Source organism: Dermacentor albipictus, chromosome 1 (assembly GCF_038994185.2).
Source record: "Dermacentor albipictus isolate Rhodes 1998 colony chromosome 1, USDA_Dalb.pri_finalv2, whole genome shotgun sequence".
Classification (NCBI taxonomy): Eukaryota; Metazoa; Arthropoda; class Arachnida; order Ixodida; family Ixodidae; genus Dermacentor; species Dermacentor albipictus.
Genome location: NC_091821.1, coordinates 340,503,966 through 340,576,054, shown reverse-complemented (window position 1 = coordinate 340,576,054; position 72,089 = coordinate 340,503,966). Strand labels below are relative to the sequence as shown.

Below are 72,089 nucleotides of genomic sequence, written 5' to 3'. Positions count from 1 at the left end.
GATGTTTTCAATGCCTCTGCGATTGCTTCTTCGATGGTGTGTGAGAGGCCTTCCCGACATGTGTCATCCATATCCTTCTTAAATTTTGACCAATCAACTGTACGCAAGACGGTAGAGGAGCGTTGCTCAACTCCTCTAATCTTTATGTATGTTGGAATATGGTCGCTTCCATGTGTTTCTATGTCCGTAAACCATTGGACGCTTGAGGCAAAGCGCCGTGACACCAAAGTTAAGCCCAGGCAGCTACTGTAGGTCGTGCCTCGCAGAAATGTAGGGCTGCCGTCATTCACACAGCACAAATCATGGTCAGCAGCAAAGGAGGCAAGGCGCCTGCCTTTGGAGTCAATTTTAGTGCTTCCCCATAGCTGGTGATGCGCGTTGAAGTCACCTGTGATAATCCAGGGGCCATTGTTCATCAGTAATATTTTCTTTAGTCGTTCGCCGTCAAAGTGACCCGCTGGGGATATGTAGGCTCCAATTAGTGTAAATGACACATTCTTCTTTTGGACATTTAGGCAGACATATTGGTTGTCGTCATGAGGCTCTATCGCGTTTGCGACGTATGTTAAGTCCGTGCGGATGTAGATGATCACCTTCGTGCTCGCACCGCATGTGGACGAGACGAAAGATTCATAACCGGACAGTCTGAGTGGAGTTGACGTATTTGGTTCGCAAATAACCAGTATGGAGAAGCGATGTGTAAAAATGAATTGGCGAAAGTCTGATATACGGGTCCTTAGACCCCTGGCATTCCATTGAAAGATCGACGCACTTTTGAGTTCAGTGCGGAAGGGGACTGTTGGTCGAGCCATGATGCTTAAACGATGCTAGCAAGCACTGGATTTAGTGCATCCAGTATTTGCAGAGCGCTTCGAGCTGCTGGTGTTTGCAGCTTGTTCAGTATAATGCGCATTGTATTAATTAGCGATTGCAGCATATCAGCCACTTGCCTGTCTTGGTCGCACAAATCGCCGGCAGTAGACGTCGGGAGTTGTCCAGCGAAAGTTTGCTGTGTTTCCGTAGGTGAATGTTGTCGTTTCGGTAGAGCCGGCCAAGATTCGGCAGATGTGGTCTTCTCAGTAGACTGGCTCTTCGCGGTCCTTTCCACATTGTCTGGCCTAAGTGGTGGAAGAGGAGGTGGTGTTGTAGGAAGTGGCATGCGCCTTCCTTGAGGAGACTTCCTTGAGGAGCGCCGGCGACGTGAACGTCGCTTCCTGATTTTATCGGCGGCTTCGCGATGAGATGAATGATCTCTCGCCATCTCTTTCAAGATCGCCATTTCCTTCTTAATATGTGGGCATGCCTTCGATGAAGCTTCATGTGATCCTCCGCAGTTTGCACACTTCACTACAGTCGCGCCACATTTATCTGCAGCGTGGGGCTCACCGCAGCGGGGGCATGCTGCCTGATTTTCGCAGACGCTGCTCACGTGTCCCAGTTTCATGCATTTGCGGCACTGAAGAGGTTTCGCAATGAAAGGCCGCACTGCATGTCTGAAGTGGCCCACCTTAACATGCGAGGGTATATATTTGCCCTTGAATGCTATTTTCACGCAGCGTGAACTGCCTAGCCGCTTAACATCAACGATGACCTCATCATTGGCTGGCTTGATAAGAATCGGCAAGTCGTTGTTAAGGATGGCGACGTCTACGTCGTAGATAACGCCAGTGACTACGTCAGATCCCAGAGGGATGTAAGAGCGCACCTGAATGCCATCGAGGTCCGTTACGCTGCGTAGAGTGGTCAAAGCAGCCGCATGCTGGACATCAACCGCCAGAAGATTTTTTCGGGTGTTCACTCGAATGTCCGATATTTCATTTGGCACCAGGGCTTCCAGTGACATCGACACAGATTGCCTGTTAAGGAGCTTCATGTTGACGTTGGGAAGCAGGGGCACGAATATGATGGTGTTGGCGTCCGGCCTCTGCGTCTGTCTCACTGTTTGCGTGCTTGACGATGAGGACGTCCTGGTGTTCCTTCTCTTCGCTCTGCGGCTCTGCACAAGCTGGAAGTCGTCATCGGAAGTGTCCTCACTGCTGAGAGAGTAGACATGGGTGTCCTCGCTGTCGGTGTCGCTCTGCTGACCGATCCGCTTCCTAGACGCGGCCGCCGCTGACGCCGCCGTCGCCGGCAGACGTACGGCGTCGTCCACTTCCATTACGACTGAGCAGGGAGCGAGGACCAGCAGATGAACTTAGGTTTTCACAGAAATAAACCGGAGCTAGAAAGAACAGCTCTGTATCAAAAGACACTTCGTCGTCTTCTCAAGAGAGAGAGAGAATGAATAGGAAAGGCAGGGAGGTTAACCAGATATGAGTCTCCGGTTTGCTACCCTACACTGGGGATGGGGGTAGGGGTTAGAAAGATGACAGAAACTGCAAGAGAAACTGTAGACTGTGATATACGACTAGATGTTTATGTAGGCCATATATATCACTTCATCGGCAAGTGCTCAGCATTAGTAAGCAGTGTACAAAAATCCAGAAAATTTTATGCTGCAGAATAAATATGAGCTGCTTGCCGCTAATGCTTCTCTCGCGTTTGATGCTGCCCCAAGACAAAAGTAAGCGCTCGAGCATAAGGAAGGCGCATGCGATGAGCTGGTGTTTTATGAAACAAACCAACCTGTCATTTCCGAGTATTGGAATTGGCATCAATCTGATCACTGGAAACGAACACGGCCAGTTAGGCAACGACGCCGACTGCTGCAGCCAACTTTGACACAGCGAATTACATGCGTTATGTGCTTAGCGCTTCTCCATAAGTCTAACCGACGACGTGGCCGTGCATCATAGGCTGCAGTGCGCATTGTACCTCATTTAAATTATAATTATTGTCTGTTATAACGACCGCTCTTCCTGCTCGGGTAACCAATCAGTTCTTATGAATAGCTCTGAGTTATTAGTCAAGCGCATTGTCGTTTGCGTCTCACTTGGTCCTCGTCTGCTTAGGGCCGCAACGTTTGTTTTTAACGCATAGATAGGATAGCTTGCAAAATATCGTGCATACAACGCCATACAAAAGCTAAGTAGCCGAACAAACTTGATTCGCAAATTACTGTGAACGCGAGCAAGGACAAACTTCAGTCCCTTACTAGCTCTTCGAGAAGTAACGGATTCGCAGAAGAAACAAGACATTGTGTGTTGAGATAGTCGTAATTAAATTCTCTCGACCGCTCTTTCAAAGTTCTTTCGCATTCCCATGTTCATGACGTGACAACTCGCACGTATTCGCGATCTTTCCTCTTGTCCTATGAAGCGTTTCCTTAATTTTCTCCGCCTGCATGTAGTCTGACAATGTTGCTTCGCTGAAGCCAAGACCTTTGTTTAAATAGGAGCGCTCGCACAGAAGCACATGTCTAGAATGTGAAACTTGCGGGTGCAAAAAACAAAACAAAAATACAATTGCGTCCATTCTCTGCTATTGTCAACGTTTCACTGCACAAAGAAAAGTCATCAGCTCCACGCTCGACAAGCTCGGCAATCATTCCCTAGCTTATGGAACCTTCTTGGGAATTCTGGGACCCCGGCTTCAGACGTCGGGAGCTCGAGTTGCTCTAAAAAGGCTAGTGTTTTTTCTTTTTCTTTAAGCATTTGGATTCATTGAAGAACTATCTATAATTGTCAGATGCATTCACTATGTTTATGCATACGTATTTTTTCAATCTTCTCTTCTTTTTTCCCCCAACTTTTCTTCCCTTACCACATCCCTCTGTGCAGAGCAGCCAACCGGATACTTAATCTGGTGAACCTCACTGCTCTTCACCTCTTGTTCTCTCTCTCTCTTCCTTCCTGTCTCTGCTTCGTAAAACTGGGCGACCACCCGCTGTTGTGCCATGCACACTCTTGTGTGAGCGCGGTGTGAGCGCGGGCACGTCGGGCGGCTGTGTCCGCTTCGTTATTTCCATGGTTGCCGCAGTGATTAGGCGACCATTGAAATGTTACGTGAATGTCTTTGTCAACCGTCTGATGGCGAACATGTCTGATATCTGCGACTAGCTTTTCTTGGGATCCGTGGTGCAGCGCACACAGTAAACATGGGAAAGCTGTCTTGGAGGCGCACCTTTGGCGGAGCGCCGCGTCATTTAAGTAATAAGGGCCACACGGAGGGCTGTGAGTTGTGCAGCTGTCGTTCGTGTCACGTCAGATGTCTCTAGTTGAATTTGGACAGGTCTTGCTGAGATCCCAACTGAGGCTGCTGTAATTCAAGGCGTGATTGAACTTTCGTTATATATATGTAAGGAAATAGTAAAACCCTCGCGAGAAAGCATAACGTGCACTGTCATCAGGATCGCATCCCTAAGGCCAAAGGTTACAGTGCCTGTGCGATCAGCGCGCTCTTTATTTTGTGCTTACACCAACAAAAAAAGAAACCTGCCAACAATAAAAGCCGGTGAGTTCTCTGCAAGATGTTATCGCATTAAAAAGAATTACACTGCTAACATGTTCCTTTAATGCGCTCTCCGTTAAAGATTGCTTTCACACCGTCTGATTGTCTAAAGTTTTCGGCAGCGTTTACCTTAACTTGGCGCCAAATTATGCGACTCAACAGTATAGGCCTCAGTCAAGACGCCCTTGAGTCACTTCAAAACCGTGCCACTAGATTCATTCATCGTTCATATTCTTATGATGTGAGTGTGTCATCACTAAAATTAGAATCTAATTTACCTTTCTCTCATGTCGCCGCCGTATCGCCAGTCTTTCTTTATTCTATAAACTTTTTCATAGCTCGATGGGCATCCCGCCTTACATTGTTCCACCAACACGCATATCTAACCGCACTTGTCATCCTCTTCAAGTCGCGCGCCCACGTGCACGCAACGTTACCTCTTCTACGTCATTTTTTCCTCGTACAGCTGCTGACTGGAATGGCCTTCCGGGCGACACCGCTGCCATCCCTTGTCCATCTACCTTCATAGAAAGCGTCACCAATCACCTTTCAGCATAGATTAACACATGGTTTCACCTTATTTCTGTGTAACCCACCCCTTATGTAATACGCCGTTACGGGTCTTTAAGGAATAAAAATGAAATGGAAATGAAATGAAATGAACCTATATCACGCGACCTGATCAACTACGCGTGTTCCTATTAATCTCAACCATAGAATATCTATACTGACATTTGATCAGGTGTGCATGCTGCCGCGTTCCTATTTTTTTAAGGTTAGAGCTTCTAGTTTCCTTACCATTACTCATTTCATGGTCCTTGCTTCCTTACAAGTTTTGTCATTCGCTTCACATTGTGTTTGGCGCAACACGTCATGTACAGGTTTATGAACGTAAATAAGCAGTATACGCTGAAGAAATAACGGACGATTTATCATGGCAGAAAGAGGGAGAAAGATATGCATAAGAAACGCCGGCAAAGTCAATATCTGAAATGAATACCTCATATATCATATAGAAGTCATATAAAACCAGTATGAATTTCTTCGACTGCATCTAGCAGCACAAGTTTCATTGCACGACGGTTTACTGTCTACACTGCTTTCTTTATTTCTTTTTCTCTTGAATATCTTTGTTCATTCTGGCCTTCGCTGGTGTTGCACTCACAGAACGATTCTTCTTCGTTGAATGCGAACTTCTCAAACGCCTTTGCAAGACGGTAGTAAAAAAAAACAAAAAAATTGGTCTGGTGTGCTTTGTTTCACTCGGCAAAGGAAGCCTGCACAACGCATCCTATTTGCGAAGTGTGTGAGAAGACATTTTATCAAATATTATGCTGGCAATAAAACTACAGCGTGGCCTGCAAGGAAACACCAAGGTCGTTTAGAAGGTCATCCTTGTGCTGCCCTAAAGCATCTGCTAAAATTAGGTAGAGAGTTATTTTCATCTGCTGGTTTTCTCAGCCAACGTCATCGGTCGTTCCATACTATTTACGGAACGCGGAAACGTAGCTGAAAGAAAAAATAGAAAAAGAACGCGAATGACGAAAGAAAACAAACAAGCTGTGAGCGACCCAGACAAGTTATGCGGACGTGAGAGCATTAATTTTCATTTCTGTGCGTGGCGATGTCCTTGTTATCATTGCACCGGGACAAGCCATTCGTTCGGTCGTGCTTCCGTCACGAAGAAATGCTGCGCTCGCCTGTTGCGCTTGTTTGCACACGCTACTAACGCTCTCGCGAACGGTGTCGGTAAAAGCGTCCTTCTGCTGGCAGTAACGCCTTGCGCAATGCACGTCCTGATGGTCGTATACTGCTGCCAAGTTCCAAGAAATTGATGTATAGTCGATGCATCAAGTTCCAAACTGCATGCTTATCTCTGGTTGGGAAACAAAGACGCGCCGATCAAGAGGATGGAGAACATTCAGGAATAAAAGAAGTAAATGGGGTTTATTAGGTTAGGCATAGCCTCCTAATGTTAAAGATTTTATTTTTCTCTTTTCCTTTCAGTTACGACTCGGCCTGATCGCCTTTCACGTGGTTTTTTTCTTGCCCCATAGATTGTTAGTAATAGAGCCGGAAATGCCTCTTTTTATTTAACGCGTTCATGTCATGGCCGTGTTTTCCTTTCGGCGGTCAGGTTCAAGTGCAAACATGCGTGCCACCTGCATGTATACACGAAAACACTCGTGCGGACGCACAAAGTAGAGGACGCACAAGGAACCTGAGCTTCTTTATTCCAGTTTGCTTAGTGACTCAGCAGTTCCGTCTTCAGCTCAACGACAATGAAATCTTCCTCAATATTGACTTGCTGCCGCTTCCTATAGGCCGACTTCATATCCGTTTGCCATCAGAATCCGCCGCCATTTCCTTCTTGCCAATAACAACAGGAATAAGGATGGTTACCGTAACGTAATGTTTTCAAAGTGATGGCGGTACTTTTTGTTTATGCTTAGGGAGCCCTTCTATTAACAAGTACTCGGTGATGCAGCTGTATCGCAAGAACAGAAATGCGCCTATCGGAGCAAACCAGAACGAACGTAATACAGTACACGTCTTCTGAAGAAGATTAAGCCCATGGCTCAGCGCACCAAGAAATAGACTCACACTTGCTTTTTCCTACAAGGATGACAACAGTGGTAGAGACGCTGTACTCAACCTAGAAACGATAAATGACAGTCCTGTTTTAGGCGCTTAGATCAGAGCCGTCCTCTCTCTTCCATGAGAAGTGGTATAGTTACGCCTCTTCCTCTCCACAAACAATCTCTCTCTCTCTCTCTCTCTATGCCCACTGTTGCAAAAAGAGAGGTTGCACTCGAGGGAAATTATAGGCTTCCGCATATAAGTTACGTACGTGTTTGTCCGACCCATGTTGCGGGAATCCGCGTTATCCGGCGTAAGAATGCACTGTTGAGGGACACAAGAATGCCTTCAGCATGCCCGGAGGGTTGCTTGCGGGGACGTTTTGTTTGAAAAGAGCTTATAGGGGGTTTTCAACACCACGCGTTTAAAATTCAATTGAGCTGCTTTTACACGCTCTTGTGTAGCGTTATGGTTACTGTAAGCAAGATAATGTTCCAGAAAGCTTGGGACAAGGACACTATTCAGCGTTCGCGTTGCACACCCTTCGTTAATGAGGATAGCAATAGGGGCTTGTTGGTACGGCATATCTTATTTTGTTATAGCGCAAGCTTGACACGGACAACAGAAGGCACATCTGACACATACAGCGCTTGATAGCCATATGGGCTTGTTGGTACGGCATATCTTATTTTGTTATAGCGCAATGTTGACACGGACAACAGAAGGCACAGTGTCAACACAGCGCTGTGTGTGTCAGATGTGCCTTCTGTTGTCCGTGTCAAGCTTGCGCTATAATAGAATAAGGTATGCCCTTCGTTAAATTCAGTGCTCGAGTGCCAAACGCCCAGCACATGCCACTGAGGAGGCTATGCAGATTAAACCAAACCTTCGACGGCCTTTTACGATAGGTGATGTTTCAACATTATTGCAATTTATTGTTGCTGTCATACATTCACCGGTTCGAAAACAAGTTGCGCATTTTCAAAGACATTAATTGCATTACATGAAACGCGCAGATATGCAGGTTTAAAGTTCAGTTTCGACACAGTTCAAATATGCACAGGGCGCAGCGCACCAGTACAGGAGCATAAACATGCACTGTTCGTTGTTAGCGCTGCGCGATACTGGACACCTAGAAGGACTTTCAAGGCACTTAAAACCTCTGTGGTCCAATCGCTGGTATTGGACTCACATTCCGTCTAGCTAATGATAGCGGCCTCCTGCCTTGGGTGCGTTATTTGACACTTACGCTTTTTATTTAAGAACAACAGTTTCTTTAGTGCAATGACTCCCTCATTATCATTGACAACTCACTTACGTTCGTCATAGGGGGGGGTCTTATGAAGTGGCTTTGAACAGTAACGCCTGACAACGGGGCCACAGGTCGCATATGCATTATCTTTGTGATAACAATTCCAATCTTCGGATGCGTCTGAGCGTAGGACTTAAGGACGTTACATTGCTTCCAGCTGCGCGCAACCATACAATATTGGCACTGCTATACGAGCTACAGATACTTGATTATCTGACGAGGGACCTACCTTCAGTACACTCTTGACGGCTTTCTCTACTTAATGGGAACGCACAGCTCCCACCCAACACATATTTCTAAAAAGGGGGAGTTGTGTTCGGCAGCGAGTGCTTGAGCCATGTATAGTAGAGGTCGCTGGGCCGAGGATATGTCGTTTTCATCAAATCGTGCTTTTCTTTGGCAGGACAACGCGCAAGTCGGGCTGAACTCACGCAGCGAAGACATGCGGTCGTAGTGAGCGATAGGTCAGCGAGGCGAAAAGGCGCGCCCCCACTTTTGCACTTTGTCGGCTGCTGAGGCTGGCGTGACGCTGGGTGGATTCGTTGGTAAAAAGTGGTAGCGATAGCCGATTGCTCGATGAGCATCACGTTCGGAACCAGCCTATGTGACGGCGCATTCTCAATAACATAGATGCATCCAGCCAGCAGCCTGCAGTAGACAGCGCTAACCCACTTCTGAGCACATACTGCTCCCGCGCTCCAGACAAATGTGTCTCTGTAAGTGCTGGCCTGCATTCCCAAAACTCCTTTTACGCAGGAACACTGGCCGGCGTTCGGGCGCCCGCCACTCACGGCAGCGATCGGCTTGATAACAACAGAGGCAGAACTAAATAAAAGTTAATGTTATCTAAATAAATTTGTTTATCGACAGGCCTGGCATGCTACTCCACGGTGAGAGTGTGATGGATGAAAGAATATGAGCGATATAAAAACAAAGAAGAAAACGAACGTACGTGCACTAATGAAAATTCACGCACGCTAACAAAACACGTACATTAACATAAGTTCAATAACACAACAGTTATTTACAGAGTCTCAATAACTGAGTCTTGCATTCCGGAACAATGCTATAAGCGCTGTATTTGGGCGCAGTTGAGATTCCGGACTTTGCCACGGTCCAAGAACATCGTGCCAAATTTTTAAAACGTTCATGGAAAGGGCATTTAGGTTTTAAATCGACTACGAGTACAAATTAAAGCATTCGGTGGCGTGCTGGACAAACTGAGTTTGAGTAAATGCCGTGTTCTGTACGCCACATTCAGGTCAACGCGATGAAGGCATGTTTGGCGGTCCTGTTAAGCTTGATAACAAGACTCTCACCACGGTCATGACTAATCGCGAACAGCGCATACACGCAGGAGAAGCTTTTCTAAAGCGGGCCCAGATTCCATGAACCAATGTATAGGCTAGACCGATGAGCGTATCATAACTTATGTGCGCGATGTTATCGCCGATGATTCAAGCAGCAATGTTGCCGCGTATATTATTTGGAAGCAACGACTCCTGCGCAGCCATGTAAAAAAAAAAAAAGCTGAAGATTACAGCTGCTATAACCAAAACCAGACACATGGAATTTTACCTGTGAATACTTCCCGCGCCAGAGTTTATGCGATGCACTTCTGTGGCTGAATTCTGGAATTCAGAATTGCGTGGAATTTAGTCTTACGAACACTTCTATCGTAAGAGCTTTTGGGATCAGGAGCCCTGAAGTGCAAGTATTTGTGCAAACCAATCTACGTATGGAATCAGCAGACGGACTCTGAATAGTGCCGCGGCCACAGCCGAAACCTGGTGGTTGAATGTCTGTCTCGGCGGCGGGAGGACGTGGGTTAGAAGCCACTACCACACATCCAAACGGACACAAGCGTGCCCCGGCCCAAGATTCGGGTTTCCTTTATAAGAGTGAATAGTCCTGGGGAAGGAGCCCGCGCCATGCAAATATCGCCGAATCCTGCGGACACAGCAAATCTCTGTGTGACGGGGGTCCGGGCCGCTCCAACGGCGACCAGTTCCCACGGGACAGTGCAAAGATTGGGACGCCCTCGGGTTGGAGAGACACGCCGTTTTTTAAGCGTTGAGATCCCATAATGGCCGAACACCAGGGCGGGAGTGCGTTTGTGTACCTATTTTACCACCTCCCCAGGTGCAGGGTAGCAAACTGGAAAAAGTTTAGTTAACCACCCTGTCTTTCCTCCCTCCCTTTTCGCCGTTTCTCTTCTATTTTGCCAGTAGGTACTCGGCGGTAGCTCTAGTCTGCCTCCCACAGCACCAAGGTTGTGCACCAAGGCCGCCTGTCGTTGGAAAAGGGGCGCCCTGACACCACGTCTAGAAATCTCCGTAGGGTCTCCATTAGGTATGCGAACAGCCAAAAGAAGCCGAACTCCAGGCCGTGTACAATCCACCCGTTAGAAAATCCTGTAGGTTTCTGGTGGCACGGGGATTCGAACCCAGCACCTCCCACATACGAGGCGAGTGCTCTATCACTCGGCCGCCTCTGCTGTAAAAAAAAAAGATGCCTGCTGGTTTCACGCCAGCAATTTTTTCCACAGGCGGGTGTTCTTCCCAAGCGTTGAGGTCGCCATGAAGTGGTCGAGCAACAGGCCGGGGAGCGTGTTCGTACCTATTCTACCGGTAGGTAGGCACAAGTTCTTACACATGCCGCGGCAGGTGCTCAATCCAAGGCCGGTTGTGGTATACAGGCAAGTGAGTCTCCAAAGAGAGATTTCCCCCGAGCGTTGACGTCTGTGAAGGCCGGGCACCTGGCCAGGAGCGCGCTCGTATATATTTTATTGGTAGGTACCTGGCGGCTATCGTTCACACATTACTTTGCCACACACGCTGTGGCAGATGCCTTGCAGCATCGAAGTCACCCGTAGTTCGAGAAGGATGGGCACCCAAAGACCTTGAAGGAGATGGGCGGGACGTCTACCGTAGCCTCTAAAGGTCCCATTCGAGACGAGAACACCCTTCACACAGCCGAGCACCAGGCAGGCGGGGACCTCTCCCATTAGAAAAGCCAATGTGCTTTAGGCAGTACCGGGATTCGAACCCAGTACCTCCCGCTTACGAGGTACATGCTCTACGACTTGGCCATCACTGTGGGCTCAGCATTATTACGTCTTTTGAAAAATTGAGGTATTCCTGTTATGTCCTAGGAGAACACGCAACCAGAGCCCTTAGTAACGGCTGCAAGAGAGTAAAAACCGCAACACGCCACTTGGGCACGTACTGCAATACAGACGTAGTAAAACTTCATCGTGCCCCGCCAAACAGCAAGATCTAAAAAAAAAAAATACAACAGTGAGTGATTTCTTCTCTGTATAGAGAGTGTTCTATAACGCAAGACTTTGTCACTCCCATCTAAAAGACACTCGTTGAAAGCTGCTTCATCAATGTTTAGTACTACATTGCGCTATTCTCGGCTCAACCCTAGCGATGCTGCATCACGACGGGCCGACTTCTTATATAGCGAAGTCTGTCTCATCCATCACAGAGGTGGTCCGATAGCGGGCAGCAACAACAGGAACAGGAAACCGACGCTATTTTATTTTTCAAAGAAATCATAGACGACTCGGGTTAACTTGCGGGATGCAGGCAAGCTAAAGAGGATAAGAAGAGCAACATTTCTGACGGCCGGGCTTGAGACAGCAAAGAGGACGGTGCTGCAGAAGCCTTAAAACAGGAAGCTAAGCGGACTTGGTCGTCTTCGGGTGGACCACATAGCGGTCAGCCTGAGTGCTCCTTTCCGTTGCATGACGAGCCAACAAGCTCACTAAATCTCGCGAGTCACAGGAAACGAAGTTACGCAGGCGCACACACTGCGTGTACAGGTAAGTAAAAGCATACTTATTCTACAAATACGCGGTGCCACTAAAGATGATCTGGTTTAGCGTGTTAATAGTCAACAGCGTGAAGCTCATTGTCACCGCGATAACACGCAAGTTGCAAGGGGATGGAAAATAAAATAAAGGGAGAAGGCAGGAATGATAACCAGAAAAACATCTGGTTGGCTAGCTTGAGCTGGGGAAAGAAAAAAGGGGAATAGAGAGATGAAGCAGAAAGAGAAAGAAAGAGAGAGAGAGAGAGCGATAAAGAGTGAGAAAGACAGGAAATACTTGGTAAAGGCACTCACGCACGCGCATACGGCGTCACAGAGTCAAATACGTTTGCACAGGCCGGTCGTCGTGAGGAAGCTCGCCGGACCACTCTACTGCCTTGGGGTCCGACGACCGACAGGGAGGGTGCTCCAGCAGCGCCTGCATGGTCATCGTGCAGTGGTAGCAATGCGTTCTCTGCGGAAGTCAGAGGAGGCAGCGTTTTGAAGTCACGTGACCGTTTTTACACACACCGAGGCCGATGCGTCCAATTCACACGGAAGAAGGGCGCAGTGTCCGAGGTTTAACGCCATTACGGATTACCACCGCGTACTGTACACGACATATCCATGCATATACGCCTCCAAACTCTTCCTCTTTTGGCAAGTGAAGAAGCAGTAGCTACTTGAAAGTGCAGATTAGTAAATGGATGGTCTGCATTCACATCGGCCCTATTGTATACAAGCCGTTAGTAATCGCTTGTAATTGAAGTGAACATTTATCACCCAGAGACCAGACGCAAGTCCTCTCCAAGGAAACGGTCGGAGAGAAAGTGGGGTGTGCGTTGTGCGTCGCGGTGACGTCGGTCTCACATGATGCTTAGCGTCTAGTTCAAATTGCTTATTCATGCCGGTCATGAATTCAGCTTAAGTTTATCAAATATTTCTCTCTCTCTCCCTTTATCAGAGTATCAGCGACACTCTGACATCGGTTTGTGAGAGGATGAGCTCTCGCATTGGTTATCTGAGTAGTAGACTGAAACGCAGCAAAGTATGGAATACTTCTTGTGAGAAAAATAAGTACTATAATGAAACATAAGATGAATTCAGACTACGAGGTAGAAACAGTAACCGCACACTATAAATTATGAAATTCGTTGGAGGTCTCGCGTCATCAGGGAGATTCCCCGACGATGTACATAATTTTAATATAATGTGGACCTTATTGTATATGTTATTGTACGCGTAAATGCTGTATTAACTGGGGCAGGGGCCCAGTCAGACTATTTCAGCCTTTAGTCCCTGTCTCCGCAGGAAATGCCCTGAAATAAAGTGATTTTGATTTGATTTGATTGAACGTCGTTGGCTCTAGAAGTACGATGCAAAGCCCGATACGCAGGGCGCACCTTTGTTTAGATGCCTATGTATACACATTGTAACGTAAAGTATTACGAGTAACGCCATTTCGAGATAGCTCCTGCGGGACCGCCTCCCGTATAGCACATTCCTTTGTTATCCAGAACTCCACAGGAGGCTCCCTTCACTGTAGCATGTACCAGCTGTTTAGCCAGAGAGCGACACGTGGACTTGTTTATCTTCTACGGGTGAGTACTTTTCACCGTCGAACAAATGTTATCGCTCAGCGCAGGACGCACCCGCATGTATCGGAGGTTTCTCGATTGTTATCGATGGTTCCATTGTCACCAAAGCTTGTGTAATCTGATTGCATGTGTGACGCGAATTGTCTAGAACTTTCTCGAAGTCACCTGGGTACCACCGAATGCCCTGGAACCTTCGATGACTCGCGTATAAAAGCCGTCGCGCTTAAAGGCCGATCCAAACGACGGACCAAGTCGGCGGGCCGCTCGGTCACCTGATGCGACGTCACGGCCCGCCGCGGTCCTGTCCGGCGCAGAGCACATCCACACGGCGGACCGCCATAGCAGACGGCAGAGCAGACCAACCAGCTACACTCTCGGCCAGAGTGTCATCATTGTTATCATTCCGGCTCGAGTCCCACAAAGCCGGGAACTGCTCAACGAGGTATACAAAATGAAAAAACCTCCTCGTCACTCCAAGAGGACACGGTGTTTAAGAAATATATCTGCTGCACGCACGTGTAGGCGGAAAGGCGGACATGAAACGACTGGCTTTTGCTAAGCCAAAAACTAGATTGGATTTGGCTGAAGACACTCTGTTGCCGTACAACATCCGTTGGCTAAGCCACAATCGCTGTGGTTTGCATGCGGTCCGCCGCCAAAACGGAAGCGGGAAAAGGCTCGGCGATTTGTTGGACCGCGAGAGCCGCGGTCTTGCGCGGGCCAACAGCGGTACGCACGAACTGGTGACATCCTATCACGTGATGCGCGGACCGCGGTCCAAAAGAGCAATTTGGTCCGTCGTGTGGATCGGCCTTAACAGGCAGATCGGATTTTCGTCGATCGCCGAATGCATTCTCCGCTATCGTTGTGCTTTGAGTGTAGCCCGTTTTTGAGGGCGCAGGTTCGCCCAATAAAACACCAATTTCGCCATTCACAGTTTTGCTGCTTTCTTCATCGTCCCTACCACGTGACAACACGAACCTCTGTGTCAGAAACCAGCGGCGCATTATCGCCAACAAATATTGATAGCAAGATAGATAGAGAGAGAGAGAGAGAGAGAGAGAGAAAGTATTTGTAAGCTTCTAGAGTACCTTCTCGCTTCACGAGGAAAAGCGAGCACGAGGTCCCCAATTCTCATTAGCCGGACGCGTACCCATTTGCAAATGCGTCGAGTAGCGGGGAGCCCTCCTGCCGCCCACTCGCATCCAGCCGGAGAAGTCGCCGGCGTCGCGCAGCAGTGGCGCTGTATCCGCCGGTGTCGCGCAGCGAGCCGCTCTGTGTCCGAAGCGCCGGAATAGGCATTAGCTCCAATTGCATCTCATCGCGCTCGCGCGCGTGTGTGTCCCCGAGAAAGGCAAGTGCATAATGCAGTTGCCGCCGTCGCCGCCCGATCCCCGTCCATCCACTGGGCGGCGCTTCTCCCGACCGTTAACTTTACGAAGAGCGGTTTGCCTTTGCTCTCTCTCTGTCTTCCTTCCTTTCAACTCCTGGCCCTTTCCTTCTGTGCCATCCCCTCTTGGCTGGTTTCTAACCGCGGCTACCGCACTTTCTCGCAACTGGACCCGTTTAGTGGTAGGCTTCCAAACAAAAACAGCGCGACGCCATGCGACGCCACGGTGTTGCCAGACCAGCACGAGTGTAGAAAGAGCCTTGCCTGCCTGCTGCCTTGACCTCTTCCCATTGAGCGAGATTGCTCAATGCTGCCGCCCCGTCCTCTGCACGGGGCGTCAACGCAGGGACGAACGATGTGGTTACGAAAGGGAGAGAGATCAAAAAGAAAAAAAAAACGTAATAGAAGCCTGTTAAAATAATAAGCTAGAGTAAGCGTCGAGTTGGCGCGAAAGAAAGTAAACAACGGCGGCCCGCACGCGCGGATCCTGGGTGCGCCCAAAGTTCGAACCGGTTGGCAGATAAGGGTGCAGTGTCACCGCGCAAAGGCAGCGGGATCGCGTCGAAAGAAGCGGCCGCTGCATTTTCGAACAGTTGCTTAAGCGTGGGCTTAATTTATGAGGGTCGCGCACCTCGCCGAGGCCAAAAGAGGAAGAAGAAAGCAAAAGCCCGCCTCGTTTAGAAGAGGTCACGGCCTTTTTCTTCTGTTTGTCCAGTCACGGGAAAGTCCTCTTATAGACTGTGCCACGCAGCGTCGTCTACGGGCGGCCGATTCACCGCGTTCGGAAAGACCGCGCAACGAGCTGGTGCGATTCGCCTACATGCGGAGCGGCAGTGACAGACAGGCGAGCAGCGCATGGAGGCGGAGGGAGCGCAACGGAATATGGTAAACACGCGGGATCCCGAGAAGCGGACAGGTTCCAGGCGTGATCTCTGGGCTGAAGTGCGCCAACTGGTGTCGAACGTGTTGTGAGCGCTCATCGGACGTGTTTTTATGAGTGTGTGTGTGAGTGTGTGTCAAGCTACCGCCTCTAAACCGTTCTCAACAACAACCCGAGGGCGTTGTTCGTCACCTGCATCATTCACCCCCCCCACCCTCTCTCCCTCCCCTACTCTCTTCTATTACCAGCGTGAATTTTCTCAGCCGTGACTGGGGCAACGCAGTGTGCGGGAAAACCGGAAAAGAAGGAAGAAAACGTCGCGGGAATCACACAGGGCGAGTGAATGATCTCATAAGCAGTTGGTTCGTCGCCAAGAGAAAAAAAAAATTAAGTGCGCGCTCGCCGTGTCATCTATACCAGGTATACTATCTTGTCGCTTTGATGTTGCGCTTCCTAGATTCCAAATTCTTAATCACCGGCGTTTCGTCACATCAATGGCATGCGAGTTATGGTTCGTGACACGTTGGGTGACGCTGCGTAGAGGTGTCGCTGTCTGCCATCGGACGACGCCTCGTCTTCTTTGGCGCCCAGACAATGACTTAACGACGGAGATAAGGGTGAGCGAGGTATTAACGTGAACAGAATGCATTAACGTAACCGTTTTGCTCGTGATACTTAGTGTAAGCACCGAAGGTGTCTTACAGCCATCCAAAGTTCAGGCAAAGTTGTGTAAACAAGAACTGAATAATCTGTGATCTTCGCTTCCCGCTTTCCGTCGCTAGCTGGCTGTTTCTTGCTCTGTCACCATATGTGAAGAACGAATACTTCACTGCAAAACCTGCATGTAGGCTATTGAGTGTGACGTCTCCAGGGCATCGCAGTCACGCAGGTTCGTGCACGAAGGTCCGCACGCGTTGCGACCAACGATACTACGTCTACACCTGTTGCGTTTGACTGGGAAGTTCGAATAATCACGATGCCGTTTCCTGACGGCTTTGAGCGAGCTGTCCTGAACGAATTCAGTGCCCGAGATGTGTCTTTATGAATTTCAACGCTATCGTGTCGCATATGTTTACAAGCGAAGCATAAAGGTAAGTTAGTCGCTTATGTTAATTGTGCCATATTTGGACATTACCTTCTTAGATGGGCTTAAGAACAACCCTCCAGGGAAATAAACCGAAGATGTTAAGAAAAATAGTTTTTTTTTTAATAATTAAGGCTGCGATGTGTGTTTATTTACAGATGAGGGCTAGAGAGAGAAAGAGAGAGAGAAAGAGAGAGAGAGGAATATAGGAAGGCAGGGTTGTTAACCAGTCTAAGGTCTGGTTGGCTACCCTACGCTGGGGGAAGGGAGAAGGGGAAGAGAGAGGAGGGAGGGCTATATTTGCGATAAACTTGCGGGATGATAGAGGGGAAGATTCATACAGCCAGGATGACGAAATAAGCTTGATGCATGTGAAATGCTTGAAGAAGAATTCAACCGACTTTAATTATAACCCGGCTTTTCGAGGTAGATTCAGGAGCGAGATGGCGGGGCACGGCGCGATGTTTACGAGCGTTGCATTCTCGCTCATACGGCGCCAAGTGTTCAGCCTTGATTCATCTAGTCGACTCTGCTTATTTGTAGCTGAAATGAACAAATTTACCAATTTCATAAATCACCCTCTCTCTTCCATCGAGTGCGCTTGCTGGTCTCAAGCCAGTGGTCTCTCGAATTTTTCGCAGACTGGCTTTGGTTTAACTCGGTTAAAACCCGACAGAGGTAATTGTAGATCTTTGAGAAGCGTTCTATTTCATTCAGTAGGCTTAAATAGGCTGATTATGATTACAATAATGAAAACGAGAGAATAATGGTTCGTAATGAAGAATATCGACTTACTTTATTTTTCTCTCCTGCCGACTTGAGAACCTCGCATAGCACGTAGGCGTCTACCGACAACCGTTCACTTCGTAACGTGCGCTGACGTCGAGTACCGTTCTCGTCGGTGAATCTGTTTTGTCCGTCTATCTCGCATTGAACTAGCGCGATTAGATGCAGCCATTGTACTTACGTTACATGCATTAATTTTTTACAGCGAAGCTGTTGAAAACTACTTTCCCCAGGATCATGTCCTTGTGTTAAAACAAAACTGCCATCATCTCTGGACCTATTAAAGTTATTTCACTCACTCACTCACTCACTCACTCACTCACTCACTCACTCACTCACTCACTCACTCACTCACTCACTCACTCACTCACTCACTCACTCACTCACTCACTCACTCACTCACTCACTCACTCACTCACTCACTCACTCACTCACTCACTCACTCACTCACTCACTCACTCACTCACTCACTCACAGCTGGCTCGTTGGCGCCGCTAGGCGCTACCGCGCGAACGAGCTCGTGCCAGTGCTCCCGCGTTCATCTTCGTCATTAATTAATAATTAATCAATTAATTAAGAAACACAAAGACGTAAACAATTTTACAGCGAAGCTTGTAAGGGCTAGTTCCCCCAGGATCGTGTCCGTGTGTAGACACAAAAGTCCCCACCACCACCACCACCACCACCACCATCATCATCATCATCATCATCATCATCATCACCATCATCATCATCATCATCATCATCATCATCATCAGCCTGGTTACGCCCACTGCAGGGCAAAGGCCTCTCCCATATTTCTCCAACAACCCCGGTCATGTACTAATTGTGGCCATGCAAATTCCCTGCAAATTTCTTAATCTCATCCGCCCACCTAACTTTCTGCCGTCCCCTGCTACGCTTCCCTTCCCTTGGGATCCAGTCCGTAACCCTTAATGACCATCGGTTATCTTCCCTCCTCATTACATGTCCTGCCCATGCCCATTTCTTTTTCTTGATTTCAACTAAGATGTCATTAACTCACGTTTGTTCCCTCACCCAATCTGCTCTTTTCTTATCCCTTAACGTTACACCTATCATTCTTCTTTCCATAGCTCGTTGCGTGGTCCTCAATTTGAGTAGAACCCTTTTCGTAAGCCTCCAGGTTTCTGCCCCGTAGGTGAGTACTGGTAAGACACAGCTATTATACACTTTTCTTTTGAGGGATAATGGCAACCTGCTGTTCATGATCTGAGAATGCCTGCCAAACGCACCCCAGCCCATTCTTATTCTTCCGATTATTTCTGTCTCATGATCCGGATCCGCAGTCACTACCTGCCCTAAGTAGATGTATTCCCTTACGACTTCCAGTGCCTCGCTGCCTATTGTAAACTGCTGTTCTCTTCCGAGACTGTTAAACATTACTTTAGTTTTCTGCAGATTAATATTTTGACCCACTCTTCTGCTTTGCCTCTCCAGGTCAGTGAGCATGCATTGCAGTTGGTTCCCTGAGTTACTAAGCATGGCAATATCATCAGCGAATCGCTAGTTACTAAGGTATTCTCCATTAACTTTTATCCCCATTTCTTCCCAATCCAGGTCTTTGAATACCTCCTGTAAACACGCTGTGAATAGCATTGGAGAGATCGTATCTCCCTGCCTGACGCCTTTCTTTATTGGGATTTTGTTGCTCTCTTTATGGAGGACTATGGTGGCTGTGGAGCCGCTATAGATATTTTTCAGTATTTTTACATATGGCTCGTCTACACCCTGATTCCGTAATGCCTCCATGACTGCTGAGGTTTCAACAGAATCAAATGCTTTCTCGTAATCAATGAAGGCTATATATAAGGGTTGGTTGTATTCCGCACATTTCTCTATCACCTGATTGATAGTGTGAATATGATCTATTGTTGAGTAGCCTTTACGGAATCCTGCCTGGTCCTTTGCTTGACAGAAGTCTAAGGTGTTCCTGATTCTATTTGCGATTACCTTAGTAAATAGTTTGTAGGCAACGGACAGTAAGCTGATCGGTCTATAATTTTTCAAGTCTTTGGCGTCCCCTTTCTTATGGATTAGGATTATATTAGCGTTTTTCCAAGATTCCGGTACGCTCGACGTTATGAGGCATTGCGTATACAGGGTGGCCAGTTTCTCTAGAACAATCTGCCCACCATCCTTCAGTAAATCTGCTGTTATCTGATCCTCCCCAGCTGCCTTCCCCCTTTGCATATCTCCCAAGGCTTTCTTTACTTCTTCCGGCGTTACCTGGGGATTTCGAATTCCTCTAGACTATTTTCTCTTTCATTATTGTCGTGGGTGGCACTGGTACTGTATAAATCTCTATAGAACTCCTCAGCCACTTGTACTATCTCATCCATATTAGTAATGATATTGCCGGCTTTGTCTCTTAACGCATACATCTGATTCTTGCCAATTCCTAGTTTCTTCTTCACTGTTTTTAGGCTTCCTCCGTTCCTGAGGGCATGTTCAATTCTATCCATATTATACTTCCTTATGTCAGCTGTCTTACGCTTGTTGATTAACTTCGAAAGTTCTGCCAGTTCTATTCTAGCTGTAGGGTTAGAGGCTTTCATACATTGGCGTTTCTTGACGAGATCTTTCGTCTCCTGCGATAGTTTACTGGTATCCTGCCTAACGGAGTTACCACCGACTTCCATTGCACACTCCTTAATGATGTCCACAAGATTGTCGTTCATTGCTTCAACACTAAGGTCCTCTTCTTGAGTTAAAGCCGAATACCTGTTCTGAAGCTTGATCTGGAATTCCTCTATTTTCCCTCTTACCGCTAACTCATTGATCGGCTTCTTATGTACCAGTTTCTTCCGTTCCCTTCTCAGGTCTAGGCTAATTCGAGTTCTTACCATCCTGCGGTCACTGCAGCGCACCTTGCCGAGCACGTCCACATCTTGTATGATACCAGGGTTAGCGCAGAGTATGAGGTTTATTTCATTTCTAGTCTCGCCGTTCGGGCCCCTCCACGTCCACTTTCGGCTATCGCGCTTGCGGAAGAAGGTATTCATTATCCTCATATTATTCTGTTCCGCAAACTCTACTAATAACTCCCCCCTGATATTCCTAGTGCCTATGCCATATTCCCCCACTGCCTTGTCTCCAGCCTGCTTTTTGCCTACCTTGGCATTAAAGTCACCCATTAGTATAGTGTATTTGGTTTTCACTCTACCCATCGCCGATTCCACGTCTTCATAGAAGCTTTCGACTTCCTGGTCATCATGACTGGATGTAGGGGCGTAGACCTGTACAACCTTCATTTTGTACCTCTTATTAAGTTTCACAACAAGACCTGCCACCCTCTCGTTAATGCTATAGAATTCCTGTATGTTACCAGCTATATTCTTATCAATCAGGAATCCGACGCCTAGTTCCCTTCTCTCTGCTAAGCCCCGGTAGCACAGGACGTGCCCGCTTTTTAGCACTGTATATGCTTCTTTTGGCCTCCTAACTTCACTGAGCCCTATTATATCCCATTTACTGCCCTCTAATTCCTCCAATAGCACTGCTAGACTCGCCTCACTAGATAACGTTCTAGCGTTAAACGTTGCCAGGTTCATATTCCAATGGCGGCCTGTCCGGAGCCAGTGATTCTTAGCACCCTCTGCAGCGTTGCAGGTCTGACCGCCGCCGTGGTCAGTTGCTTCGCAGCTGCTGGGGACTGAGGGCCGGGGTTTGATTGTGTTATTCATATAGGAGGTTGTGGCCAAGTACTGCACCAGGGTGGCCAATCCTGCTCTGGTGAGGGAGTGCGTTACCGGTTCTGGTCACCGGGATCAGGCCACACTCCAGGCCTGTTTATGCAATTTCATCAACACGCGGATTTTTTTTTTATCCGGTGGAAAATTGCCGGCACCGGGATTCGAACCACGGACCTCTTGCACGCGAGGCGGGTGTTCTACCTCTACGCCACCGCTGCACAGCCCATACGTGGGCCGATCTCGATAATGCAATGCCGGGCCGACCCGCGGTGGAGGTGAAGCAGGCGTTAAGCACTCCCCATACGTGGTCCGATCCCGAAGATAGTGAAATACCGGTCCGACCCGATGCGGAAGTGAAGCGTTAAGCATTACCCATACGTGCCCTGATCCGGAAAATAGCGGAATGCTGGGCCGACCTGCGGCGGAGGTGCAGTTTGCCACTAAGGGGACCACATACACAGCTTCGCTTGTCATCCTTATTCACAGAGTTGAAGTTGAAATTGAAGTTGAAATTTATTTACATCATCACATTGCGGGAATGCTCGGGCAAAAAGTGAAAAGTGAGAAGCGCCCGAGCCCCCCATATACAAGGTATACAGAAATTGCTACAATATACATTAACAAGGCATTTTAACTGTTTATCATTGCAGGTCAACCTCTAGTGTTATACAATGTAATATAAGAGCAGCTTGACAGTAATTATAAATACTTAAATATACGAACAGCAGTGGTAAAAGAGTACTGACATTACGGAATGCAAAACTCTCGTATGTTACGTATGCTGGACATTTCCACATGAATGTCTTTGAAAATAAGTCTGTTCAACAAAACTGCAAGTGCGTGACGTAAAGTTTGCCGCCCATGCTTAGTACGAATAAATGGCACGTGCAAATACTCTTTACTGCGGAATGGATATACAATGGTATTCGTTTTCAGCAGTGATATGCTAAGAAATGCATGCTCGCAGCTATATACAGATTTATAAATTACAGCTATATACTATATATAGTGGAAGGGCGCCGAGTTTTTTGTTAGGGAAGCGTTTTTTTCTTTTTCAATAAGCTTTAAGCGCACTCGACAACCTTTTCTCCTCAGCAATTCTTTGAAGTTATAAAATTAATATTTAACTCCGCAGTATTGCTGGTTGTCATCAGACGGAAAATCATTTTAGAAAAGATGGCGCCGACAACTTCCGGCAACTCTGGACGTGTATTCCAGCGATTGGATTCAATTGTCAAGGAACTGTTCCCGGAGTGCAAGTTCGGGGAAGGAAGAGCTAAGAATGTAGCAGAGTTTTCCGCGTATGTGTTAGTTGATAAAGAACAATGCGTCCGTGTTGAATCTAATATCGTTGCAATGGATATTCATCCCATTTTCTTCCGTTCATTTGTCGCCATTTTCACGAAGCGGGAGGTTGATTACCGCTGTCATACGCCACATAATCAAGTTAAATGCACATTATGCAGGCGTAAACACCGCTCCTATAACGAGCAACTTTTGCCCCTGCGAACGCTGCTTCCCTGTGCGATCGTACGCACTATTGTTCTTCTTACACTCACGCTCACGCCATAGCCTTCATTTTCCGTGCGCCAATGTTACGTTGTTTTATTTCCTTCCTTTGATGTCGCTACAGTCGATCCACACATCCTGAGGCTTTCTTTTGCTGTTTTTCTCTTAATACCGCAACTTTTCTCCCCAGCTTTCTACTTCGCTTGTCCACAGTTATAGCGGCAGCAGTTTCTCTTATTTATTCTTTCTTCGCCGGTCGCTTCTCCCACAGCGCCCCGTAGAAAAGCTGACCACTTACACAGCGTGTCTGCCATCGCATTGATCCTGCTGCGAGTTTTGCCCACCGCGTCTCGCGTTTCCCACGGCCCCACCGCGGCTGTGCGTCGCATATAGATGCATAATGGAGCGCGGAAAAGCTTGTTGTTTGCCTGCGCGCGACGTGTTTTTCGGGTCCCCTCCTAATGGAGTTCTCACGCAGAGCAAGCAGCAGCAAAATGCAGAGAACAGAATAGGGGAGGACGGAGTGAACAAAAGAACGCAGAGAAACGAGAAGAAATCCGCCCTCGCACGAGCAGCGTAAACAGCTCATCGAGTCGCCTATTTGTCGAGGAAGAATTATGATCCCGGCGCGAATTCGAGAGAGATATATCGGGAGCAGGTATCAAAACACTGCGGTCGAAACTCGCGCGGGCGTCTGAGAACGGGGTGCACGCTAAGCGGTGATTAATGGCACGGGGTCGTTTCCGGGGGGACCGCTCGTTACGTTCCGGTCGCGTCAACAATTACGTGCAATGCGCTGAGGCACACGCTACGGCGTGCCAACGACGCTCCTACTCTCTCTCCTTACTCGTGCAGAGCTATGGCGTCCACGTGCAGTTCGATTCAATAGGTTCTGTTGTCCGAAACAAAGGAAGTCGTGTATTTCTTAGTGACAACCAGCGGAGCTCTTTCTTGTTTGAAATACAATGATTGCGAGTGCCTTTGTCACCGGATGGTCGAAGTCGAAGTCTAATGATAGAGAGAGAGAAGGAGAGAAAGGAAATATATCGTTATTCAAATCCACTCATAGGGCATGGTTCTGTCCTCTTGTTTCTGTAGCGTCTGGTGGCTTCAACATTCTCTAGAGAAACATAGGCAAAATTTAAAGACTGCATAGCCTCACGAAGGCTCTCGCTTTCTATAGGAATCACATTCTCGACTTATCACATTGGAAGGTGCTCTTGCTTTTTGCAATGTCGCATTGAAGCCACGGTTGTTTCGTCTGCTAGCTTAGTCTATCAGCGTCCGTTGTAAGCAGGGGCGTAGCCAGGGGGTGGGGTAGGGGGAGCTTATGGGGCTTAAGTTAGCCAAAACACCCTGTATAATGCGTCAAACAAGGCAAATAAACATGTTGCGCAATCACAAATGCACAGATCACAGTACACCTGGCGTAGTTGCTCAGTGGTTATTTTAGTTCACAGAACATGAGGCCCGCCCACCCTCCCTTTACTCCCCCAATGCATCGCCCGCGACGGAAGGCGGCGCGCTTTCTCCCCGCTTTTCTTCGTTGCACCCACAAGACTAAAGAACTAAAATAATGGGCTTTTAGTGCCAAAACCACTTTCTGATTATGAGGCACGCCGTAGTGGAGGACTCCGGAAATTTCGACCACCTGGGGTTTTTTTACGTGCGCGTAAATCTAAGTACACGTGTGTTTTCGCCCCCATCGAAATGCGGCCGCCGTGGCCGTGATTTGATCCCGCGACCTCGTGCTCAGCAGCCCAATACCATAGCCACTGAGCAACTAAGCCAGGTGTACTGTGATCTGTGCATTTGTGTGATTGCGCAACATGTTTATTTGCCTTGTTTGACGCATTATACAGGGTGTTTTAGCTAACTTTAGCCAGAGTTTAAACATATGCCGATGCATTCTAAGACAACGCGACCAAATGCATGTTGCTCACTTTGGTACGCAGTGTGTCACGCTATATTTTATTTTGTTTGATAATTAGTCAAGAATAATGAACTAACTTCTGCAGGAACGAAGCTAGGAAAGAAATTCCAATTACAAAGTTGCAGAGCAGTTTGCAAAACGTCCGAATAAACAGTTTCTGCCTTTCCATCTATTAAGTATTAGTGTTTTGCCGCTCACTGCGGGTGCCCGCGAAGTAATAAAAAAAGAAACACACACAACGTGACATGCCCGCTTGCGCGTCGTGATTGCACTGCTCCCAAGCGTTCCGTGAACAAACAGCCATAGGTGCGCTGCCGCTTAAAAAGTGACAGGGCAGCGACGCAAGCGTTGGCTGTTCGGTTTAAGCTAGCAACCGTTATCTCCTGCGCTGCGTAAAGCGACTGACGGACGTGGTGGCGGTGATATGTGGTAGTTCCAGGCAGCGATAAACAGACTATCGTGCATCGGCTGTTAAAGCGCGATCACTCTCGTGATGCATTTTTCCAACGAGGAAAAAGCAGACATGATCCTTGCCCTAGGAGCTGCAGGCTGACAGAGACGGCTAGGCTGAAACACACTGTATACAGTGACTTTTGCTTAGATACGTAGAATTATTGGATACTTATACGTATATTTAAATATCTTGTGGACAAATATTTGGACAAGTAATTAAATATTTGTGGACACACGCAGTGAACTTTGTTTGCAGAAACACTTTTTTGCTTTTTATCAATCTTTATCTTCGCATTTGTGTATTCCAATATACTTCGCATTTCTAATGTATATTTTGCATAAATGTTGCTTTTTATATGTGATCTCTGCTGGGTCTACAATTTCGGTGCAATTACAATACAGGACCGGTGACAGCTGCTCTTGCGCAGTACATTGGAACGAAGGACAGCGTCACTGAGATTTTTCCCTGGCCGTTGCATATGTACAAAAATGTAAACAAGGTTCTTGAATGATAAAGTTTCGTTAAAATATTTGTCCTCAAATTGTTCATATCACGGCCTTTAAATTTATAATATCCGTGGTATGCACTGCTTTGCTGATTTCGCACTGATATACCTGGCAGAATTGATATTGACATTGAAATGATATGGCAGAATCCATCTCACGATGACTGTCGATGGTAACGCGTATTGAATACATTTACCTACAAGACGTATTACCTTCGTATTACCTCCTCTTTTGCGCTTCCACGCTTGGCGCCACCTAGCGCCTCCGCCGCCGCGAAGCCTGCGCGTGGCTTCCGATATGCATGGCGCGCCCGTGCGTACGAGAGCACGGGCGCGCCATGCATTCGTGCGGCAACCGGGCTGCTTCCTTCTGGACAGGCTGCGCCGTCTAGTGGTGCTGCCAAGAAGCGCGCGCGTGGTTTCCAAGACGAGAGCTGTGGCACGCCGGTGCACCCGTACGCTGAGAATTGTTCCCTCGCTTGCCGCACACACAGTGACACACACTCAGTGACGCAAGTTGCCGAGAGGTTCATTGAACAGCGGCACATACCCAGTGCATTCATGGCGCAACTCGCTAAAGCATCGGTATTAAAGACGTTCATTGAAAGCCGGCACATGCCTAGTTCATTTGTGCTGCAGCCTGCTAAGGATTGGGGTGGCTGTAATCGATAAAACCGCGTGACGTGGGTTCGATTCAACCCGGAATCGGAGAAATTTAAAGGATCTTTCATAGGAGTTAACATTATTAGGGTAGTTCGCGCACTTTCCTATCTATCACACCATTGTTCTGCCTACTTGGGTCACTGGGCAGTTCGTGCTCGAATGGGTAGCGCATCGGGCTGCTGCACTGAGGTAACAGGGCTCGAAGCCAACCGTCGGACTAACGAGCCCCTTTCACGCCGACATGTGTCACTGTAGATGCGAAACTCTTTGACACCGATTTGGAGCGTTGCGTTTGTGCCCCTCGGTCTCCGATGAACTTCTACGTTGTCAGCTTGGGCAACTGGATACCGTTTCGGATGCCACGCGCAGGCTTCTTGGCGGCACCGCTAGATGGAGCAGATTCTTTATGACGAAGCGCGAGAGCAGAGTCCTTGCGCAGTACAGGCCCCTGGTTTCGACGGTGGCAACATGTGTCACTATATTGCTTCAGTGCTAAATGCATTGCCGTCGACAGTCATCGTGCGATGGGTTATACCGAATTTTGCGCCACTAATGTCCACTAGAATATCGTCCAACACCGTTTGCTCTCTAATCCGGAACACTGTACTTCAATTTAGGCGCACGTTATGGAAATCCAGGTGGTCGAAACTATACCAGAATCCCACACTTCTGCGTACCTCACAATGATATTACGGTTTTAGCATGAAATAAAACTCTGTAATTTAATTACCGCAAACAGCCCACGAAGGGGTGTGACAATAAAACTATCAAGAGTTTCACGTGACGCATTTCATTTCTACGACTGTTTAGCGTTTTTATTATTTTAGCATTTTCAGTCCTTGACTATGCATGGCATAGTCAAGCAAGACATGAGCCGCAGACCCCTGGCTTGTTGTTTCCTTTAACACTCTCAAGGCACTCATGCAGGACCTTTACAAAGGCATACGGAGCCCACCATGACAACGTTCACATACGTTTACATATGATCGACGGAGACGGTAAATTCTGTTTGTCCCTGAAGCTTACACGGAGCAAAACGTCATTGCTACGTTGGATTCGGCGCCGCGTTGCTTTCACTCGTCGCTACGCGCACCTCATCGGCCAATCGAGCAACCCTGATTGTGAACACTGCCAGATGCCTGAAACACTGGAACACATACTGTGCGATTGCCCAGCATATATGCTGGAGCGACGGAGGTTAGAACGTTTCCTAGCCACCGTTGGCAGGCAACCACTGTCGGAGGAAGCTATCTTCGGCCCATGGCCTGACACTGCAACTTCAATCCGTGCAACTAAAGTGTTGTTGAAGTTTCTGCAGGACACCAAGCTCGACGAGCGGCTCTATCAAGGCAACTGTCTCATGTACTACATAAGCACTCACCACTTCTCTTATCATCATCATCATCATCCATCCCAGTACTTTCACTCCCCTTCCCTCTTCCCCAGTGCAGAGTAGCAGACTGTAGAGCGCACTAGCTCAGGTTGACCGCTCCGTCTTTCCTATCAATAAATTATATTTTCTTCTTCTCTTCCTTTAACACATGGCATGTACGGGCCACAATGGAAACAGAACAGAATTTATTCCTTCCCGATGACTTACTGCTCTGTATTACCAATATTTAAGTGATAACTATTATAAATAGTAAAAAATAATTCAAATGTGCCCATGGCAATTTTGGTGAAGCTGCATGCTATTATATACACATACTTGCGGGCACTTTTTTGTCAAGTACTGGTTATTCCCATGCAGCGTAATGTATGTCAGAAGTGACCCAAGCCCCAGACAGCCGGTATTACAATGCTTCATAAATGATACAGACTCGCTTGCCTATGTCTTTAAGTAGGCTGGTCGCGGTTCTTATTTATAGCCCGGTGACAAAAGATATTTTCGCTAACGAACGATGTAAACGACAAATGCAAAGACATGGTTCCCGAGCGTATTGTACGTTCTCCAGACCGGAAGTTTGCAAACACGATGTGAATGAGCTTCCGACTGAGGTCATTAACCGCTTTTATGTGACTGTGAGCCTGGGGGACTTTGCTTAGGCAATTAGGCCTTACTACGACGATCGCTAATTTCATTAGCGGAGGTCGCTTGGTGGAATAAATTACGGTTTCATATATCGAAGCACTCCGCTGAAGGTGAATTCCGAGTAATCTGTTTTGCATGTACTTAACCGATCTACGCGACTGCAAACTGACGTTGAAAAATATCGTTCGACTATTTCGGCGGGCACATCGGGGCTCGTCTTTCTTTCTTCTTTGACTGAAAAAATTCTGTTCGTGTATTTCGAGCTCTGGATGTGGCAGTGCGTCAACACTGACTTTTTTTTTCTTCACAGTTTTGGCAGCAAGTATTGAAGCAATGACTTTCTTTCTCTACTTCGCCGACTTTTGGCAGAGACAACCCAGTGTTTACTCTCCCCCTTTCTTCCTCTTTCTATTAATCCCTTTCCCCCACACCCAGTGTAGGGTAGCAAACCGGGTGCTCGTCTGGTTGACCTCCCTGCCTTTCCTGTCTTTGCTCTCTCTCTCTCTCTCTCTCTCTCTCTCTCTCTCTCTCACTTTTGATGGTTGGACCATCTTGCACAATAAGCAGCGGAACACACCCAGTGACTCAAGTTGTCTTGGCGAAGTTGTCAAGGCACGTCACTGGCACGTGCAAATTCTTGAACAATCCCTCAAAATAGATGCGCCAAGGTGACACGAGGGGTATGTAGGCTTAAATATATTAAAACGATATAGTCTCATCCGCAAAAAACGCCTCTGCTTCGAGTACGGCCGCTAGATGGACAGCCATTGCCGCGATGCCATTTCAACTGGGGTGCATTAATTAAAACGAGACATACTGTGTCGCGCTACCATTCGGCATTGAGGTTGGCAGCGAGATTGACACTTCGTGTGCCTGCTGATGCGGACAGGAGGATTCGTGATTCACGGATGGCATGGGTATATAAAGGAGGTCACACAAGAAAGCTCATCGCTGACTTTGACTGTCATCCTGGATGGTTTCTGCCACAATTTTCATGACTGAAGAATTTTATTGCTTACTGCCTAAAGAAATAGAAATAACGTGGCATAAAGAAAGTGTACTCTGCATGGGCTGCCACAACGCGCACCCGGAAGTAAAGGATATACGGGGCACATTCTTCACTTACTAAAACTTGGAAGTTTACGTTCCTTAGTGGCTAGTAAATGTCGAAGAACAACTGCCTACACTAAAGCTTATGCCGGGTTCAGTTTTTGCGAAAAGGTGCGTAAAGAAGACACTATTGAGCCACATTAACTTTCCTTGTCATGAAATCTCTTTTGTCATTCATTTCGAGGACAAAAATAAATCTATCATCATTAGTGCAAGTGAAGGCCTAACTTGTTCTTTTTTATTTCTCGACGAGAAGTTTAACCTGGCAGACAAGCGAGATCTCAAGAACTTCGACGTATTTTCCTGTATTTTGACCCTTCATAACGTGTTATAGCTTCTAGCAGCTTTCTAGGTTGAACCTTTGGTTCTTTTAGGAAGCAAGGCAGCTCTGCCGTATGGTATGGTATGAAGAACTTTATTTAGGTCCTGAGGGATCAGTCTGGGACTGATGCGGGCCACTCCCACGTCGGTACAGAGAGGCCGAGCCCCTCTGCTATCACACGGGCCCTCTGGACAGCCCTGAGCTGGTCCGCCAGCACTTCACTGTGCAGCATTCGCTGCCACCACTGTTCACCTCGAGAACCATCACCGGCCAACGCCAAGCAGCGCCACAGCATGTGTTGTAAATCGAGCAAACCCCCACACTTACTACAATAGACTGAAACCCCGCAGTCCGGATTAATTTTATTCATGATGACAGGGTTAGGGTACGTCCGTGTCTGCAGAAGCCTTAATGTAACCGCCTGCGGCCTATTTAATTTAGGATGTGGCAACGGGAATGCCCTGCGCCCTAAGTAATAGTGCTTGGTGATTGCGTTGTAGGTTAACAGTTGGTCCCTGTACTCAGGAGCGGGAGATCCAGCCCCTTCAGGGAGTACACGGCACACTAATCCTCGTGCCTCCCTGTGCGCCACCTCGTTGAGGTTACGCGGGGCTCCCTCCACTGTCCCCATGTGCGCCGGGAACCAAGTAACGGTATGCGAAGTGATATCCCTACCCTGCAGCAGTCTGTTAGCCGGTTCCGCAACAAGTCCTCTCGAGAAGGCTGTAATCGCAGATCGCGAGTCGCTAAACACCAAAACTCTTCTAGAATCAATTAGTGCTAGAGCAATAGCCACCTGTTCAGCAACCCCCGGATCTTTGGTATAAATGGAAGCAGCATTTCTAACGCTCCCTTTGCCATCTACTACCACCACCGAATAAGCATTTTTACCATTAATCCATGCGGCGTCAACAAACGCATACTCCTCCTCCTGATCCTTTGCCTCTCGTAACAAAGCCCTAGCTCTCGCGACCCGCCTCCCTACATTGTGCACGGGGTGCACATTCCGCGGAAATGGACGAACCATGATATTTGCCCTAAGGTTCACGTTCAACTCGTGTAGGGGCGCCCTATCGTGCGACACAGCCACCGATTCTTCAATTGACTCTAATATATACCTACCCGGTGGTGTACCTAGCAACCGCTCCCTCTGTGCGGAACGTTGAGCCTCAGCAATTTCATCTAAAGTATTATGCAAACCCAGTCGTAACAACATATCGTTTGACGTAGTTATAGGCAGACCAAGCGCAGCCTTGATGGCTTTTCTGATTAATGCATCCAATTTATTTTTCTCCCCCCTATTCCAATTTAGCATAGCTGCCACATACGAGAAATGACACATAATAAATGCGTGAACTAAGCGCATTGCACCTTCTTCTCCTAAACCCCTATGCCTATTAGAGATCCTTCTTATAAGTCTTATGGCCTCCTCCGTTTTCTTGGTAATACGCTGAATGGTTCTAATGTTCGATCCGTTCGCTTCAAGTACAAAACCCAGGACCCTGATTGCTTCAACTTTGGGTATCACCGACCCTTCCCTAGTAAGAATTCTAATGCAAGGCTCAACGTCCGGTACCCAACCCCTCGGCCTACGACCTAGCTTCTTAGATTTGAAGATCAACAACTCCGACTTTTTAGAGGAGCACTTGAGCCCCATGAGACCCAGATACTCCTCCGTAAGCGTTACCACCTGCTGCAGCCTAGCCTCAAGCTCTCCATCACTACCACCGACACTCCATATAGTAATGTCATCCGCGTAGATAGAATAGCCAATATCCTGGACAGTGTCCAGTCTATTAGCCAACTTCGACATCGCCAGATTGAATAACATAGGCGAGAGTACGGATCCCTGCGGAGTACCACAGCAACCCAATTTAACGACTTCCGATGTTATCTCCCCAAACCTGAGACATGTCTTTCTATCCGTAAGGAAAGCCTTGACAAAATTGAAAAGCCGCCGCCCCAAATTCAAGTCCGATAGCACCCGTATAATGAAAGAATGTCGGATTTTATCGAAAGCTTTTTCCACATCAAGTCCAATTAGTGCCTTAGTATCCCTTGTTCGCCGGTCAAGGATCTGATGCTTAATCCTGATCATAGCATCCTGAGTCGAGAGGCCGGGCCGAAATCCTATCATCGAGTGCGGAAAGACCCCATTGCCCTCAACATAACGCGTTAGCCTATTTAAAATGGCATGCTCAGCGACTTTTCCCAAACACGACGTCAGGGAAATGGGTCTGAGATTTTCAAGCCCTATGGCCTTCCCCGGTTTGGGTATCAGAACAGTAGTTGCCAGTTTCCACTCTTCCGGGAAAGAGCCTTCCTTCCATAGGCAATTGATCTGCCGTGTAAGGAACTCAATTGACCCATCGTCTAAATTCCGCAGCATTTTATTCGTAATGCCATCCGGCCCTGATGCCGATCGACCATTAAGATTCTGCAGCGCCATCCTTATATCACTTTCAGTAAATTCCGCGTCCATAGCTGCATTTTCGTCTCCACTATATTCCAAAACCACATCAGGTGTATCGTGCCAGGTCTCCAACGGAAGGTATCTCTGAGCCAAATCCTTTAGCAACTCCTGCTCCGTGGAGTCCCGACACGCCTGATGGACCAGCTTACCTATCACAGTCCTCTGATTAGACTTAGTGTTTGTCTCATCTAGTAAATGTCTGAGCAAACTCCAGGCGCCTCCCCTCTTAATGCGACCATCAATAGAATTGCATACTTCATCCCATTGCTGCTTGCACAGTACCCGACAATGGTCTTCAATTTCCTGATTAACCACTGCTATACGCTTTCTAAGCCTTCTATTTAATCTCTGACCCTTCCATCTCGCTAACATCGACTGCTTTGCTTCCAACAAATGTGCCAGGCGACTATCCATGTGTTCCGTGTCAATATCAGTCTTAACCTCTTTAGTGGACGCCTCAACGTCACTTTTAAGCTGACTAGTCCACTGTTCCAAGGTCAACTCATTTCCCTCATCATCGATTCTCTGCGCTCTTCTTTTCCTAAATGCATCCCAGTCAACCATCCTGAATGTGCGCTCCTTTTTATTAGCCACTACCAAAGTAATCATAAGTATGTAATGATCGCTACCAAAATCTATATTAGAATTGGACCAGGACGAATCCACCACCCCCCGAACAAAAGTGAGATCAGGTGTCGAATCTCTACATGTCGACGTGCCACATCTGGTGGGATACGAGGATAACTTGACTTTATCAGATGCTATCACAATCTATGACGTCACAATGAGCTATTGCGGTAACGTCAGGGAGGCATCGACACCCGACTTTTGTTTTCGCCTATTTTCTGGCTTGCCAAGCCATCTCTTCCCCTTACAATAGCATTGGTCCCTTCGATATTGCACGCGTAACTTACTATAATACACGCATACTTATATACACAGGTGGTGGCCCCCTGGCCTCGTCAAGCTGTATGTTTACAGCTTTCTTACCAGGGTATCCTTCCACACTGTACTTTGTGCATGTTATAAATAAACCTGACTTGACTTGACATATAATATATACATACACATAATACCGCTTTTACTCGGAAATAAATTTAGACCCATTACAATGTATGGAGTGATTTATCGCAAACACCCGTTTTGCTCGGAGCGCCGTAAAGGTGTACTAGCGAGAAATAGCGACATGCGGCACACTATACGGATGTCGTTTCACGTGCCTTCCCTTTGAATTAGAGCTCTCCGCACTCGTATACCGGCATAGCGGCGGCTGGTCTTTTTTCCCAGCCCGGCGGTGAGGCAGAATCGTCGACAACAATGGGCCATTGTGATCCTCGTACGAAGGCAACTGCTCGCCAGCGCAATTCCATCGCAGAAACGCCTGCAGGCGCTGCAGCTTGCCTCGCCGCGTGTTTTGCCGGAAGCGTATACGCTGTACTATATCGTCTCGCTCGCCGTCGCGATCAACGGTGTAGAATTGAAAGTTTGCGCGCGGGTGTGTTGTGAAGTCCTTTTGTTTTTATGCACGTGAGACAACGAGACTCGCGTCTATTGAGAAGTTTTTGTTTTCGATTAAAGCTCACGCCGCGCTTTCTGCCCAGTAGAGAATGGAGTGAGGAAGACGGAAATCATTGCCAAGAACGCGAAGTTCGACGCTGTCCCTTCACGATTGCGCATGTTAAACGTGGGTGTTACGAGCGCGAGCGGAAGCAGTCGAGAGGAATAGATAACCTGAATCTTATTCTGGAAAGGGCAGAGATAGATAGATAGATAGATAGATAGATAGATAGATAGATAGATAGATAGATAGATAGATAGATAGATAGATGGATGGATAGATAGATAGATAGATAGATAGATAGATAGATAGATAGATAGATAGATAGATAGATAGATAGATAGATAGATAGATAGATAGATAGATAGATAGATAGATAGATAGATAGATAGATAGATAGATAGATAGATAGATAGATAGATAGATAGAGCGCAAAGATAGCAAAGACAAGGAAATCAACCAGATGAGTCTCGAGTTTGCTACGGTACACTGGGTCTGGAGGGAGATGGGAAATACAAACAGGAAAAGAGTGCGAGAGTGAGAATGGAGGAATATAAACAATCACTCACTCCATTGTACTTCAAGAACTGAGCTATAGCGCGCGAATAGCGTTTTTTTTTTTATTTTTGCGCCAGAGACGGACATGTCCGTGGTGCCAGTATTTTAGATTGAAAAAAAACGGTCTGGAGTCCAGCCATATTAAAAACAATGCCTTCCTTAGCGAGTTACCCCCTCTTTTCATTCAACGCCACATCGGGGGATTGGCGTTGAACGAGTCTGGCACTCGCTCGCTGGCTACTCGTCTTGGCATTGCCATGGCGCGCCCGAACAGAGTGCTGACCGAAGCGGGCGTTGAGGAGCGGTAGAACAAACGTGACAGAGGTTGCTAGACGCCGCTATGCGGTGAGCTGCTGAAACTCCCGAGGGATAGGCAGCTTCGGAATGTCAGGGAGGCTCAGTGGGCACGAAAAACTGCCGAGACTCCCCCACAGCGGGAAGCTCGACTCCACAATAATTTCATAATAATAATAATAATAATAATAATAATAATAATAATAATAATAATAATAATAATAATAATAATAATAATAATAATAATAATAATAATAATAATAATAATAATAATAATAATAATAATAATAATAATCAGCCTGGCTACGCCCACTGCAGGGCAAAGGCCTCTCCCATATTTCTCCAACAACCCCGGTCATGTACTAATTGTGGCCATGCCGTCTCTGCAAACTTTTTAATCTCATCCGCCCACCTAACTTTCTGCCGCCCCCTGCTACGTTTCCCTTCCCTTGGGATCCAGTCCGTAACCCTTAATGACCATCGGTTATCCTCCCTCCTCATTACATGTCCTGCCCATGCCCATTTCTTTTTCTTGATTTCAACTAAGATGCCGTTTACCCGCGTTTGTTGCCTCACCCAATCTGCTCTTTTCTAATCCCTTAACGTTACACCTATCATTCTTCTTTCCATAGCTCGTTGCGTCGTCCTCAAATTGAGTAGAACCCTTTTCGTGAGCCTCCAGGTTTCTGCCCCGTAGGTGAGTAATGGTAAGACACAGCTATTATACACTTTCCTCTTGAAGGATAATGGCAACCTGCTGTTCATGATCTGAGAATGCCTGCCAAACGCACCCCAGCGCATTCTTATTCTTCTGATTATTTCCGTCTCATGATCCGGATCTGCCGTCACTACCTGCCCTAAGTAGATGTATTCCCTTACTACTTCCAGTGCCTCGCTGCCTATTGTAAATTGCTGTTATCTTCCTAGACTGTTAAACATTACTTTAGTTTTCTGCAGATTAATTTTTAGACCCGCTCTTCTGCTTTGTCTCTCCAGGTCAGTGAGCATGCATTGCAATTGTTCCCCTGAGTTACTAAGCAAGGCAATATCATCAGCGAATCGCAAGTTACTAAGGTATTCTCCATTAACTTTTATCCCCAATTCTTCCCAATCCAGGTCTCCGAATACCTCCTGTAAACACGCTGTGAATAGCATTGGAGAGATCATATCTCCCTGTCTGACGCCTTTCTTTATTGGGATTTTGTTGATTTCTTTATGGAGGACTACGGTGGCTGTGGAGCCGCTATAGATATCTTTCAGTATTTTTACATACGGCTCGTCTACACCCTGATTCCGTAATGCTTCCATGACTGCTGAGGTTTCGACAGAATCAAACGCTTTCTCGTAATCAATGAAAGCCGTATAGTTTACAGAATAATTACCCAATAATTACACAATAATTTACATGGTTCCTAAACCCAAATCTCACCCACAACTCACTCAGGAAGACAATGTCTTTGATCGACGACAACTAGAGGTTAAATCGACTTACATCTTCTTTCTTTTTTCGAATAGGCAGATGGCTTGTGCGTCAAGTGGATGAACGCCCAAATGAACTTCGATAACGTTAATTAAGTTCGAAATACACAAAGTAGTTCAATCGAGCAACACAAATTAGCGGAAAGACGAGTCCCTGGAATATTGCCTTTGCTATAGGGGAATTTCGCGTCCACACAACCTATCACACTGCTCCCTACAGTGTGATAATCAACAGTAGTCGAACAAGGGATGTCTCCGGGTACAGCAATTGTTTCTATAATGAAACTTGCCTTGGTCCGGGGAAAACAAGTCCCCTTGTCAAAACATTGATTCCATCAGGAAACACTCCTTGTTCGAGAACTGTTGATTACTTCCAGGGCCGCACCCAGCAGTTACTTTCGGGAAGATTTTTGCGAGGACAACAGTGATCCCCTTCAAAGACTTCTACTCACTCATTTTCGCGTTTGAATTAAGCCCACCTTTAACATACTCGTAAGCTAGTATAAACATATAACACATATATACTGACATGTTCATATAACATAATGGCAATCATGTATATTGTGCTGAGCAGTATACCTCCGCAGCAATGATTTCGGAAGGTGTCGGGAGCCCCCAGCCCGCCCCCTGGTTACGCCCGGGCCTGATTACTTCAACTCTCCGTCCTCTTGTAAATCTTTTCTGTCATGTTTGTTCCTCGCGCCTAGGACATTTCGTTACTCCCAATGTATCTGCTTGGAAATAAAGCTAATGGCTTTGTGCAGTAAACAGGAACGGGCAGTAAGTGCAATGTTCACTACTGCCGCAGTGCTCATCAAAAATTTTTTTTTCGTAAATGTTAGACAATTTATCCCCCCTTTCTGCCCTGCTCTAATGCCGAATGACGCTATGGTTAAACAACTAAGTAAATAAATAAAATAAATAAAGAACAGGAAGAGCAAAAAAGAAGAGAGTGAGTAAAGGGGTTTCTAAACTCCTCCCCCCCCCCCCCCCCACCCGTTGCTTATTGTTGAAAAACAAATGCGACCACTTGTCTCACTGAATGCACCAGTCCTTGTCAGGTCGGCGAAGCTAAACAACCACAAGCTTCGTCCATAATCTGGAGAAAGACACGCCCGGAAAACTAAGTGGGCGCCGATAGCTCTTCTTTTGCCGCGGAACACTGCAGCCATCAGCTCCATGATTTCCATGGACCTGCATATTAATGTACACTGGATAGTGTACGCGACTTACTTTGCTTGCGCTCTTCTTTCTCCACCTCTTTCTATCTCCTTATCTCGTCTCCCCTGTGCAGAGTAGCCAACAAGAAGTACCTCTCGTTATCCTCCCTTCTACAGCGAAGCTGTATATGGCTAGGGTTCCGTGCATTTTTGTTCTCCGCGAACAAGAACTATCGTCATCAATGGCTCATAACCCCGTAAGCATTCATACTCCCGTTTCTACAGAATATTTCGCCGTGCCCGTAAGCCAGAGGATAAAAGCACCCAGCAAAGTGAAGCGAACAGTGCTTAAATTCTTTAAAATTATGCACATATATAACATACAGAATGGATGGATGGATGGATACAACTTTCTTGTACGTCCGGCAAGGTTTAACGCGATCCGGGCTCAGGTCTCCCACGGGGGAACGTCAAGGCCCTGCCTCAACGCCGCCTCACGGGCTTGCTGGACTGCCCAGGTCCGGATTCCGAGGTCTGAGCTGCGCAGAGCGGCGGCCCACCTCGACGACAGGGTCACCGGAGTAACTGCCATCCCTCCTATAGCTACGTTGCACTCCCACAGCATGTGTTTGAGTTTTGCTGGTCGTTCCTGGCACAATTTGCACGTGTCGTACTGATGCTTGTTTGGGAAGATACGTCTCACACGGAATGGATTAGGGAAGCTGTTTGTCTGGAGTTGTCTCCAGGCTACGGCCTGCCTCCTGTTCAATTTGGGACTCGGCTGTGGGTATGTCCCTCTGGCTTTCAAATATGCATTGGTTATGTCGTTGTATCTGGTGAGCCTGTCCATACAGAACAGAACATACAGAACAGCATGTCGAAAACTGTCATCATCAATGGCTCATACCCCCGTAATCAAGCAAAAAATGCAATGACTCATAGTCCCGTAATATGGGCAGTACAACGGACCCGCGAAGCGGCCGAAATGCTTGGCCTTTCGGTCCCAACGTGGCAGCGGCTCGCTTCGGGCTGGGAAACTAGCGTGACCTAAGGGATCATAATAAAGTTTTTTCTATCCGTCCATCCATCATAATCCTGTAAGGTTCATGGCTACTAACTTCGCGTGAATTAGCTGCGATGAAACTACCACTGTTTTCGAAGCCAGGGATTTCAATGTGGATGTGCCGGCACCGAAAAGGGAGCGGTTTACGCATTCCGTGTTGCAGACATATCCCTTGCGATGCCACACCGATCCCGCCCAACCGACCACCCAATGGCGTACGTGTATCGATTTCACATTATGAAAGAATGTGATTGCAGTTGCGAGTAAAATAATGACCACCGATCAAGGCAACAAATGAGTGTGCGTACCTTTCGTGACAATGACCCCCCATCAAGACAATAAATGAGTTAGTACCTATGTTCCAAATTACGTGTCACCTCCGTGTCGTGTGCTAAACAGCATCGCTGGTCAGCCACCTTCACAGAAAGGCATGGCTCAGGATTTTGTTTCTATACATGCTCTTTTTATCTCAGGCATTCACCTTGAGCTGTACCGTTAGGGTCTCCATAACAAAACACGCCCCCTTGTGTATTCCTATCCTTCCAAGCGCTATTATTGAATACTAGGTGTCAACCGCACTGGCATGGAAAATAGAAAGCGAGAGAAAAAAAATCGAAAACAGAAGAGAAACCACAGAAAGATTTGATGAATACCGTGTACCCAGCAAACGTGAAAGGCATACTACAATATGAGTGAGTGTTCTGTTTACTTTATTTATTTATTGTATCTTCATTTATTACATACCACCGGCCTAATTTTGAGGCCTTAGGCAGGAGTTGGAGGAGTATTACAACATGCTATAAGCTAAGTACACAAAAGCAAAGCGCAAATGGCAAGAAACGGAACTTCTAACACTTATATTTTATTTAGAAGCACACCAAGGTTACTCCGTTCACGTCACTATATATTATTTATCTCCGTGGGGGACATGAACTGCAAGAAAAATCAAAGCAATTCATTCACTACTTAAAATAATTGCAATAATACAACGCGGCTCTCTGACCGAGAGCCACATATCAAGGTGCCGCCTGTGTAATCAGGTAAATTGAACGAATAATTCGAGGTTAGCTATCCTTGTGTCTACATGGTCATTTGGAAATATAGACACATGGAACCAGGCTTTCATGAAGATTCACTTGAACTTCCCAATGCGCACATGCGCCCTAATGTTGGTGACTAGGAAGTTAAATAATGCAATTTGTTTGTTTTTTTCGTCAATGAATTGCTTTGCGTACTTTTTCGTACAGGTCGTTTTTGTTTGGGCTTAAAATTCGTCTGTAGTGACGTAACTGGAGCAACATTTATAGGATTAAAACGAGTTTTTGGAGTAAGGAAAAAGACCTGTATAATGAGATATCAGTAAACTGTGTCCCCGCTTAAAATTGGCCTGAATTCTTATAACATAGTGCGTTTTGTGTGTGTGTTTTTTTTTCATCATTTAAAACAGAAAAGATGCGGCATAAACATAGAGTCCCTATCATTTCTCTAGTGTCGACGAGACCGGCAGGTGGAGTTATGAGGGGGGACATCGAGACTTTCCCTCGGGAATAGAGATAGTTCAGCTTCTGAAAAAGCATACACGCGGGCTCACCTGAAGGTACGACATAGAAGAATCGAAAGCAATACACTTCCGGCAGTTTCATTTGGCTTTGCAGGAAAGCAAAAGAAAGCAAAAGAACGGAAGATGAAATATCGGATAGAGTGTATCGGGTAGACTCAGCCGCAGGGCGTACGTGAAACGTATTGTGCTGCAGAGGGTGTATGCGAAATAGGAATACCGAAATGACTTAACCAAATACACAACATATTCGCGCATTAGAATGCTTACACGCGGAACTTACGTTGCAGATAGCGGGTGGTATCGCGGTATAGTTTTGAAATCGTGCTCGCGGTTTGGTTTTGCAGAGGGTGTTCTGGCGGTATAGGGTAAAGAAATGACGAAAGACGAAATGACTAAAGTCTAAAAAAGACGAAAGGCGAAGACGAAACTGGGGTGGGCTAGGCAAAGAAAGGTACCGCTTTAAACAGAAATTAAGGTGAATAAATTCAGTAGTTTTGCGTACTAAAACTACGATCTGATTAAGAGGCATGCTGTAGTGTGCGACTCCAGATTATTTCTAACACTTGGACCAGGATCGAACTCGCGAATTCATGCTCAGCAGCGCAACATTACAGCCCCTAAGCTACTGCGGCCGGTGCGTAAGCTTTTTTTTTATTTTTAAAGTGGCACTACATGACTGCATTTGATTGAACGTGTATCAGCAATACTGGAGCGCGCGTTCTCGGGCACAGCGATTGCTTTGTCGTTCTGGATCCTCTTCCGGCCTCTAAATAGCGGTTATCTGGGCCGATTCTCACATATCCGTGTCGAGGCCGTTGTGCGAGAACCACGCGGCATCGTATTTTTGTCCCTCTTAAGCACCGGCCGCAGAGGGACTCGAAGCCCTGTGCCGATTTCAATGGTTGGCCACATGCACGGTCAACAAAACCCACCACCAGCTGGAGAGAGAGAGAAAGAGAGAGAGAGAGAGGGAGAGGGAGAAGCGATAGAAAGAAAGGGCAGGGAGGTCGACCAACCCGGCACGCGTCCCGTTTGCTATGCTTACACGTGTGTAAGGGTCTTCGAGGGACTAATGGAGGAGAGAGGGAAAGAGGCATTAACAGTAAACACGTGTGGGGCTGCACAAACACCAGATAGCACCGGCGTGCTAATAGCAGCGCTTGTATGGACGAATAATGCACCTTCGGTGAAATAGCTCTCAAAGGCGGTCAGAGACTTGACATCCTGCCATCCGCTGGACTGAACGCAATCTTTGACGCTGGCCGCCAATTGTGCACCGGTCGTCTAGTACTGCGATATTATTGTGTATTTGCTTTTATCGTTTTCATCTGAAAAGACATCAGTCACACAGAGGCGACCACCACCTTCTCGTTGCTTGAATGTTCTCTCTCTTTTCGGTGTATATTTCTTGCCTGGGGCAACGATGGTACCCAGCGTTGGGATCCAATCGGCGCTCACATCGCGCAGGGCTGCATAGTTTCTATGCAGAGCTGAAAAAGTTCATGCAGTACTGAGTGAGCTTTAGCGGAGATTTCCAAGGGACAGCCATAGCGGAAGTTTTCAGCAGACTTCGCATAACACGAATGATGGGAGGTGCAAGTTTTTCATCAACAGTAAGTAATTTCGGTGTCGCAACGAGCACGGAACATTAGTGGAGCCGATGGTGAAGTGATGGTAAGGAGAGCGTGACTACTGCTATCTGTTATAGTCTCCCGAGGCTCGCGATGCTTATTGTTTTGCATCTGAAGCATCCTGAGGGCTTATGCCAATATAAGTCCCTTGACTGTCATACGCTGCCAAGCACTTATTTCCTTTACAACAATTTTCTTTCTATTCGAATTCGTGGCAATAGCTGTAACTTCAGAAACAGTGCCTTGATACAAATGGTTTGATAAATGATTCGGATGCGTCATATCAATGCAATACTCTACTCACATCACTTCTGCACGCCTCAGTTAAGAAAAGTGCAATTTATGAAAGAGAGACAGCTTCTTACATAAAGCGCGGGTACCTCATACTTCACCATGTTTTGTGTTTCAGATGAGACGAGTTATGGTGGAGGACATCGCCTGAATAAGGATGAGGCGAGGCCCGTTGATGGCGTGGTTGCTTCGCATGCGGGCAATGACACTTTTGACGTCCAGTCCAGTTTTCGCGGGAGACTGCAACGCCACCTCGCCTTGGACGGTTTCCCGGGAAACCTACGAGGACATTCCGGACGCCGCGTTCAAGTCACTCATGCGGTGTCCGGTAGACATGCACGGCTGCTCTGACGAACTGCTTAGCTGCGAGCCTGGGACCTACGTTGTCACCTGTTCGTGCGCGCCGAATTGCAGAGTGTACAGGGACTGCTGCTGGGACATGGAGTTCACCCCTGAGGACGAGGCTGAATTTCCGGAAATCTCCTGTGTGCCGGTTCAACTCTCATCTCTGCTGCTAAAGTACGTCTACATGGTAGTTGGTTGCCCGTCCTCGTGGCCGCCTGACAAAGTGAGGGAAGCCTGCGAGAGCGCGGAGTCGTTTAACGAGACCTTCTATCACATCCCGGTGACAAGCATCAATCATGTCACTTACAGGTGAGCCGGGTTATCTATCTGCTTTGCTCCGAACAAGTCGTCTTCGGGCCTCAGCTAGTTACTTCACTTCTCTGATATCCGATGTCGTAGGCAGCGAGAAATCCCTGGGGCCAAGATTGATCGCAGAAACTACCCGAGATATCTCCCGCAGCTTTCGCATTAGCGCTGCCATCGTGCCGTCTACGCTGGTTCGCGCAGGAGCAGTGGACGCTGATGTCAATATCCCAGTGACGGGGCGTTCTTTTAGTTACATCTTTCAAGGAGCTACTTGATTGCACATCATTATTTGTGGCTTTATTGAAGCTTATTCCGGCACATTTGATGCAAGTTTATAGAAAAACCAATTGTGTATGAACTAACTGCCATGTAAGCGAAAAGCCGAACGCTTCTGAAAAGGTATTTGCTTTATTAGAATAATGATGCACGCTGACGTATATTTGCTACATCGAGGATATTTAGGTAATATTGTTTCATTGCGCAATTGCATAATGACTCATTTAAATGGTATACTGGATTGACTCATTCTATGAAACAGTTCAACACTGTCGCTTAGTGCCAGTGAGCAATAAATAAGAGAAAACCTGACAGGTCCTCGTGGTAAATTTGAGTGACCGCTGGCGCCATCCCTGTAAGTTTACAGTTCATTCCAGGACATTTAAAGTTTCAATGATTCTTTGCTGATTTATGTACGAAAATGCGCTTCCTATCTATGACTTCATGACCACGCCTCTGCTTACAGGTGTTCATGTGACTAGCTGGTGCAACCTGGAGCCAGTATTGCGCAATTATATAACCATAAACTAACCGCGCTGTTTCGTTTCGGCAAATGTGATGTTTCGGATTTGCCGCATTTCCTATCTCCCTTGCCTGTTGCTGCTGTTGCTCCTCTGTACTATATCACTGTTGCCAACATGTCCGTCCTTTAAGGCCAAAGCCTTAAATGGCTTAAAAAGCGGCGTCTAGTCGAGTGGTCAAAAAAAAAAAAATGTCATCATGAAGTAGAGTGGTTGAAAAAAAGTTGACGAGTGGTACAAAAGATACCATCATCAGTAATGGCTCATACCCCCGTAAGCAAGCAAAGCTGCAATTGCTGAATATGAATGAAGACACGAAAAAAAAAAAGAACGAAGGAAAGAAAGAAAGGAAGCATCAACATCAGGAATACCCCCGTAAGCAAGCAAAGATGCAATGACTGAATATGAAAGAAGAAACGAAAATGAAAGAAACAACGAAAGAAGGAACTAAATAAAGAACAAAACAAAGAGAGAACAAAGAGAGAAAAAAAAACGAAAGAAATGAAGAACGAAATAACCTTCAGATAGTGCATTAGGGGCTCGTATGTGCCGTGGAGGAAAGCGACCTACAGCGCAATACGCTTACTTCACACTGCAGCTTGCTATGTCTTGCAAGAAGTCTGGCCCCTCCGATCGGATAACTTAAGGCATTACCACGTGTGCAGCCGGCTTTCGCCTTCATGCGTTGGAGGAGTGTAACAGGCTGCCGATTTCTTTTTTCCTTTTTACGTGAAAGATGTCTTTTGTGATTTATTTTTAGTCTCCGTAGCACTGTTTACTTTGATTTATGACTTGAATTTCTGTTCCCTTTAAGGCGTATTTTCAATTTTAACGACTATTGTTGCTGCCTTGCTTCTGTAGTGCACATTGTTAAGTTTTTGGTCTCACTGTAATCGTTATTTGATTTGATTAATGCGTTTATGTTTTTTGATCTTAACATATATATATATGTTCTGTAATGGCTCCTAACGCAATTCTCTGTAAGGGGCTCTGTAACGTGTACTTATGAGTGAATAAAATTAACGAACTATTTCAGTAAGACAGGCCATTGTTTCGAAAAGGGGACTTGTCATTGTCAAGCCACTTTGACAACCATATTTTTATTGTACATTTTTGTCGGAACGCCAGTTCCCTTCTATGGCGCTTTCTAATTTATTAGGCTCACTTAATCTCATTCTTTGCTTTAACATAGCAAGTTTGGATCTAATTCTACGTAATCTTGTGCCATCATTCCAGGAATGGTTTCTGCGCGCTCTGCAACAACGACGTCGCGAACGCCACCTTCTGGAACGCCACTTTTCTCGGACCGAGGAAACCTGTCCGGGTCTCCCTGCCTCAGTTTCTGAGCGGCGAGCCGCAGTTGTACCTGAGACCCTGCGTCACTGACCAACCTGAAGACTTGTGCGATCAACCTGTCGCCGAACACATCTCGGACAAATGCAAAACATACTACGCACCCGTCAGCGACGCGGGAGATCCCTACTCACTGGTCTATCGGAATGTATACTGTGCCACATGCTGCGGCGCCAACGTGTCACGACTGTCTTGCAGCAAAACGAGGCACGTGGCCAACTTCACCGTAGCAGGGCGCAGGCGCCCAGCCGGACACAAGAGACCCGCTGATGCGCGCCCTCCAAACCTGGCCGCCTTATTCAAGCCCGTGGTTAGCACTCCAACCTGTTACGCCCAACACAACGGCCACTGCTACATCAGGGACGCCCCGATGCCGAAGAAAAATGGCCCGCTAATGCTGCGTCGTGGAAACAGAGTCGCCAACGGAACACCACCTGCTCACCCTGGCGGCCACGATGCCGATGCTCTGCCAAGCACGTACAACGTCTACAACTACGTGACGGTCTTCTGCATGTCCCTGTCTGTATGCTGTCTCGCGTGCAAGGTCCTCGTCTTCTGCGCCTACAAAGGGTCCCGAAGCTTCTCGTCCAAGTGTACTCTGTGTCTATCGGTCACGCTGCTGGTCACCCAGCTGCTGTACTTGCTCACAAGCCTTGTCGACGTGCAAGGAGTGCCGTGCGTGGCCATCGCCGTGCTCGTCCACTACGGCTTCCTGTCGACCTTCTGCTGGACTGGCGTGCTGTCTTACGACATCTGCAGTAACATCACTTCCGTCAAGCTCTCCTCTACTCGCAATAGGACTCTGGCTTTCTACGCCACGCTGTCCTGGTGTCTACCGCTGCTCGTTGTCGCCGCAGCTCTGCTCGTGCACTGGCTGGCTCCGGGTTCCGTGGTGTCGCCCAGCTATGGAACCGTGGCTTGCTGGATTGGCACCCTGTGGGGTTTGGTCGTGTACTTCTTGGTTCCCATGGCAACGCTCACACTCTTCTCCCTCTTTGTGTACCTTAAGACTGTCTTCTACATCCGTGACATCGCGTCCAACGCTGCTGGCACTCGAGAGGGAGAAGAAGCGGGTGCCAGCGCGGACTGTGAGCGCAAACGGCATCGCACCCGCATGGCGCTGTTTTGCCGCCTCGCGCTCATCATGGGAGCCGCATGGGCGGTTGCCTTCTTAGGCACGTTTCTGCCTTTCGCCGAGATAGACGTTGTAGTGAACGTTCTCGTCGGACTACAAGGGCTGTACCTTTTCGTTGCTTTCAAGGACTACCGCTATTTTTGGGAGTCGATTGCAGGCCGGCAGAAAGTAGCAGTCAGGGGCAGCCGCGGAACTTCCCAAACCATCATCACCTCATCGAAGAAAAACTGTATCTCAGAGTGACTGTGACGCGCTGTGACCGGCAGCAAAAGGAGGTCGCCGGGCCCTCTGCTTGCGAGTGCGTGTCTTCAGTTCCGCCTTCAGTTCCTGTTCGATTCTTTTGTTCTTGAAACTTAACTTCATTCATATATATTTTGATTTTGCAGGGTAGCTTTCACCACAAGAAACCATGAACAGCACCGCGATGTGTTAACACAATAAAGACCGCCCCCCTTCCCACCCCCTTTTCCCTTACGGATAACACACAAGATCCAGATGCACGTTTCTAGGGTTTGTTTCAGGGCGCACAGTCGTCAGCTTTTCTGGAATCACCATTTGGCGCTCTTGCCCTTGTAGCGACCCTGTGCCCCGTTTCCTGAGGCTATCATCACCGGTCAAGGTTGTCTTCCATCGGCATAAACAGCAGCAGCTGGTCATTGCGTATCGCGCATGCGCAGTCGCGCACAGGACAACACGGCGGCGACAGTGACTGCTCGATACGCCTCGAGTGTCCGCATAATTGCTATCGCAATAGGATGGAAAGAGAAAGAATAAACCGGGCTAAAGGATGGTGCACGAGGCTTACCCCACGAGGGCTTACAGTATGCCAGTATAACCCGCACATCCGTTTTCCTTAATTATTTGCTTCCTGGTACTTTGTCCACCAGCGAGAAAACAAGCTCGTATGAGCAGAGAAAGAGAACAATAATGCCATTTGTTCTCTGCTCGTCCGTGTTTGTTTGTGCGCTGGGATGATGTTTCATAATGCTATTCACTACCAACTAGCCCAGCTGTCTACACTTAGAGAAAACAAGAGCGTCTAAGATCAAATGCGGTGCCGTTAGAACTCACACGTAGTAATGAAGCTGTATCTCCGTGATCACCTAAGTTAAATACTTGTATTTCCGTGCTACAGAGTACGACGGAACTGGATAGAACGAGTAGCGTGCACCTTCCCTCCCTCCCCTCCCACTTCCTTTCCCGTGTATGCATAAAACACCTCTTAATAAAAGGGAAACACAATATACACATATCCGAAGCAGAAAAGAAAAAGAAATGCCAGAAGGCTTCCTCCGACAAGGTGTGTCCGGCCGTTTATGAATGATTATGCAAAACATGCAGGCCGAAATAAAATGAAAAACTGCAGGAAATTGCGCATTCCGTTCGCGTCCGTAACGAACCGCACGCACAGAAGGGCAAAGAAAAATTCGGAAAGCGGCGCTATCCACGCCACACTGAAGATGGTGAGCAAAACCAGAGCGCCTCCCCTTATTAACTAATGTTAAAGTCAGAAGAACGACTCGAAGCTCTGTGCACGCAAAAAAAAAAGAAAGAATGAAGAAGACGAAGAAGGAGGAAAAAAAGACAGAAAAATGCCAAGACTTAAAGAACAGCAAGCAGCTTTCACTACAGTGGGGCCAGGCACGCCGTTTTACCTTTCCGGAGCGCGGCCGCACCGCTAAGCTGCTCGGCATTATCATTATAAGGCTTAGGCAGGCAGGCAGGCAGGCAGGCACCCCCCGTTGCTTCCCCGCTCAGAGGAGTGGAGCAGCAGGGCAGCGCCACGCAGCCACACACGGCAGAGCCTAATTGCGTCGCGATCGATGGACGCCCTCGAGTCGGGAAGAGGAATCTACGACTTTTCCGGCCAAAAAGAGCGAAAAGAACGAAACGGAGAGCAGAAGGAACAAAGCGACCGAAGCAATCCGAGCTCTCCGCACTCCATCTCTGCAACGCGACGGCGGCGGTGTGGGTTGGGCGGGCCATCGGGATTTGGTCCGCCGGAGTCTCTTTTCCCACCCGCCGTGGTTGCTCAGTGGCTATGGTGTTAGGCTGCTGCGCACGAGGTCGCGGGATCGAATCCCGGCCATGGCGGCCGCATTTCGATGGGGGCGAAATGCGAAAACACCCGTGTACTTAGATTTAGGTGCACGTTAAAGAACCCCAGGTGGTCGAAATTTCCGGAGTCCTCCACTACGGCGTGCCTCATAATCAGAAAGTGGTTTTGGCACGTAAAACCCCATAATTTAATTTTAATTCTCTTTTCCCGTCGCCGAACGCGCCGACACGACGTGTACGGCCGTGCGCCGCGCGGCGCAAATCGTCCGCACTCGTTTCGCGGTCTCTCGTCGTCGTCTTCCGATGACGCGCAATGCGCATGCGCACGCGAGCGGAGCGCGGTTGCAGCGAGCAAGCGAGCGGGCTGGCCTCGCAGCTTGCGAAGAAAACGAGCGAGTAATTGAATTGCCTGGCAAAACTAATTACGCGATTCCGACCGGGAAGCTTGCGAGGGAAAGGGGGAAATTGAGAGTCGGAGAGAGAGAGAGAGATCGCTCTGGAAGTGACGATGGTGCCAAACATTGCGCGGTATAGTTTGGTAGAGCGTGGTAATTGTACGGTCCGTTCCCAGCATGCCTCGTCACTGAGTTTTGCGGGAAAGTGCCGCTCTCCTGCACGCACGGTGACACCGTTACGTACAAGGAGGGAAGGGATTAAAGAAAGAAACAAAGCGGAGAGTCAGCCGGGAAGTTAGTGCGCCATTCTCGGACCGTGCTCAAGACTCCGATGTCTCCGTAGAAGCTTGCTTCCGTGGCGCGTACCCTCTTACGACGTGTCTGAAAGCCTGTCGCAGCTACCCGCTCGCTACTTTGTCAACAGTACTTTCTTTCCTACAGTTTTTTTCCGTGCAATCAGGCACAGCAGTGGCTTCATTCCAGCCTGCCGAGAATGTCTGTGGAGTCGTCTGTTGATTTCTGACCGTTTTGAGATGACGATTACGATGATGTGAGAAAGTGGCGTAAAGACTGACGTATTGGCTGCAGTGAGCACATGGTCGAATTAGGGAGTAAGCGAGAACCTAAATAAACAAGAGTGCGCGGATATGGACCGCCAGCGACACGTAATGCCTGTGCGTTTTGCGTGGCACGCGCTACTTATTTGATTGCTGCTATCTGAGGGCTGTTAGCGAATCGAGAATTTCACGCGTGTGTAGTGTTCCGCTTATTGAGGGCATACTTCAGCGACTCATCTCCTCGGCCACAGATATTGTGTTTTCAGTGTAATCAATGCGCTATGTATGCGAGCCTAACATTGCGCATTAGCTGTGGCTATAAGCCCAGATATTGCATTTCCGTAATTCCAGATATCTCGGGGACACTTTTCCATAAGGGTGCACGGAAGAGTATGGAGTTGCAGTTATACATTAATAACTGTCGCACATGGAAAAGGTGTCTGCTGATTATGCGCAGAGCCGAAATAAAAAAAAAGTGTCTCTGAAGCAAATTAGATTACAAGATCTCTGCATAAGCTTTGCAGGCTCTCTAAACCAACGTTTGTCGGGGCTGACTGCATGGCCGCTGGCAACTATCACCGGCCTGCATACTGTCCCCGGCGAATCTCGAAATTTTGACCCAAAGCGTGTATCGGCGTCGAAACTGGCAATTACAATTAAAAACAACAGTACACACCCTCACGGCGGTATTCGTTAAGTTCAGTGATAGCGCATACTTTTCCTTCGATGTTCGATCGTGCGCTTTTGTATATAGGGGGTATAATGACGGCGCTACTTACTCGCCGAATAAACGAGCCCCCAGTGAGCGCTATTCCTCCTTAGTTTCTCGCATGTTGTCCCGCATAAACAGTTCTCTTCAAAAATGTGCACCATCAATCGTATATAGACAACCTTCTCCGCACTCATCGCAGTGGTCTGTTTAACACTTTGCGGGCGCGCCGAGGGGCCGCGGTGGCTATGCGCAGAACTTCTGAACACAAGGTCGCGAGTTCGATTACCGGCGGCCGAAGTGGCCGTATTCCGTTACGGGAAGGATAAAAAAAAAAGACAAGAAATGCTCGCGCATAGCGCGCATTAAGTGCACGTAAGAAGAACGCCAGATGGACAAAGCTAAACTCTAGCCCTCCTCTGCATACGGCGTCATTCATAAACCACTGAGCAGTTTGGAGACGTTAAACCCTGCGACCTATAACCTGCCTTTCTCAGACAAGCCCACAGTACCCCGCAGGCACGTGCACGGTGTACTATGTACTATCGAGTACTATAGTACTGTAGTAGTAGTAGTAGTAGTAGTAGTAGTAGTAGTAGTAGTAGTAGTAGTAGTAGTAGTAGTAGTAGTATAGTAGTACTATAGTACTACTATTGAGTAATATATGTACTATCGAGCGAGCAGGCTTGCCCTGGTGCCCGCCGCCCGTTGACAGCGTTAGCGACGTTGGATTGTATGAAACGAAAAGAAACGAGGCGCCGCTTCTTTCTTGAGGCCCCTCACGAATTACGTACGCATGCCTTTACATTCGCATCTCTATGCAAGAAATTTGAAAGAAATCGCGCATTCTGCGCGGATATCACCGAGTGGTCGCCCGCCGTAAACATATCGCCTCCATCGTTTGAAACTTCCTTCGGGGCATGTCGCGTTGTCGAACATCGCGTAAAAAGTGGAAGAAACCACGGTTCACCAAAATGAAAGGTGCTCATCGCTCTTCTGCTGCCAGAGTGGTCTTATGAGAGAAGCGCATATATGGCGCGGGGTTTCAGAAACGGCCAGGCTGCTCACTCGTTGGTCGCTCGCAAGTTGAGTGCTACATGCATTCTTATTTAAGTAATAAGGAATAAAAAGAAAGAGACAAGAAAAAAGACAATTCTGCCTATATTTATGTCTCTTTCATGAGAGAACATTGTACTATAGGTTCAAAATTATTGCCCTGGTTCTCCAAATGTGGCGAATTCGCGTGCCGCGATCCACCGAAACGAGGAAGTGTGTAGCTCGCGATGCCGTTTTCATTTGAGCGCCTTGGTCAGAAGTGCAGTGAAAGGAGGAGGAGGAGACAAAGGAGAGGAAAGACAGGGAGGTTAGTCAGTGTAAGTACCGGCTGGCTACCCTGCGCTGTGGAAAGGGGTAAAGGGAATGAAAGGAGAAAGAAGAAGAAGAGAAAAAAAAAGAAAAAGAAAGAAAATTCACACAGTAACGCGAAACTACGCTCTACAACGTTCAAATGCGGTCGCACAATTCGCATGTCCTTAAAAACTTCAACAAAGCCCTTAAGGCCTTGAGTGCCGAAGCCCGTCTGGACCAATGTCCTAGAGCTTTTTCGTCTGTAAAGGGGCGATTGTCCAGTTTTGCGAGAGTGGTCACGAGCACTGTTCTTCGCACTGCGTAACGGGGACAGTCACAAAGGAGGTGTTCAATCGTCTCCTCGCAGCCGCAGGTGTCACAAGTAGGGCTGTCGGCCATTCCAATGCGGAATGAATATGAGTTCGTGAATGCCACGCCGAGCCACAGGCGGCACAGAAGTGTTGCTTCCGCTCGTGGCAACCCTGGTGGTAGGCGGAGTTGCAGACGTGGATCCAATTTGTGGAGACGCAGTGAAAAATATTATATAAAGTGATTCTAAACAGCTATACTACATTTAAAAAAAACTAGTAGGTCCTATTCCTTACGTTTTTCCTTACGTAAGGTCCTATTCCTTACGTTCCTTAGACATTAAACCACCGATCTTAGTTAAGTAATATGTTTCGTCAGAGCACTTGCACAAATTAGCTGAGTCGCTCAGTAAAAAAGAAAAATAAATACATTTTGAATCTCAGACACGGCGCACGACAAAGTTGCGAAATGGAGCGCTTTACACTACCGCACGACGAACAGACAGCGAAATGAATTGTCTTGTTTAGCTTTTAAAAAATATTGCGCGGGAAAGTGTGACGCGAACTCCTCTATATCTCGCACTGAAACGAGAAATAAATGGCTTGTATTTACTGATTTTTTTTTTCATCGGCGTCCGTTTTACCTTTGACGATGAGCAATCCCGACCAGACGAGTGTTCGTCGAACTCTCGATTTCACAGGAAAAAATCTACCTACCAAACCTCTGCCTTTGTGGAGCATGTGCTGAGTGCAGTATTCAATCTGCATCTTGCCCGACCACGTTTCCGAAGCCTAATTTCGTTTGCCATGTGCAGGTCAATTTTGGCCACCACCCATGTTTTTTCTGTGCCGCAGGGTGTTTGGATTAAAATAGGTGCTTTCCCAGCTCAGTTGGCCCAATAGCAATGACTCACGGAAACCGATCGCAGAGAAGCGAGAGGTCATCGCAGCTAGACATAGAAGATATTCGAGTTAGGAAGTAGCATGTGCCACTTTGCAAAATTTCTTTGAATTATTACCGCTCACATATACTCGTACGGGCGCAGGAGGAAAGCGACCGCGCAATGCCAATTTCGGCGGCGTATGCACACCTTTCCCAATAATGCTTGCGGGGCCATTAGTGGCTCGTGCGCACACTTTCCCCAATTCAGCTATTATCTGAGGTCTGCCCAATGCATTCTTTAGTGAAAGTGATATAGTATCTAAGTAATAATACATAGCATTTGTCCTTGTGCTCATTTATTTATTTAATTGGTAATAAATGACTAACTTGGTTGATTGACTTGGGTTTAATTGCAGGAACTGCACAACAGTTGAGGTATTGCTGCCGCTTTTTAATATTGTTACGGGGATGTTGCGAGTATATAAAAACTATATTTACAATATAGATGAGTCAGAACAGCTAAGATGGCTGACCGCCAACAACACGCAGCATCCAGCGTCTCCTATCTTCTTCTTGCTCTCTCTTCTCTCATCCTTCCGTAACAATATTACCCGCCGCGGCGGCTTTGCGGCTATGGTGTCGCGCTGCTAAGCGCGAGGTCGCGGGATCGAATCCCGGCTGCGGCTGCTGCATTTCAATGGTGGCGAAATGCGAAAGCACCCTTGGTGCTTAGATTTAGTCGCACGTTAAGGAACCCCAGGTGGTCTAAATTATGCCGGAGTCCCACACTACGGCGTGCCTCGTGATCCGATCGCGGTTTTGGCCCGTAAGACCCTATAATTTAATTCAACGAAGCTGTGTTTCTACATAGCGAAGCAGCTAGAATACAGATCACCGTGTTTATCCGCATTAGGTCGACGGAGCCCACGCACAGCGGCGCAAGTGCATCACTAAGGACTAACGCCTCGCTCTCGACGCTGTCAGAGCGCGATTACGAGGTGAGCGCGAAGCGGCTCGACGAGGACAAAAGCGGAAATAAGATTAGCCGTTGTGGACACACATACGTGGGAAGTACGGCGTCTGCTAGACGCGATGCTGTACTTCCAACCGGAATAAGGAGAGCCCACCCAGCAGGGAGAGACGCCTAAGTACGAGACCCCCCCCCCCTCTCTCTCTCTCTGTCCCTCCCTCCCTCCCTCCCTCCCTCCCTCCCTCCCTCCCTCCCTCCCTCTCTCTCTCTCGGGACTCCCTGAAAAGGGGGGTACCCTAACGCCGGTTCCTCAGGACCATTAATAAAGTTCTTTGTCTGTCTGTCTGTCTCTCTCTCTCTCTTTGTGTCTCTGCATTGCTCAGCAACACTCAGGCTGAAAGGCATCGTCATCGCCATTAGGGTAAAACGGAAGCGGAATGCTCGCGCCATGCATGGCTTGCGCGAACGCCAATCTGTAGAAGGAGCGAGCGGAAGAAATGAGGCGAATATGCGCGACGGGTCTGCTTGCCTCGATTCTCGCAACCAAACAAAAATCGAAATCGCGGAATGACAACAACAAAAAGAAAACCTCATTCGAGACGTCAGAAGTCGCTTACGAAGAAAAAGTCACTATACCGATGCTTTAAGTGCTCGCGCTTATTGTCCGGACGGCTCGCTGAAAACACGGGACGACGAGAGGCGGGAAAAGCGAGAGTGCTCAAGCGCGTGCCTCGATGACGTCGTCGTCGTCTTCGATAAGAGCGGCACCGACGCCGCCGCTCGCATTTTGCCAATGCTAACGACTTCGGAGGAACTCGCACTACTCGCTCGTGATCGCCCCTGCGCGCTACTTATTTGTCGAGGCCCACGCAAAAACAAACAGGATGTCGCTGGCGCCCAGTCTGCGGGCTCCACGAATAACCTTCTTGCAAAGCAAGAAGATTGTTCGGTGCAGCGTATACCAATATCGCGAGCATGGATCTATCACGTTTCAAGGGCAGCTTTCGGAGTGAAACATGTAGACGGGGAACATATATACGCTATCAACGGCAACCTATAACTGACTGAAATGTTACTTTCGTTCTTTTTTCTTTTTTTCTTTTTTTTTTTTGAGACATCGAGCCGATGGAACCGATTCGTTTGATACCCAGCAGCGCAAATCTGCTGAACAGTTCAGACTGCAGCCTGCAGAAGGAAAGAAGCAAAAAAAAAAAAAACAGTAAGAATGGTGAGAAGCGGGGATAAATGCTGGAGCGAACGCAAGAAGCGGGTGGCGACGTATACACAACGCTAAGCAAAGGGGGAAGAGACGAGACCGGGAAGCGGATCTGTGCCTAAAGCTTTATAAACAACGAGAAATCGATAGCGAGACGAAACAGAGGACGATATCAGCGGGGAGACTCGTTCGCACTACTTCCCTAGCATTTGATATTGTTCTCGCCGGGCAGAGGCAAGCAATGGAGACTTTGCCAGGAATCAACTAACTTCCTTGGCAAAACGATGACCGAAAGAAACACGATAGAAAATGAAGAATATTGGGAAGGTTTCAGGGTGGTGGTAATGCGGGTAGGAATAAAAGGGTGGAGAAGGGAAGAACAATGAAAAACAAAAGAAAGCGGTGGGAGTAAGAAATCGCCGGGAAATCGCTGGCAAGCTCTGGCGGTGGCAAAACCGCATCGTTTAAAAGAAAATGCCGTGGAGGGGAGCCGAAGTTAGCTGAAGGGCATGGTTCTAGTGCTGGTGTTGTGAGTGCTGGTGTTGAGAGAAGCTGGTATGGCGTTGGGGAAGAGGGGGGAAAAGTGAAGGAGGAGGAGGGAACCATTGCAGGCTGAAAGTCGTCGATGCATTTCCTCTCGCCTGAGAGTCCCTTAAAGTTTACTACAGCGGCGTCGCAACGACAGAGGCCGAATAAGCGAGCGCGTAAGAAAAGATTAGATACAGACATCCCGGCTCAAAAACGGAGCAGAAAAGGCCATAGCGAGGCCGAATGGGTCGCCGACCGTTTGTCATCAGGAACGGGGGTGGATAGCTTGAAATATGAAATGGAACCAATTCTCGAAGGAAAGCTTAGTGTTCTGCCCTCGCCCCCTCACCCCCCCCCATGAAAGAGAGAGATAGATAGAGAGAGAGAGAGAGAGAGAGAGAGAGAGAGAGAGAGAGAGAGGAAAGTATATAGATGGACAAACGAGAATGAAACCAAGAAGGGGCAGAACAAAGGGTAATATGGAAGAAAGCTGCCCCTCGATTCAAATGTTCGGCCTGCAGGAGAAGAATCTGCGGTTGATCGCTTTAAAGAGCGGGGTTGGAGCACGCCGCAGAATTTCTTTTCTTCATTTTCTTTTTTTTTGCCGAGGGTAGGCAGAAGCCTATTAAGACTACTATTTTCGCATCCCGTTGGAAGGTTCGGTACTTATCCTGCTGCGGCTGGTATCGTTGCTGTAGTTCCTTTTCGATACGTTTGCTTAGCTTGTTAGCCAGAATAGCGGCAGGAACAGTCGGATTAGAAATATGACGCGAATTTTTTTTTCTTCTTTTTTTTCTCGGAAGCTAGTATTTGGTAGTATCGGCTAACCTTGAAGGCGTGCCATGCAACTAAAGTAGAAAGAAAGAAAAGAGGCTATACCCGCCTGCCCTCCCTCCTGTCTTCACCCCTTCCCCTTCCATCTCCTTGCTAGCAATACACCAAATCATGCAGCCCGCGTTTTATTTCAAACTGGACGCGCAATTTCAAAGTTCCCAGATAGCAAGGCGTTAGCTTCAGTGAACGAAAATTCTACCTTATCTCCTAGAACTTTCTTCTTAATATCACTTCCTGTGGAAGCGCACTTATACTTTAATAACGCCGTATCGCCACCGCGAAGTGAAATACCACGGTATTAGAACGAATAAATTCTTTCGCTTATCGTGATCATCGCTTTTCATTCCAGCAGAAAAGAAAGGAACGAGTACGGAAGGACGAAGCACAGATAAATATATAATGGTTCACAGTTGCGGTGAAAGAACTCGCTCGATAGCACTGCTGTTGCCATAGGATCAAGATATATAGCCTGCCATAATGCAACTGCAAGCCGTTGGTACAACGCGGCCCCTCTGCAAAGGCGCAACGTTGTTATTATTATTTTTTTGATGAACGTTTACGTGTGTGCGAAGCGCCTAGCGCCCGCTTCATAAAAGTTTCAGCACCACTCGAGTATAGCGCGAAAATTATTCTTTAAAAAAAAGCCTTCGTTCGGCCTTCCGGGTTCTGCCACTGCCGCGTGAAATATATCCTCGTAACTAATGTAAGCCGCTCGGTATCGCAGACGTCGGTGGACACGCGAACACACCGCAGAACGTGCGTTTAATTTTTGCTTATTTCTCATTTTAACGCGAGTTCTCCCTCGACTCGAGGTCCAACAAGCTGCCGCGCTCATTAAACAATGAGGAGGCAGCGACCGTGCCCTCCGCAGAAGCCCGCGCAATCGAAATTCTCGGCCAGTCGCATATTTAGTGAGCGCTCTGCCCGAGCTTGACCAGTCGCGAGGACTGAACTCTGACGTCATAACGCTCGTGCGCCAGTCGAGGTCGCCTAAAGTCAGTCTGAGCGTTCCAAGTAGGACCATACGAGCAGACAGATAGTGGAGCTAAAGAAAGCATGGGAGAACTTAACAGTTTTTTTTTTTAAATTCAAATGGAGAAATAATAAGTACAGGCGGCGCGTGGCGCTGACTTTCCTTCCCAACGCTAGATTTATTACGCATGCATAAATGACCAAAGAAAGTGGATGGGAGGATGACACCGTGGTAGCTTAATGGTTAAATGTGGGAGCCTATAGTAGCTTAATGTGACAAACGTGGTAGCATAGCATGCGTACCGTGGTAGCTTAGTAGTAAATGGTTTACTTCTATGTTCTGAAATTCATTCAACCACTTTCTCTTTAATCTTTTTGCTTATATTACAAGAAGGATACGCGCCCCGGTGACCTAGTGGCTCTGGCGTTGCGCTTCTCAGCGCAAGGCAGCGGGTTCTATTCCCTGCCACGGTGGTCTCATTTCGATGAGGGCGAAGTGCAAAAATGTTCGTGTATATCATGCATTGGGTGCACGTTGAAGAACTCCAGGTGGTCAACGTGAATCCGCAGTGCCTCATTTTTCTTCCCTCCTCCCGCTTGGGTTGCCACGTGGCATAACGTCAGTATGGAACTAAATATAACCCTGCAGGCCCGTTTCATAGAAATACTGCAACAGGGACTTATAAAATGTGTTGTCCATAATCCATTTTTTTATAGTCTTCAGCTTGATCACTGTTGAATTTCACACTTTGAAGTGCACTTTCACGAATTGTTTTTGTGCTTACGGCGTGCCTCATAATCAGATGGCTCTGGCTAAATTCTACGTGGAGCTGTTTTGGCTCGATTTCTTCGGTAAACTGACACGAGGCCTATGTTATTTAACGAAAGTAAGCCGAAAGCTGCAGGTGATGAGTACGCATAGTTTAAAACATGTGGGTCTATTATGACCCTTGCAGTAAATTGCGTATGCACGGGCGCCGGAGTGTTACAAGTGTATTTTACGAACTGCGCTGAATATAGTCCGCTGTACTGGAAGAACTATAACTGCCATCATGGTCAAATTTAGTGGAAATAGGATGGACACTACGGTCAATACACCCGTTAAGGAAAACGTGGCAGGATAATCTACAGCCTTTGTCAATAATTACTTCGACATGTATGCTCGACACCGCGATGCGGCCGTTATCCGCTATGTTTGGTGTTGTCCCGAGAAAGCAATAGGACGCACCCAGTTTACATTTGCTGAGAATGGGAGGCATGTCAAGTTTAACGTTTCGCAAAACTATAACCTCCCTGACCTAATTATGAGCTTTGCAAATAATTACTGGATCGTCGTTTCGTCCCTATTTCCACAGATTACACGAGTCTCGAAGTAGGTTACCCGGCATCATCGGTCAACTAAACAAGCCACCTTGTTCACATATAGTGAAACTAACGAACATTTATGGGCCATATATGTGGGGGAAGTTGAAGGTGTGTGGGATAATCCCTATCGTTGCAGTTAATTAAGTGTACAAGCACTTCAACTTTGTAAGTGTGTTTCCCGAACGGCGCACAATTTAGCCCGCCGTACTGGGAGAGCAGTAACGTAATTATTCGGTCGCTCTGTTCACATTTTCTCCCGATATGTTCAGGCGATTGCAGTCATTTACGTTGCAGCGCAATGTAAATGTTGCTGTAGCGCCATTTGCCTTTTACTTTCTTTATTTTTTTCGAAAGAGCGTGCAATGAGCGTGGTTAGCATGGTGGTGGAAGGCACTAAATCTTACCGCGTCATGATTACGTGTTTCGCTTACATTCTTCGTTTCAAGTGTGGTGAGCAATGCTCCCTCGTAGGTCTCTCCTTTCTCCATGGTCTCTATGTAGGCCTACTGTGTGCACATTTTACCGCGCGGTGGCGCCCATTACCACACAATTTCAAGCACTGCGCGGACGTGCACTGATTAATCTCTCATCAAATACCATGCTTCACTTTGCCTCTCGGCCGCGCCTTTATTCTGCTTCGAATTTCAACGATGAACATTCGAAATGGAAAAAAATGGTCTTTAGCCAGTTGTGTTCGGCACAGAGTAGTTTTCTATTACATAGCCGTTGACAATTTGGGCGCCATCTTCAATTTACCACCTAATGTCGAAGCGCAGCTTCCGGTGAACCGGAAAGACTTTCCGCTCTTCTCCGCGCCGAAAAAAGTCGGTCTCCCTCGCGCTCGCCGCATGCATGATTTCCGCGCCCACTTATAGACCGCGCGCTGCGGATTTCTTGCGTCTTCTGCCGCTTTCACCCATTTTGCCCCCCAAGTTTGAACGCAGCTTTAAAGTTGCTAGTATCGCTTCTGCATTCTACCTTGCACTGCGGTTACTTTGAAGATTAAAAAAAAGAACTTTTCGTTGATGTATGTCTTTAAGTGAAAACGGGCGAGGAGCCTGTAATGCCCGCTGCGTGGCTGTATCAGCTCAACGTGCGCAAAGTTGAAATTTGATTACGCACCAGAGGCCACCCTGTTGCAACTGATAACTTCTCGTTACTTGTCGATGCACAAAGCAGAGGCGGTATGCGGGTGCAAGTGCAGGCGGATGTCTAGGCGTTAGCACCGCAATGGGGGGCAGGCCTTGCCGATATCACCCTGAGCGCATACACAGACAGAAAACGGCGCCGCACGAAGTTGCCATCATGAAATTGAAATGAAATTGCCAGCTGGATTAGTTGAGCGAATGGGCTGGCTTCCCGTACGACTCCGGAAAGGTTTTATCAGAGGTCTTTCTTTCTGTTGCCCTTGGTAGAGCTAGGCGCTCTCGTAGCCTACATTTTGCAGCCGCGACAATTTTTTTCTTTCTGTTTTTCGAGGCGCATGCAGAGCCGCAGTTTCGGGCTGTGTTTACACAAACGGCAGCCGTTTGTCCTCTGCCACTTCTCATTCGGTTAATGAAAGCCGGTGACTTTGTTAGCTTAGTCAAACGTAATTAAGAGAAGTGCATTCTTCGGCTAGAACGAAGCAAGCATTTTATCTGCCGTTTACTCTTAATTTCCAAGGGAATAGAGATAGCCTTGAGGGCTAGGCAGTCGCGAGCCCAGAGCCATATATATATACTTCCCTCCGTGTGCGTGCACGAGCTCACCGCGGCTTTCCACCCCCTCCCCTCCCTCTATCTCATCTTTCTATTCCCTCTTTCCCGTCCCCCAAAGTAGGGTAGCCAACCAGACGCGTTTCTGGTTAACATCCCTGCCTTCTCTCTTTATTTCCTGCTCCTCCTATTACGCTCAATATATGAGCGAAAACAATGCTGCATGTGCGCATCCCGGCTAACGGGCAGCTGACCACTGCTCCCGAGCTGACATTAACTTCGTTCATGTTAAGCTGTACATGAGCGGGCCGTTTTCGAGACCATGTTCAGATAGTTCGGCACGATTTTGTCGCCCGAACTTGTTCTGGGTCTGCAGCGGGCATTGCGCAGAGATACAACAAAAACACCACCACCACCACCACCACCACCACCACCACCACCACCACCACCACCACCACCACCACCACCACCACCACCACCATCACCACCACCACCACCACCACCACCACCACCAACAACAACAACAACAACAACAACAACAACAACAACAACAGGCTGAATGCGCCCCCATTGTGCAACAGGAGTATAGTGAAGCCGGTGAAATCCGTTTCCCTAATGTGGTGATGCGCGAGTAAACTAAGGCGGCGAGCCGGCAGCCGTGTTCAACAACGACTGACTTTCGTTGTCTTGCGGTTCTTCAGGTGGCGCGATCTGTATTCAAAACGTGGTTGGATCTTGGGACGAAATTCTCTTGAAGCCGAAATTGTCGGACCTTGCTCGTCGGGTCGCTCACCTAACCCTGCCTACTCCGTGCAGTGGTGCCGCGCAAAATTAAATGCAGTAAGTTTATACTGCATAAGAACGGTGTTGCAGTGGCGATGACCGCTGTTGTGCATGTAGCTTCATGTTCTGTATATTTTAATTAATTGGTCGATTACTTAATTAGTCAATCAATGAATTAATTAGTTAAATCGGCTTGATTTCGTAATGCTACGCAGTGAGCGTAAGAATGCCGTAGCGGAGATTTGCGAATGAGTCTTGCCTACCTGCCGTTTCTTATCACGCATTCATCGGGCGACCATCTTATTACTCCCCCCCCCCCCCCCCCCCTTCCCGCCTTCCCCGTAAAGCTTGCGCCGTGGTTGGGAATCGAGCCAGGGACCTCGTGCGCAACCCCATAACGCCAGAGAAAGAGACACAGCGGCATGTCGGTAATATTACTATTAGTTCTTGAGTGTGCTGCTATCGAATTTATTATGCAGGCAAACTGTGTAGACATCCAGAATTTGAAAGCGCCGCCCACTAAATTTTCTTGTTTTTCAGTTTTCAGTTTTATTGTTTCCTTGTGGACAACAAGAGGACGCTGGCACCAGAGGCAAAATGCCTGACAGGAGACCCAGCACCTTAGTACGAGCTAGTACGAATTTAAACCAACGTCATGAAGTAAATGATTTCCATTTTCGAAATAGCCGGTACCTATGATGATGATTATGCGTGTTTTTGTACGAAGTAATTTTAATTTCGTTAGTTTAAAGAGAAACCTTTCTAAGGCGCATTTGGCATTCTCCGGTGGCACCCGTAAATTGTCCCCTCCCGCGAGACAAAGCGATGGTTCGGCCCTGCGCGCTCTTGCGGAAGAAATTGTACATCAACAATGCGAAATTATTTTCTATTGACTTAAACAAGTTAGGAAGACAGCGCGTTCCTGCTTGCATGAGTGTTGCTTTCTGTTTGAAGTGTGCCGGAAAATGGGAGCTAATATCTTTTATTTCGTACGATCGACACACCCGGTTTTATAATGTCACCCATTTCAGAAATATTCCACTTTCTGAATAGAAGAAAGAACTCGCAGCCTTCCAGTTCCGATTGTCTGTCTCAGTTGGAAGGGCACGTTATTTCCTTTGTTACCCCAGGCGTTTTGGCCAAGTTTCGTCTTCGCCGGTGTCCGATATATTGCGGTACATTGAGAACACGAGTTCCAGCACTACAATGAACGACATAGTCTGCTTCCAATGCAAATGAGCATGCTCTTCCGACGCGCATATATTAAAGGACACATCAACATTGAGATTCGTTTTTGGGCTCACGACAAATGAATTTACAGGGCGTTTTGAAGGACGAAATGGATTTATTTTTGTGCGTGTGGCAATAGAGACACTACACAAAGCCTTACGTTTGTTCCCTGGACGAACAACTTTAAAACAGCCTCGGGCATTGAGAACGAAATGAAGACCCACTAAACAAACATGCTTTTCGTCTCCTTCTATTTTCTGCAGACTATATGATTCACACTAATTTGGTTCTGGCGAGCTCACTTTTCGCTTATTTGTCGAAATGCGGAAACTTAAAATACCCCGTGGAAACTATAACACAGTTTGCGAGGTACCCATTACACATGTGAGCGGATAAGTAAAGTGAGGTTAGGTGGGGGTACTTAGCGGAAAAAAAAAAATATGCAGACAAAGCGCACATGTTCGCATCCGTGTGAAGTGACACTTCAGTCAAGCGGTGCGTACTAAATCCTTGAAAACTAGCGGCAATGCGTACAGTTGTGTTGGCATTGTCCTACACAGCGTGACAATTGACGCAATGTTTGTGTTTATCAATGAAAAATGTGCCAACGTCGATGTCACGTAATTTTTATCTTTGTGCACTGCACCGCTCACAAGTTGTATGCCGAAATAAAAACACCAGTTCAGGCGGATGCACAGTGGCAGACGTCGGCGCCGGTTCGATCACGTGATCGAGTCACGTGGTATGTGGTCCTTTCGTCTGTAGAGCAGATTTGGCTTACGAAACACATCTGTCGTAATGTTGGGTAGTTCTATATTTTTGGGAAAAGCTGGGAAGCAAAACTTACTTTCTGTGCAACAAATTAAAAGATTACCGCATAAACACCAGTCCACTATTAAAATGAGAACCTTACTGGCATTCAGTACAAGAAGACATCACTAATTGAATAGTTTCAGAGGAAAGAAAGCCCTTCATTGTATTAAAAAGTGCTGTTGATAAAAATATTTTCCAGACCTTCATATACTACAAATGAGCTGTAATCAGTGCTGGTACACTAATTTGGTGTTCCCTTTTAGAAGTATATTGTACGGTGTATCTTTCGGTACATAGAAATCAAGAGATTCCGCTGGCGTTCGGTTCATCAAAAACATCAGCGTAGTCTCTTGATTTCTATGCATCGAAGTTACTGACTGCTTGTTACATTCTTGTTATGCAGTGCTAGGGGATACCGAGCATGTGTAACACCATATTTGGTTGGCGAAAATTTGCAAGCCTTAAGTTACAAAAAAATAAATTCTGATATTCAATATGTGATTTGATAATCAGATTTTTTGGTTAAATTCGATATTCGATTCGAAATCTATCATTCGGTACTCGCACACTCCCTACAAAAATGATACGTGATGCACAGGTCTGACTGATATTGCAGCATGGGCAACGACACCCATTTCTTCCTAATTATCGAAAATTGTGTTGACAAACATCCAAGAAACTCTTTTCCCTCGAGAACTACGAGTTCACTGTTCGAGTATTCAATGACACGCGCACGTAGCCGCAACAGTAAGGGGTGCATGACCCTTTGTGGTCGTCCTCTCAAAGCTGCAGAACGACGCTTCTTCCATATTACAAATATCCCAACACATTAAGGGTAATTTAATAGACTTATTATGTGCCCTGCTACTTGCATTGAGACGCACTGAGAAGAACTGAGAACATGCGGCTCAGAAGGCGCCAGAAATGTTTCTTCGTTTCTGCAGTGCAGACAAGATGCCGAGCATACTGTAAGAAACGCCGCGAAGCGGTACCATGCAAGCAGAACCTGCCAATTGCGCAGCCAGCCGAAGTCTCTTACGTCTGACGGTAAGCTTTGAGAGGGGAACGCCCGCCATTTAACTTTGAGCCTTTTTTTCAAGCTGATCTTCATGAAGTTAGCCTATTGCAAACTATTCACATACTCTAGGCACTGGAGTGTGCCTCAAGTCAACATCAGATAAGGAATTTGCTAGGTATCAATTAGCCGCAGTGACGCAAGCGTAAAATTGTGGAGGCTGCATCGACCTAGGAGGCTGCTCGACAGACGTGGCCTGCTCGATTATCAACTGAGAATAAAGCATACGGCATGCCCAGAGAAAGTTCATCGATAGGCTTCTGCCCCGATAGACCCTGTCGATAAATAAATCTGGCGTACCGTGCACAGTATTGCACGTCGCATGTTTGAAAGGTCAGGAAGGCCGAAACTACTCTCGCTTCGAGGCAGTCGCGAGCACGTACTGAATGTGAGCGCCGTACAACAGCAACACAGGGCCGTGCTGTGGTTAGACCGCACTTGCGCTACCTTCCATCCATTCGAATGTACGACTCTTGCGTTTCAGCAACAGCAGTGGCCCAACGATTCTGGATTTTTCCTTAAGCTAACCATCTAATATACAATTATATCTATAATATTAAAAGTCACATGATAGCGTTTCTAAAAGAACACCGAACTATATTTGAAAAGGTGGAAACAGATTAGCAGGGAAGGAAGGAAGGAAGGAAGAAGTGGAGAAGGAAAGGCAGGGAGGTTAACCAGTTTAGCTTAACCGGTTTGCTACCCTGCACATGGGAGCGGGATGGGGGGATGAAAGATGGGGAGGAGAGAGAGAGAGAGAGAGAGAGAGAGCGCACATAACACAGCACACACATCGTTAGTTACAGTCCGTCACTCTTGCGTGGTACGTGGCATCACTGTCAAGCCACTTATCCAAGCCCGTCTCTTTCATAAATCCAAGTAGTCCCTTCGTCGCCTTCAGCTGCGATGTCTTCTGTCGGCGATATGTGAAAATAGTTGCAACTGACAATGGTCTATTGTCCAGGTGCGCTAGAACGGACGCCAGGGACTGTCTCTGAACATTATATTCAGGAATGTCGCACAGAATGTGTTCTAGCGTCTCCTCGCAAAGACAGGCATTGCAAAGAGCGTTGTCGGCCATATCAATGCGAAATGAGTAAGACTTCGTGAAGGCCACTCCTAGCCATAGGCGATAAAGCAGAGTGGCCTCTCTTCAGCGGAGTCCAGTTGGTATACAGAGATGCATCAAAGAGGGCAGGTCGTATTGACGATTGCTCCGGTTGCTCTGGCTGCTTGGTGTGCACCATAGAGAGAGCGTGATCTCATGTGCAAGCACTCGAAGTCTGCTGGCTGCGTCTGACCATGAAAGTGGTATGGCCTCTGCCTGTGTGTCTTCAAGAGCTGCCCGAGCGGCGTTATCGGCGTCTTCGTTTCCTATGACACCGCAATGACTTGGTAGACACTGAAACATCACGTGGTGTTCTTTATTATGTGATGTGTGGAGTAGGCATCTAATATCGAATACGAGCTGTTCGAACGGCCCACGACGCAGAGCTGGCTGATAGCACAGATTGTAGGGCTGCCTTTGAGTCACTGAAGATTGACCATTGTCGAGGTGTCTTGTTTTAGCCTAATTACTATACTTATATACGTGAGCTTTTCTCGAACGCTAGGAAATTTGCGTGGTGGTGACGTACGTATGTGCGGCAGATGTTACAGCGAAGTTGTTTGCCTCTAGCGCCTGTATGCATGCCCCGCATGCCTTCCCAGGGGTGCACCCTCATCGGCTTACGTCCGTATTGGGGGTGAGCTCCACACTAGAAACACTCCACTCTCCACACGGGCTTCACAGTGCGTCAGCATTTTTGGCGGTGGTGGCACACGGAAAGGAAGCGCCGTCGTCCCTGATAAGCGATAGGCTCAAACAAGAAAGTCACTAATGAGGCAGAGTCTCTTCCACTCCGCCTCTTGGCATCTCAGGCCTTGCTGACGCAGCTATTAAGGCTGGGCGAGTCACGCGCAGGCACGGCGCTTCTCCGGCGGCTAAAAGTAAGAACTCGCTCACATTTCCATGCGGCGCTGAACACCTTCCGATTTTTAGGATTGGAATGGCCTAAACGAAGTCGCCTTGACCCGCCATGGTCTTTTCCGGACGTTACCTGCAGCCTCAATGTACCCCACCTACCGACGAAACGCACCACTTCAATTGCCGAAGCCAAGTTCATTGTGCTGGACGACTTGAGCACTGTGTTTCAAAGCCATCTACAAGTGTACACAGACGGTTCGGTGTGCGCACAAACAGATAGCTGTGCAGCGGCATTCTGCATACCATCCCTTGATGTGTCATGGTCTGGCCGACTGGATCGCGTAGTTTCCTCCACAACAGTCGAAAGTGCCGCAATCACCGCGGCTTTGCGGAAACTACGGGCCTTTTCTGCACGATATGTCGTGGTGCTGACGGATTCCAAGTCAGCATTACAGAGGTTACATCGGGGCCTACCTCTAGAGAAATTTACAAGGCAGTCTCTGGCACTGATCGACGACCTAACGAGCAAAGGATTTAACATAAGGTTTCAGTGGATTCCATCACACGTAGGAATTGATGGGAACGATCGAGGAAGCTGACGCTCTTGCACGCCTAGCGCTGACATGTGTCCCAAAAGTGAAAGCTCCAAAAGCTTTTCGAAACCCTAAGGGTGCAATCCGCCTTCACTTTAGAGAGATGTTCAAGAATTCACACGAATCCTGTGTGACTCATGGATTTACACGTGAACAAGCGACGCTTTTATACCGCATCAGGACCGACTCCGCGTACACGCTTGGTTATTCAAGACTGGGCTTCGCGCTTCCCCACTCTGTGTTTTCTGTGGTGACATTGGCGACATCGAACATTTCATTTGGCTATGCCCTCAGTTTGACACAGAACGAAAAGTAATGGTCGACAACCTACAAAAAAGCGGTCTCACGCACGGGACCTTTGAAGATGTTGTTTTCCCCGGAGGGCCCGCGGCATTGAGGAAGAGAGCGCAACGACTTCTGATAGCCTTCCTGCGAGACACGGGGCTCATCGACACCTGGTGACACACCACTGATCTCAACTCGAAGGAGGATCAGGCGGAACAATTGCCGGCTATGTATGCCAGGCTAACCCCGCCTGCTTCAACATCACCACCACCACCACCACCAAGCGATAGGCTCGACGCACGGGTGAGCGCGCTGCAATACGATAGCGCACGAGCGCAGTCACGTGGTTTTAGTTCATATTTCGCAGGATTTCTTTAAACGGCGAAAAAAATCACCACGCATCATGTACGTTGCCAGAAATAATTGCATCGGTTGTTTCGTGACCCCTCTACAACGCAACGAAACGTACTTGGCCCCAAAGTGAATATTAAAAATGTTGTATAATTAATATTATGAACTAATTAAGCGGAATAAAAATAAGTACCATAAGGAGCGCCACATGACGGCAAACCGTATGCCGACTGGTTTCATTCTGCTGTGGTTAACCACTTTCTTAAAATCCTTTGTTCGAGTTACGTGAAACACCCTGTATATATTAGAAAGTGCACTTAGTGTAACAAGTTGGCCTTCATGCGCTTTATTTGTTTTAAATCCTGCTTGACGAATGATGAGGGAAGGAAAAGTGCGGCGACGGCGCCTGTGCCCATTGCCCGGGCTTCTGTGGTCATTAGGGGCAAGCTCCACCACGGGAAAAGCTGGCGCTGCCGTCGGCGTGAAGTGATGTCAGGGATCACGTGAACAAAGCGGCCGCGAGGGGTGCTTCGGAAGCGCCCACGCGGCACCTACCTACCTACCTACCTACCTACCTACCTACCTACCTACCTCCTACCTACCTACCTACCTACCTACCTACCTACCTACCTACCTACCTACCTACCTACCTACCTACCTACCTACCTACCTACCTACCTACCTACCTGCCTACCTACCTACCTACCTACCTACCTACCTACCTACCTACCTACCTACCTACCTACCTACCTACCTACCTACCTACCTACCTACCTACCTACCTACCTACCTACCTACCTACCTACCTACCTACCTACCTACCTACCTACCTACCTACCTACCTGCCTACCCACCTACCGACCCACCCACCTCAAAGTGCCTGGAATGAGCCAAAGAATGCTTCGCAATTAAAAGAAGTTGGGCAGGAACCACCGGAGGGACATTTTCAAAGTCAGATCAGTTTCCAATGTTCTGGTATACACATAGTGAGGTATGCTGCTGGGGACGCTTATTGGTTATAGCTTTATTGGTCAACGCTATGAAGCGAGTGTGTGCAATGACGTCGCAGTGTCTCTAGAATCGGCCTTCGTTACAAATCGCCCACAAGCCCTTCCAAGGACGCATTCGTGCACTGGTGTCAATCAGCATCAGCCCATCAAGTGACCACATTTGAGTGCACAGTCTCCGGTATCGGCCCAGAGAGAGAGAGAGAGAAAGGCAAAGGAAAGACAGGGAGGTTAACCAGAGATTATCTCCGGTTGGCTACCCTGTACTGGGGGAGGGGAAAGGGGAAGCGATAGGTGAGAGGGAGAAGGATTAAAAAAAAAGGAAACTACACACGCACGCACGTACACACAAACTGTTTCTGTGGGCACTGTCACGCAGCCCGCAAAGGCGTTCCTACTGTGATGCAGTGCACCGTACAATCCTGAGTCACACAGTGAAATCACAATCTGTCAGAAAGTCCAGTGTCTTTTAAATACCGCAGCAGCGCCTTCATAGCCGATCGCGCTGATGTTCGCGTAGGCCAGTGTCCAAGGATCTTGTTTTCTGACAGAGGGCGCTTGTCCAGTTTGTCTAGGGTGGCTGAGAGGACTACTCTTTGCGGGTTGAAACGAGAGCACTCACAAAGAAGGTGCGCGATTGTTTCATTGCACCCGCAGAAGTCACAAAGTGGGTTGTCGGACATTCCGATAAGAAAGGAGTACGCATTTGAAAATGCTACTCCAAGCCACAGACGAACTAGAAGGGTACAGTCGCGTCGTGGAAGTTCGGGCGGAATACGGAGTTGTAAAGTAGGGTCCAGGGTATGAAGTCGTGCACTTGTGAAATCGGATGAATTCCACTGAGCTAATGTCAGGTCGTTTGCCAGTACGGCAAGTTTTTTCGCTGCGTCGGCTCTCGAAAGAGGAATGGCAACGCACCTGACGCCGTCATGGGCAGATCGGGCAGCTGCGTCTGCTCGATCATTGCCGTGTATGCCACAGTGACTAGGCAACCACTGATATATGATGTCGTGTCCTTCGTCAACTATGCGATGGTGCACTTCTCTGATCTCTGCGACGAGCTGTTCATGTGATCCATGGCACAGTGCTGAGAGTACACTCTGTAGGGCTGCCTTGGAATCACAGAAGACTGACCATGCATGCGGTGGTTCCTCCTGAATGAAATGGAGAGCCGCACGCAAGGCTACCAGTTCAGCAGCTGTCGTTGATGATACATGCGACGTTTTCAGCTGTATTTCGATGGATCTTGTTGGTATCACCACAGCAGCAGCTGAACTTGCAGATGTGACTGAGCCATCGATGTAAACGTGTACGCGGCCGCTGTGCACCTCATGTATAAGTTGTAATGTGGCCTGCTTCAGGGCAAACGACGGCATGTTAGCCTTTTTAGTGATTCCTGGGATGGTTAGGCGTACTTCAGGTCTGTGCAGGCACCATAAAGGTGTGGATGGTCTTGCTGCAGGCATGTAGTTCATTGGCAATGAGGTGCGATTGGCAACAATCATACGACTGATAGCTGCGTGTGGCCTTTCTGCGGGTAGAGTGGCAAGGTGGTGAGAAGGTAGTCGGGCAACGTGGCGAATATGCGCTCTGAGAGCGTCGGTTACCAAGTACGTTGTTATTGGGTGATCTCGAGCTATGACAATCGTTGCCGCTGTAGACGCACACCTCGGAAGGCCGAGACACGTCCTTAGGGCTTGAGCTTGTAGTCCCTGGAGTACACGCAGGTTTGTTTTGCAGGTGTTTCCAAGCACAGGGAGGCTGTATCTTGCGAAGCCGAGGAACAAGGCGTTATAAAGCTGCAGCATTGATCGCACCGATGTGCCCCATGACTTTCCGCCGAGAAACTTGAGGAGATGTATTATTGTCAGCAACCTCTTCTTTAGGTATGAAACGTGCGGGCTCCATGATAGGTCGCGGTCGATAATTACCCCTAAAAAGCGGTGTTTACGTGCATTTGCAACTGCTTGTCCGTTGACACTTACAGAATAACGCTTCATTGCCTTCCGAGTGAAAGTAACAAGGCAGCATTTCTCTGAAGACAGCTCTAAGTTCTGTTTTCGCAAGTACAGTGATGTTAAGGTAGCTGCCTTTTGTAGCCGTGCTCGTACCTGCAGTCGTGTTACAGCAGACGCCCAAATGCAGATGTCGTCGGCATACATTGATACTTGAACTGTGTTGGGCAAGCATCTGACTAGGCCAACGAGCACTAGGTTGAATAGCGTCGGGCTCAACACTCCGCCTTGCGGTACTCCACAGAACGTTTGGTGTTGAGTCGTGGCGCCTTCCTCGGTCATCACGAAGAAATGCCTGTCAGTCAAATAACTGCACAGCCACTGAAAAGTGCGGCCACCGATTCCTGCTTTAATCAGAGCCTCTATAATGGCATAATGTGCTACATTGTCATAGGCGCCTTTTATGTCAAGGAATAATGCCGCAGTGAGTCGTTTCATCCGTTTTTGATGTTGAACATACGCGACCAAATCGATGACATTATCTATGGATGAGCGCCCACGCCGGAAGCCAGCCATAGCATCTGGGTACACGTTGTAACTTTCCAGGTACCATTCCAGGCGCGTCAAAATCATTCGTTCCATTATTTTCCCTATGCAGCTGGCCAGAGCGATGGGGCGGTACGATGACAAGTTTAACGGTGATTTACCAGGTTTGAGAAGTGGAACCAAGCGGCTGCATTTCCATTCACGTGGAACCAAACCGTTGCGCCAAGACTCGTTGTAAAGGTTTAGCAGCATGAGGCGTGCATTCTGCCCAAGATTGGCGAGCGCCGCATAGGTAACGCCGTCCGGCCCAGGTGACGAAGAGCGCCTGCAAGTCGCTAGTGCCGCTTCAAGCTCCTCCACCGAAAACATTACATCCATGCGGGAGTCCCGTGGCACAGGAGTGGCACATGGTGTAAGGGCGCGTTGAGGCTGCGAGCTGGCAAGTCTTGAGCAAAATTCTTCGGCAACGTCTATTTCGCTGCGACCTTGTTGTAAAGCGAGGGACTTAAAAGGAACACGCTGTTGCGGTGATACACGAAGTCCACGCACAGTTCTCCATATCTGAGATAATCGCTGACGTGGATCCAACGACTCGCAGAAACGTTTCCATCTTTGAGATTGAAGTGCATCAATGCGGCGTTGAATCTTCTTTTGCATCCGCCTTGCCTCTCTCAGATCATGGATGGATTTGGTTCTCCTGTATCTTCTTTCAGCCCGCCGGCGAACTGCTCGTAGTCGCTGCAGTTCGGCTTCAAATTCTTCGTATTTCGGGAAAGGCTGAAAAGCACGCGTAGTATCTTGCATGGCTTTTTGAATTTCGTTTTCCACACTTGAATGGTTCCCTTGCTGACATACTTCCTCCATGTGCGACCGAAACGCCGACCAGTCAATTCTCCGGAGTGTCGTGGAGGGGCATTTAAATAATCCCTTGATCTTCAGGTACGTCGGAATGTGGTCGCTTCCACGGGATTCGATGTCTGGAAACCATTGCACGTTTCTTGCAAGACGCCGAGAAACCAGGGTCAAGTCAAGGCAGCTGCTGTATGTAAGCCCGCGTAAATATGTTGGGCTACCATCATTGAGGCAGTGAAGGTCGTGCTGTGTGGCAAAGATTTCATTAGATGGCCTTCGTGATCGGCTCAATTGGTACCGCCCGACAGCCGTCGCCGAACACATACCGAGAAATTAAGGACATTTTGTTCGCTTTCCTTCTTTCGCCACCACGTAGCGTATAGACCTTAAGGAATTCGAAATTCCCGCTATGACGTACGCCATAACGCACAACTAAAGAAAACACAACAAAAAGTAGCACACTTTGAGACTGTCGCTTCACCTCGGCAGTTGGAAACGAGTGCGCTTATGTATCAGCGTTATCTCGAAGACGGCCAACTACTTGCTCTACTGGCAGTGAGTCGGCGATTTTGCTAGACACCTGGTCAGACCACTTGTGGCATTCCGGAGAGATGTCTGGCCGAGATAACGGCTGCTGTCAAGCTACCGGTGAATAACTTTTTCCATTTTTTAAAGTTTCTACACCAATGTGGCCACGGACTTGCGTATACGTCG

At 47.7% G+C, this 72,089-nt stretch overlaps 1 protein-coding gene across 1 annotated transcript; it reads left to right on the top strand.

Annotated features, from left to right (window-relative positions):
- The first annotated feature begins 15,711 nt into the window (after positions 1 to 15,711).
- Positions 15,712 to 46,934, top strand: LOC135902928 (uncharacterized). Its single transcript, XM_065433588.2, has 4 exons — positions 15,712 to 16,090; positions 16,214 to 16,300; positions 42,263 to 42,798; positions 44,829 to 46,934. Exons 3-4 carry the CDS (start codon positions 42,302 to 42,304, stop codon positions 46,321 to 46,323), a joined length of 1,992 nt encoding a protein of 663 aa, XP_065289660.1. The 5' UTR covers positions 15,712 to 16,090; positions 16,214 to 16,300; positions 42,263 to 42,301; the 3' UTR covers positions 46,324 to 46,934.
- Positions 46,935 to 72,089: the final 25,155 nt, after the last annotated feature.

What these genes read in the sequence shown, in the direction of transcription:
- LOC135902928 (XM_065433588.2), top strand. Translation starts at nt 42,302, where the DNA reads ATGAGGCGAGGCCCGTTGATGGCGTGGTTGCTTCGCATGCGGGCAATG. An exon ending in ATCAATCATGTCACTTACAG is followed by an intron (nt 42,799 to 44,828) that starts GTGAGCCGGGTT and finishes CCATCATTCCAG; the next exon opens with GAATGGTTTCTGCGCGCTCT.